At 38.0% G+C, this 72,089-nt stretch overlaps 1 long non-coding RNA gene across 1 annotated transcript; it reads right to left on the minus strand.

The window, feature by feature from the left end:
• Window positions 1-21,192: 21,192 nt before the first annotated feature.
• On the minus strand, window positions 21,193-32,612 carry LOC137855556 (uncharacterized). Its single transcript, XR_011095801.1, has 4 exons — window positions 31,438-32,612; window positions 30,258-30,341; window positions 25,842-25,915; window positions 21,193-22,807 (listed from the first exon to the last, which is right to left on the minus strand). It is a non-coding gene; the product is annotated as an uncharacterized lncRNA (long non-coding RNA).
• Window positions 32,613-72,089: the final 39,477 nt, after the last annotated feature.

Consider the following 72,089-nt stretch of genomic DNA (forward strand, 5'->3'; position numbering starts at 1 on the left):
CTGAAATGACTGTACGGAGGCTGTAGGATGGGATAACAACTGAATAATGATCTTGACAAGTTAGAGAAATGGTCTAACTCTGGGATGAAATTCAGCATCTGAAATTCAGCAGGTGCAAGGTTCTAAAGATAAAGAGGAGTAATCAAGTGGACAGGAATCAGAACATCTGATTTTGTAGCCTTTTTGTAGAAATGTCTTTCAGAATAGGGGTGCAGAAAGAGAGGAAGTCCAGAGAAAAGCAATGAGACTGAAATATCTGGAAAATATTGCCTCTGGTTGCATGAGAGGAACAGTTGAAGGAATCCAAGTTGTTGAAAAACTGACAGGGAAGCATCAACTGTCTGAGTTTATGAAGACATTTTAAAGTCTCACAAGACTTTTTGAAAGTTCTTTTTGAAAAAAAAAAAAAAAAAAAAGAATGTTATAAAGTATTCTTCATATCTATGGTAGACAGGACAATGAATATTCAGACATTAGCAAAATTATTTAATTGCAAGCACTGATTTACATGAGCATTTTGGTTTATTGCTTTGGGAAGTCACAAAGTTCCCAACCCAGAGGTCATTTTGAAGGTTAGGCAAACATCTGTAAAGAATGATAAATGTATTGCTGATCGGGATGGATTAAATGACCTTTGGAGGTCATTTTCAGCCTTGTTAACCACACTTACACTAGCTTGACAATTGTAAGCATCCTAAGTATTTGCCAGAATATGTTTACTGCTAAAGTACTTTCAGTTCTCTGATAGATCAGCTGTAAATTAATAGAACATCATTCGTTTGGATACGAACAGTGTACAGATCTCATTCCCACATTCTGTGTGTCATTGCACAGTTATCAAAACACCAAAAATGGTGTGGATATATGGTATATCATTTGCCTTATAGTAACCTGTCCCAGGAACTCTCTTGTTCCAAGGGAAATGCAAGGTAGTTTACATGCTTTGAAAAATAATTTATCTCAAATATCCTCAGAGTTTTCAAGAGTAAAAGCATACAATTAGACAAGTTCCATGGGGCAGCTGATACTTTTTAAATGTACAACCAACCTTATCTCACAGTAATTTATTCATGTAGCCATACCCTTGTACTCAGTGGAAATATAAGGTAATGAATTCCAGGCTCTCACAGAATAAATAATTAATTTGACTTGTAATACCATACTGACCTCTTCTACACAAACCTGAAGAAGTATCAGAGACTGCACAGAAAAATACAGCAGAGGCAAGGAACCACTCTATTAAGCCTGCATGTGGGTCGCCCTGACTGAAGGTCACCAATCCATTTGCACTACCCCTATGCACTGCTATTGCACAGTTGTCTGAAAAATGTCCACATATACAGTCAGTCAAATTAAGTATTTTTTTTTTCTCCAAAAAAGAGGGACATCAAACACTGTGCATGTGAGCATGAAGAATATTGTGCTGGAAGGCACCGAAGGTTGACATTAGAATAGCCTAAGACCCAAGTCTAAGAATAAGATCCTCTTTACACATGCAGCCTACATCATGTCAGAACAGATACAGAGAGATCACAAAAGGTATGCCAAATCCTAATTTCTGTCTGTCTTCTCAGCCCCTGTCATAAATAGCTTTATGACTCTTTCTAGCTTAACTCAAAATACTGAGGCAACTTCTCTGAAGGTCTGGCAGTCCCTCGAACAGGTCACCAAAATGTTCTTTGCCTTACGTGGTTTCATATCATATGAAAGCAAAGGTAACATACTTTTTTGCAAAACCATAATTCAGAAAAATCAGAAAAGAGATCAGAAAAAGAAAAAAAGTCAAGAGAATCTTAAATTATAAGAACAACGATTAGAATCTATAGGAATGAACTTGGGAATGCTAGAGACCCCAGCATCTCTCCAGTTACCCACTTCTTCAAAATCTGCTAGAACCCTATTTCTTTTGAGAAACAAAACCAGGCTGAAATTGGCCACTGTTTTTCACATGTTTTTGGCAAAAAGCAGACATCTCAGAGTGGCTGCTTCTGTAAGAGACTACAAAATACTTTATATATGGTCACTCAGGTTGTGAGAATAATTCTGGACAATTAAGTTTCTTCACAAAAGCAGCAGAATAACAAAGTTGTTCAGAGTTCCCTGAAAGGATCCAGAGAAATCCTGGAATGATAAATCCAGAGAAATCCCAGCTAACTTCAAGCCCCTTTTCTCCCTCAGTTTTTTTTTTTTTTTTTTTTGGTCAAAAGTTGCTTTTTTTCTTTTTTTTTTTTCTTTTTTTTTTTTTTTTTGAGTGTTCACAACGATGGCACAGCAGCTCTGACAGTATCACTTGCAAGAGGCAGGGAGTAAAAAGAGCCTCATCATCATGGGAGAACTTCTCCAGCTCCATGCTAGAAACTTTTGTGGGAAGAAAAAGCAGTTGCTGCAATGCTCACTCTTCCCCCAGTATACCACAGCCCCACTTGAGGACCACAAGAAAAGAAAGTTGTAGAGAAACCACTCAACCTGACTCTGGAATTTTACTCTTTTAAGCAGTGAGTTGCATAGAATAAACATTACCAAAAAGTTAATGATACTTTGACTTTGCTGTTGAAATGACTTCATTTCAATTATGCAGTGCAAGATATCCTAGAAAAGTGGAACAATGTTTTTTAAGATGCCCCAGACCTTTTCAGGAGTTGCAAATCATTCTGCTTCAGAAGGAAAACAAGTTTCCAAATGTCATAATTTCTTACAAAACAGAAAATCAGAGTTAAATTAAGCTCTTTCTGCTGTCCTTACAGAAACCAACTTAGAAAGCGTATCTATATTTGTTGGTGCATATCTAGGGAGGTGATGAAGAGATTTCCTTATGTAATGGTGTTACCCACAAAGAATATATACTGTCATCCTTTTGAGTTAAAATAAAAATCTTAAAGGCATCATAAAATGGTTCCAGAGCAATAATCAAAAGTGATACATTCTATTCACATGCTGCTTAATATCTAATACACAAAAAGTTCAAAAATAAATCTGACTGTGATGATTACTGAAACTAAAGACAAAGGGAGAGTGAAGTCAATGAACTGCCATCTTTCTGCAGACATAAACTCCCTGGAACAATAGTGAAAAGCCATCACAGATCTTTAAGAGTGCTCATCTGTCCACCTGCATAATGTATTTATGACAGCTTTTCAAATATGGAGGACCAGCTTATATCTGTACTGCCTGAGGTGTACGATCAAGATTTTTTCCTGAATTTCAAAAATGCATGTGAGTGGGAAGGCAGCTAAAGCATTAAAAAGAGTAGTTGTATGCCATTTTTAAATTCAGATGTTTATAGACAAGTTTCTGCTTCAAATGACTAGCTTAATTGCCATGTTATGTGGGTTTTAATTTGTGTCTATGAAACAGGTGCTTTAGCTCCTTCCCTGAACAGGAGACAGTAGAAGTATGAGTAGAAGTATGATGCCCTTTGTAGGGCATCCTGCATTGATGTCGTCTGCTATGATAAGGCACAGATGATCTCAGGTTCCTGACCTAGTCTATGGTTAGGTGTTCTCTCTGCTAAGAGCACACAGATAAGGTGCCACACCTGCCTATTCTTCCTTCCAAAGAAACGTACTTAATGTGGAGGACTGGGAAAACAAATAAATAAATGTATTAATGAATCATTTTTCTTGTTGGGGAGGTGATAGGAAACAAACAAACAAACAGAAACCAACAAACAAACAACTTTGTGCGGAAACCTAGGACAGAGCTAAACTGATTTTCTGGGGGGAACAACCTCCAAATTCTGTAGTTTACAAGCCAAGATACTTATGTGCCAAGGAAAGTTGTGGGTTCTGAGAGCTGTACCCCTTGCACAGGTTTGCTGTCTTTGTTTCCTTGACCTAAAGCAGTAGTAAAGTTTATTGATTATATTGGCTTCCCATCAGCATGATGGTCTGACCCATCACCAATTGGAACAGTGTTGCAAGGGCCCGGAGAGCATCCATCACCTCCTGTGGTCTAGTTGCTGGGACTCGGGACTGGCATCTTGGTCCCAGACTTGGCTCCCAGCCTATGTTGACCCCCATGCAAAAGAACGTGGAAGAAAACTGAGGCAGATTTAGAGCAATAGTCAGAGAAAAAGCCAAGTCTGTAATGAACAAATCAATGCTGGTTGGTAAAATAAGATTATATTCCTACCTCTATCTCAGTGAACAGTCTTGTCCCAGTGGAGGGACAGGCTGAGAAATGACAAAAATAGTTCTGGCAGCTTGCCTTGGTATAGTTCCCAAGAAAACTTGGGTACAAAATTATCTCACCCAGGGGGTGGCCTGTGGTATTGGTTTCAGTATAGTTCTATTTTATTCATGGCTGATATTTTTATACACTGAGAATGAGAAAAAAATCTGACTGAAGTCAATCCTGTTGTTCATCCCCAGGTTCTCTAATATACATGTCCACCCTAATGAGTAGTTTACTTTTAGACCTCAATTATTTCTGCTTCTTTCCCATGAGATGGTGCCTGGTGTTTGAAATGGTGTTTCTGTTCCCAGTGCTTGCCATTCTCATTTAGTCTAGACCAGCTGAAAAATACATAGTCAATTCCCACTTCCTTCCTTTGCAGAATTTGCAGTAATAACCTGGAATTATAGTTCAACATCAAATAATTTTCAGCAGACAGCTTTCAGCAAGTAAATACACTCAGCTCACCAAGCTTTTGTCCTGAAGTACAAAAACTATCCAAATTAAATCAGAATTTTACAAGTTTTCATTTTCACATCATGGTCTACATTTTGTTCATGAACGCATGGTGAGATGTGAACTCTTATTTGTTTGAACTTATGTGATGCTTTTAATATCAGATTCAGATCTGGGGGGCAGAGGAGCAGAAACAAAACAGTGTGAAGGGGCCAACCTTAGCACCAGTTTTACAGCACCTACTCTCTTGTGGTGTATAATCACCCTCTCCACTTCATAGTGAAGAATTGTGTACCTTTGAGAAATATATAAAAGCCTTTTACTTTTTGGAAAGAAAAAAGAAAAAAGAAAAAAAAAAGAAAAAAAAAAAGAAATGAAAAAAAAAAGAAATGAAAAAAAAAAGAAAAAAAGAAACAAAGGGAAAAAAAAAAAGAAAAAAAGAAGAAAAAAGAAAAGGGGAAAAAAAGAAAAAGAAAAAGAAAAAAAAAAAAGGAAAAAGAAAACGAGAAAACAGCTTTTCAGGGGTAGGAAGTATTTGAAGTACCACTGGAATACATGTAAAATGAACTGAGGAAGGAAATACTTGCTGGCATCCACTGCATGAGGGTAATTTTAACAAGAACAAAACACACACGCACACAAAATATATATATATATACACAAGAACCCAAAACCATTCAATGGTACTAGGAGGGTCTATATGATGCCAGCAAAAATCACAGTATAATTCCCTGGCTGGCAGCTGAAATTGTAGTTCAGAAAACTAAAGGCAGAAACAACGATTTGAGATTTTCGAGTGAGGTTAGTTACCTGTTAGAAAAAATCAACACTGGACTGGAAATTCTCCATTCCCCACCTGGTCTTGCTGCACTGCAAAAGCATTCAACTATCATCTTCCTTACAAGTGTGTCTCTGAATACCTAGGCTATAGTGGTTGCCTATCACCACAGTAAAGTGGAATTTATCTTTAAGAAGCCTGAACAGATCCAGATTCCTGTATGTTTACTCAGACCACAAAGAGCATTCTGTTCATCCACTTCCCTGACCACCATCCCCAGGCTCTCTTCCATTTCCTAAGACCATTTCCTAGGACCACCTGCAAAATCACTTACACTCTCCTTAGGCTATTGTCAACACCCACTTATTTGGCAAAACATCAAAACAATTATCTACCTTGACAGTTACTTCTTTTCTGTTTAAGACATGCTTCCTTCCATCATGGAATGCCCTCCTCCCTACTGAACAGATGTACAATCTCACTGGAGTTTTCTCCCCCCTCTGCTCCACTTTTGCTCTTTCTCATCATCTACTCCATGGCTTTTTTCATTTCATAAGCTCTACCTCTGGGGAGTTTATGCCATGTCTTTGAGAACTACAGGAGGAGAGATCCCTTAGCTTCAAGCAAAACGTCTTGCTAGAAGACAGAGAAACTGTGAGTATAGAAAATCCTTTAATTTGATGGTAAGACAAAAAAAAAAAAAAAAAATCTTTAAGGTTTAGTTGTTCTCTAAAAATGTCTAGCATTTTAACTAGATAAAACAGCACTAGTCTAGACATAAACAAGAATGTGGATTCAGTGTTAGTACAGAAGAAAACATATTCCATGAAATTCTACAGTATTCCAGCAAAGTGCTTCCTTTGAAGAAAAAATGTAATGAGTATTGAAATCTGGAATCACAAAAAATATATATAATTCTATAGCCTAATACTATGAGATACTCTCTTTTAGCTGTATCTTGCAACTATTTCACTTTAACTAGATTTACAATTCTATCATGAAATACATCATATGCGTATTCACTTTGCTCTTCCATGCAGAGCCAATGCTGCAACTACAGAGGGGTATATTTGTGAGGCTGGGCACAAGTAGCAGCCTAGCTTTGGGCTTCCCTGGGCTCTCAGCTGCTCATCTCACATGCTGCTAAGATTGCATATGCATAGCTCAGATCTTCAAACTCATAAGTTTCTGTATTTTAGTAAGGTTTTCCATTTGTTTTTAAGAAACTTTCATCTTCATGTCAGAGGGGACATATTTCTTTAGGGGCAAGCAGACATTATTCTGGGTGACACAAACTGGAAAAATGTTTCTCAAAACAATCAAATGCATAAAATTGCTATTATTAGAAATCAAACCAGCTAAAAACAGGCTAGATTTTTATATATAAGAGATATTTTTAAACAGGATATTTTATATACTGAAGAGGGTGAAGTTTAAAATACCAAGTAACCTAAATATGTAAGGATGTGATCAAATTCAGTGTACAGGGCAATATACTGACTTTAAATATCTTCATACCTGGAAGATGTTGTAATCCCAGTACAGATGTATGTTGGGCTGATGCCTGTGATGCTTAACAGACCTGCTCTCATTTTCCACTCAGCTTTAACGTGCTGCTCCCGCTCAGCAGGTTCCTCCCATCTGGAGGAACCAGGGTCAGAATGGTTCAAGGCTACTCCAGTTTTACATCCTGCCCCCTTCCTTGGCCTTTCCTTCTGGCAGTGAGAGAGGAATAAAGCATGCCCTGACCTGCGTAAGCATCAGATGATTTCTCTTTAAAGGTGGCCTTTTCTTATGACTGCTACTGCGCAGGAGCATGTCATTGCTGTTACCTGGATGTATGGTTATCATGTTTAGATCAGATAGTAGTCAAACAAAAGATACCTGGGGTTCCATGTTATTGCTATACACAAGGCCTTCTCCATGTGAACTAATATTTCAGATTCCTTCTGCTGTAGAGGTGGACAATCATGGCTGGTATAGATGTGGTATATTTTCCCCCTGGTAGTAACAGAGCTGAGATAGTGGCATAGTGCTTGAGGTAATACCCTCCCCCTGTTCACATGGTGATACAGCTTCCAGACAGTGTGGAAACAATACTGATGGACTGATACAGTCTCCTCTGGACTTTGCCAGAGCAAATGCATATGTATGTTCCGTGTTCTTCTTTAGAAATTGAAACAAATCTGTATCTCACTTTGAGTGAGGCATTGTCAGACAAGACCACGTTCTCTACCTCGTCAGCCTCTGCAAGAGTGCAGCCTGCAGATGGGACTCCCAAGCACCCTGTGGCAGGCTGGCAGTATCCTGTGGCATGGGAGACCTCAGCACTGAAGAAATCAGATTAGAAGAATGAAGAGTTGAGTTTGAGGGTGTAGGGATGAAAATAAACAAACAAACAAAGAGAAAATGCATAAGAAATGCATTTAGAGACATCAAGGTACCACATCATGTGCCCTCACAGAGTGCTGTGCCGGATGTACTTGGTGACAAAGATCTACACAGGGCTGGCAGAATAGCCTCAGGACCTACAGAAGATGTAGGTGTCCCTAGGATGGAGCTGGAGGCTAGGCAGGATAGCCTAAGGCATCCCAGCTGGCCTTCAAAATCTGTTTTAGGCAACTGACTCAAGCCCTGTGGAGAAAGTATTTCTTCAAGAACTATAAACTAAAAGGAACTCCAGCAATAAAATTATATGTTCTTATTTTGCTTGCCATCTCATCTGTTTATTTACTACTATATGTAAACTATATGTCCAAGCCTTGAAAAAGCTCCTGCCTGCACATGACAACAATCTAGTTCAGGTGAAAACAAAACCAAGTGTCTATCATGCAGGAGTGAAGTTTTCAAGCCTAAGAATGGCTTCTGTGAAAATATATAACACAACTTGAGATAGGGAGACAGAGCTTCCAGGGGAAGGAATGGAATGGTCAAGACATGCTAAGCCAAAAGGCTGATGTGAAAAGCAAAAGATGACCCTGCCTGTGTGAAATTCCCCAAGGGATAGGAGTGCATCTTGAAACAATCAATGATCATAAAGAAAAGTATGAGCACAGGGTGTCAGGAAGACTTCTGGCAGGTGCTTTTCAGTTTAAAACGGATGATGGAAATTGCATTTTAGTTGGATAAATTTAAAACAAAAAAGTCAGCGAGAAGGATCTGATAAATCTAACAGAATGTTTTTCACAGGACTCACTTTTTTTGCTCAAGTAAGAGTGAAATGACCAGTTACTTCCCCCCCACCCCAAAGTCTTGCGCAGGAGAAAGACATGCCTTGAAACCTCAGATTAAGCCATTATGGTGGGAACTCAATCTGTGCCAACTAACATCAATGATGATGGACAGACAGAACATGTCTGGACAGACCTCTCTCTGATACCCATGTTTCAGCACAGCAATGCCATATGATCATTTTCTAAGCCTGTAAAAGTCAGGAAGCCATCCTTGCTTTGCAGACCACTAACTTGAATTTCAGTGCTACAAAGAGCTGCATTTCTAGTATTTCTTGTTGCAGGTCTGCTAACTGACTATACTAGACATTTGCAGGAGTGACTATTGATTAATGAGATGAGGCAGTAATCAATGAAAGCAAAAAGTGGGTGGGCTCAGAAGGAATGACTCTGGAGAACTAATTAATGTGTGGACACGCCATATGGGTTGGCAGCTCATGATGTAGTTCACTACCTGCTGCCACAGTTGGCACTGCACCAAGAAGGATCAGTGCATCTGTCAGTCCCCAGGATCTATAACAGAAAACTGCAGTGCAGAGAGCTTCAAAACAAGTCTTGAACATCAAAACTCTTCAGTAAGTCCCTAGAAGAAAAAGCCTAGAAACATCTATTGTAGAAATAACTATCTTAAAAATAAAACATGGATTTTTTTTTTCCTAGGCAAAACAGACTCAGAAACCTGTCTTTTTTTCCTGTTCTTCCTGTTCAGTTGCAGACTCATCTCTCTCTCTAAATCTCTTTTAATTATATTAGTTGACATCCAAATCATATGTTTTCTCTTTGGATATGTTAAAAAAAAAAAAAAAAAAAAAAAAAGATCCTTCAGATTTTAAGCTTCATTCTCCACCTTTCCCTCCCATCTTTCCCAGTTTATTTTAATGGGATCCAGCGTTTCCAAAGAGGTGTTGTATCGGTTAGGAAAAATATACTATGAACAAATTACATCCCACTCAACTGCTTGTCGTTAGCCTCCAAGTACTTCTCTCCTGAAAAACAAACTTGCTCAAGTATTTATGGTTATTTAGCCAAAGTGCAAGGAGAGAGATTACTATTCTGCTTGCCTTTTCCAGCTGAAAGACACATGGCCTAGTTACAAGATGCTGGCAGGAGTTGACACCATCACTCTTAAAATGGAAGAATTGATTTTTTAATCTGACAGTGAATCACACAGAAGCAGCAGAGTTAACCAGGTCTACCTTGTGCTCTTGTGCCCAGCAGAAACCATTGATTGGGTTCAGTGTATGGCTTTTTTTGTGGAGGGGAGTAAGTATAAAATCAAAAATCAGTGGTTCTTGAAGATTAAGATCCTAATGCAAGCAAAATGCTTTGTCCTAAACACTGTAATCTATATTTCACAATAGATAATTTGAGTTTCGCATAGCTATATCACAAAAAGGCAGACAGTGCCTAACTCTCCAAAAATTTTTTTAAAAATAAATAGAACAAAATTACCATATTTGTTCTTCTTCCTCCTCTGCTTCATCCTAAGTCAGATATTCATTCTGATCTTACTTCTAAGGTATCAGACTCAACATCAATGTATGGATATAAACTTTGCATAGAGATGTAGCTGACATTCACTCTGAGTCAGTGGCGGGGCACAAGTGGAAGCTACATTCCTGTCCGAGCTGAATGCAAGTGCTACTAGGAATTTATTCTACAAGACCTTCTTTAGACTTTCTTGTGGCCTGATACAAATTCCATCTAAATTATTGAAAAATACACTGTCAGCTACAACAGACATTTGATTTATTTATCAATGAAGAAAAAAACAGCTATCTCCTTGGATTAAAGAGAGAAATACTCTGCAATATTTGCTTCAGAGAATGAATCAAAGTAAACACGGCCTTCATCTAAGATGTTTATGTCTGTCTTATGCATCAACAGATTTGATCATAGTGGAACTTTAATGAGGTATTTGTGCAGAGCAGTTGAAGTTGTCTAATTACAGGCTTTTCTAGGAGCATCTTTTGTTCCCAGTGGGACCTGGCCTATTTTCAGAGTAGACTGGCTGGAAAGAAAGGATTAGTTTACCTGTCTCTATTACTGAAAGCTAACATGACTGAAGGCAGTCGACAGTGCCCCTTTGTACCTGCTGAGAAAATTCTCTCCAATTAGACTTTAGGTTCAACTCAATGCTTTAAATGTTGCGCACACAATGCATTTGACTGAAGCTCAGCAATAAGGAGACAAGCAGCTGACAGAAGTTTGCAGGCTCACTGAAACTTATAAAATAAATTGCTTTTATTAATCTTAGGTGAGAGAAAGTGCAAGTTTGATCTGAGTAGATTTTGACACTCTTGTCTCTTCACAAATAACAAGGACATCATAGGGTGAAGACACCATGATGAAGCAGCTTTCTATGCAAAGGGAAATTTTGACCACTAGCCACAAATTCTGCTGGAAGTATAGAAGCCTCATAGTTAGGATGAATAACTAAGTAAGACACCCACAAGAGAAGCTCCTCAAGAAAGTACTGAGAGTGGAATCAGATAGTTGTAATCTGAGTTATGTGTGGAAGAGATCAGATGGATTAAAAGAGTATTCAAAGTGGCCATCAACCTGAAAAGGGAGCCATTAACAGTTCACAAGAGAGAACAGTAGACCAATAGATGTATTCATGTAAAATTTCAATGAATACTGAGTAGCTGGTGCACAATGTCCTTTCTTCCACCAGAATGCTGGCCTTAGTCTGTCAAGTCTAGGAAGCTCTTTTGGGAAGAAGTAAAAATGAGGTCTTATTGCTTTGTTTGCTCTAAGGACTAGACTTTTTTATCCAGGAGTGACCCCATCACTGGCCTTATTTCCAAGGTAAGTAGTTGCAACTAGAGTCCATAAAGTACTCTATCTTTAACATGGTTGATCAGGTTCTTCTGGGAACAAGGGACAAAAATCCTAGACTATGACTACAGGTCATAGCATTCTATTGAGCAGATTCTAGCTTAGAACAAGCTAGTTAAGATAAGGAAAGCATCACACCAGCGTTAACTAAGATAAATAAATAAATAGAGCTATCCAGACAAATCAAGTCTGCTTCTTAGGAAGTGTCATTAACCATACATACGGTTATATAACCGTATAATTCAGGGTAAAGCAGTATTGTTCAGTAGCTGGACCTCTTCAATCATCTAGATGTGCTCATTTGTTTGGTCATTTCTGTGTGCCTCCGCATACTATACAGAGACCTTCCAAAGGACAAGAGCTCTGCTAGGGCTGTTCTGGAAACACACAGAAGTAGAATTATGGGTTTCTGGAGAACATTACAACCAGACAGACTTGAGAGAAGCTGGGTGAGATACTCTGGATATCATAGCTACAATTCTGCTTAAATCATGCATTTACTGTTGTACTGTGTAGGATTTACCATGTGTTCTTGGTATATTACATCCATATCTGATCTAGTTAAGTGTCTTCACCTTGGTAGAGATGGGCAAAAGAAGGTGCAATATCTTTTCTGGAAAGCAGAATAAAAAGAGAATCTGCAGCTACTATGAATTACTAATGAATTAAATTAAAATTTACTGTCCTCTAATACAAGGAATTGGTATTACAGTAACATGTGAAATATTTCCATAGGTTTTTAATGTCCAACACTTTGTAATCAAATCTGGCATTTAAAATTTGCAAGCATGATATTGCAGTTTTTGTGTTTTCCAGTGAGGAGGTAGGAGATGGATGAGTAGGTACAGATTCAAGTCTCCATGGACGTATGTGCACTGAAGAATGAGCACAGCAGCTCAGCAGAAGGAAACATCCAGAGACAAAGCATGGCAATTATCAGACATGTTCACCAGCTATTTCTGAAGCTCTATGGAAATATCTGGTAACAGCCATTTAGCCTGACACATCACTCTCCATCTTTTCCTGCCAGTACAGGCAGTCAAATCACAGTGGAAAGTTTATAAATGCAGGAGTTAAAAATACCTCTAGCTTAAGGGTTTGTTCAATGCAAGACTGAGATGTGTGCCTCATCTGAGTGTTGAGATGTAATACCTGTACCACACCAAAGTTCCAAGTTCCAGCTGTTTTTCACCTGCTAGGGCATCCTTCCCTTTCACCCTTCACATATTCCATGTTTTCCAACTACATAGGCTTTTCCAAACTTATCTAGAAGTTACAGGCTATAGAATGTCTTCTGCACCACAGAGATTAATTAGAAAAAAATTGTGTCCGGAGGAATATATGCATACTTATTTATTACGTATTATATTTATCTCTAAAATAATTCACAGGAGGGTTTTTTGTTTGTTTGTTTGTTTGTTTATTTGTTTGTTTTGGGAGGGGGGTGTTCTAGGATATGGAAATTAGCTTACCATACATATCTACACTCTTGCAAGTCTCCCGTCCTATGGCATTCATCTCCAGACTGATTCCATATATTTTATGTGGAATTAACATTTTATGAAAGTTATAATCACATTTTTATTCAAGTGCTTATTTTTTCTGATATTAATACCTTCAACAAGTAAAACAGATGCCTCTGGAATTGTTCAAGGGCAGGTTGGATGGGTCTTAGAGCAACCTGATCTGCTGGGAGGTGTCCCTGCCATGGCAGGAGCAGTGGAAATAAGTGGTCTTCAAGGTCCCTTCCAACCCAAACCATTCCATGATTCTGTGACTCTGAAATATGCCCATCCCATGTCAAAAGGAACTGTAGAAGATGAGTTATTAATATCGAGTCTAGCTCCAAGAAACCTGAACCGTTGCTTATATGTATATCCTACCTTCCATATACTGTAACACTAAATTGTGTTTACCCTTTGTCTGAGGAGAGATATGGGCTCGAGAGTTTGGAGTAAAATTTTCTTTTTGTCCTAGATCATGTCTCAGCCTTCTTCTTCTCAATCCAACCATTGGCAAGGTGATTAACACATTACTGAAAGCTTTTTGGCAAAAGTATGTTTTCTTGATTTCTGCAGTGTTACCAACCTGCACCTCCAAGCAAAAAAAAAAAGAATGGAAACCTTGAAAGAAATTAATCAAGAAGATATCTTTCAGGTGACATGGCTACAAGATTCTTATCAAATACTACAGCTGTAGCAAAGTACCAAAAGCACTCTATTCAGAATTAAAGGACGGTCTGCTGTGAAGGCCTGTAAAAATACATGTCCTTCAGCTACTTAAAGGATAGTATCTTCAAACCACTACATTCCTGAAACATAAAAATAAAGATGAAGTTTTGGGCCAACCAACGGGTTTCAGAGCCTTTATTGCCTTTTAGTCTTCTAAGGAAAGGTTGAGTTCAGACTGTAGATATCTAAATCTGAGCACCTAGATATAGGTATCACAATATCTACATATCTTCTCTAATCCATGTTAATTCTGGCTAGAGAGCCCAATGAGATGTTCAGTTCCCCATCAGGTGAGCCTACATATGATCAGCTAAATAACTCACCTGCTGTCCCAGCCAGCATTGGTGCATCACACACAGCTGTGTCAGTAACATCATTGTATCCTCAGAACACCCCAGTTCTACCTTCCTCTTTAATAGTTTAGGATAGAAGAAATTTATTAACTCTGTGTGATTATTTCCCATTAAACCACTTTACACTGATTTGTACAATCTACTTATTCTCATGAGTGTAATTTATCCAAAACTATGCAGATTGGTGCCATGGAATTCCTAGTATTGTCAAAGGTTGCACAACAGTGATAATAAACCCTAAGCACTGATTACTACCCTCACCAAAATAAATAAATAAATAAATAAGAATAGAATATTATTTTAATGATAATGAAGAAATCAGTTTGGAATCAAATGCCATGTTTCAATCAGTCTGCGAAATAATATAGCATTAAATAATCAGTACATTATTTTGGGTTGACTGAGTGAAGGTTGATATCTGCTCAATTATTAGATTGACAGACGTTTTCATAAATAGCGGCATGAATGTGCAGAGGGCCCTAGCTTGTGTGGAAAGAATAGTAATATCCTATTTTGTAGCCAGAAGTTGTGTAGGTAAGGAAAGAAATTTCCTGTATACCGGCTTTCAATTTTACTCTGAGGAGACCTAGAAACATCCATCTCTTCTTGACAAGTGATAGTAGACTGTACAGGGAAAAAAAAAATATATATATATAAAAAAAATAAGTAAGCACATTTTCATTGCACTAAAAGTCAGAAAACTCCCTCTGCTAGACTTGAACCATAGCTAAAAGCAATAGTCTTCATTTGAAAATGCTCGCTCTCCACCAAAACTTTTCACTGTAGAAAGCAATAGTTGAACATCCCAGGCACTTACTTTCAACTCATATGGAGATCTCAGATAACCAGGAACAACATACACACTGATTTCATAGGAAATATTCTAATTGTTCCCAGAAGAGTAGGAAGATGATGTAACTGACTTATGAACTATTATCTTTACACTGAACAGGAGCACATTTATACTTAGATAAAATAAGGGCTGCATGGCAGATTACCAAATTGTATCTCCTGCCATGTCCTGTACACATTCTCATCCAGTTCTCCCCATCACCGACACCTCCTCCAACATCTTGTAACATGTTTGTCACTTGTCTGTTCACTCAGTCCCAGCAGGAGAAATATTTGCAGTTGAGTGTCTTCTATAATAATCCAGCTGGCATTTAGAGTCAGCAGACCAGTTTTTGCCTTTGTTGCAGAGAGTTCAGTTGTGTGCGGGTGGAATTCATCTTATCCAAATATAGTCCACAGAAAGAAATAAGCACTGCTGGCTAAAATTTGTCTACACTATTTTAGGCATTGACCTCAGAATGAGAAGATTTCTGCCATCAAGCACCTATTTCTCTTTGCTGACAGTACAGTGAGCCTGTGATGACTCACTCAGTTGTAGGAGTCTACATCTGGTCCAATGAATCCTGACTGGAGTCTCTTGAAGATAAGGGCAAGACCTTGAATTGGAGGCAACCTTTTATCAAAAGCTAGCATAAAAAGCAAGTGTGCATAGCAACCCTCACTGCTGAGGAGGTAAACTACATTGGAAGTGAGGTTCTTGCCTGCTATTTGTGGATTTTAAGACATACACAATACAAAATGCTCCATGATTTGGTAATATATGAGTTTATTCCTCTTACACCTCATCTTGTACTGATGTATATTACTGTCCAAGTTGGTGTTACACATCGATATGTGGAAATCTTGATGTTTCAGTTATTAAAAAGGAATTGCATAAATTTGGTAGCTTCTGACAAATACAAAAATCATTGATTTAAAATGCCACAGCTATTCCTCAATGACAGCTTATGCAGACAAGAGGCAGAGCTTTGAACTTCATCAGTGTGGTAGACTGACACCTTACCTGCCTGGTAAATATATCTGATTGGAACATCTTTCAAAATCTCACTTGTAATGACCTAAATATGAATCATTTATGAATCCTATATGAATCATTTTTTTTTATTATTATTATTTTTTGGCTCTTGAAGAACAAACTACACATTTCAGAATATTTATCAAACTGGTATTTTAAAAGGTATCAATGCACAAATCCCAGTGTTGCATTGTTTTTTAAATTAAAAAAAAAAAAAAAAAAAAAGACACCCATGACAAGAATGTTTTTCATATCTGTCATTTTTTTTTCCAAATGCTTTTGTGTACTCCAGTTGTAGTCCAGTGAATCAGATATCACACTTTCTCTACAACAAAACTAGAGTCCAGTAAATGACATAAGGGGAATGTTACCTGCAATGTTTTCAGCATCCATCAAGATTGTCACTAGTGCCAGCAATCAGAGTTCAATGTAGACAGGACATTCAAAAGTAAGTTTCTTCCACAGATAATTAAAAGTGTATCTCATCAACCCAACAACAGATCTGAAAGCCAAGAAAAATCTTGACAGCAAAAAGTCTTTAAGACTAATCCCCAAATCCAAACAATAATAAAAAATGTAGCACTTTTAAGAGGATAAAAAAATGCATGAGCTCTCTTTACTTTGTTGAACAGGGATGAGTACATTCCCTGAATGAGAGGATACCCATTCTGCATCTTGCTACATGGACATTCAAAAATGGGAAGAAGAAGCCATATAATTATGAAGCCATATGCTTTGAAGCCATATATTTTATTTATATGAAGCCATAATCTTTTATTTAAATCCATATAGTGTTTTGTACATGTTTGTAAGCAGGTGAAGTGCCATCATTGCACCTCTAGGGTTCTTGTAAGCTATCCACTCATTTTCCTGCTTCTGTGGTGTGTTTCTCTAGTGGAAGACTTCCCTTGTTTTTTGACATACATAATCATTTTAAAATGACTTTTTCTGTGATTTTGTTTCCCTTTAGTCCATGCTTTGTTGGCAATCCCCATTTACTTTATGTTTCAGGAAAAGAGAGAGAGAAGAGAGAAAGGAGAAGAGAGGAGAAAGAAAAAGGAAGAAGAAAGAACAAGGAAGAAAGAAGAAAGAAAGGAAAAAGGAAAACAAAAAAGGAAAAAAGAGGAAGAGGAAGAGGAAGAGGAAGAGGAAGAGGAAGAGGAAGAGGAAGAGGAAGAGGAAGAGGAAGAGGAAGAGGAAGAGGAAGAGGGGAAAGGGATGTTTTTTGTTTTTTTTTAAATATTAAGATCTGAATCTAGCTGTATTTTTCTCTGTTACATTAAAAAAAAATAAAAAATAAAAGATTCTATACATGACTAGATGGCATTCTAAGGCATAGAGTTGGATACTGATGTCTCAATATTTTCCCTTAGAAAATTGAATTTGTTGAATTCAGAACAATGTAATGTTGCATTTTCAGTCATTTTCAGTCATCCTTACATTCTCTTAGCTGTAAAGAGAAATGGTTCTGTTCAGCTGAGTCTAGATAAATAGACAAATGTATCTGTTTCATTTGCTTTACAGATGAATAGGTAAATTACTTTGAATGCCTATGTCCTAATTCAGGTTCTTTTTTAATAGTACTTGCCAAGAAGCAACATATTTTAAGGAAGCTTTTAGCTACAAGCTGAGCCTCACTTGACAAAAGCAGAAAACAACTATGAACATTCTTCAGGAGCTAAGTTGCAAGTCTCCAGCTGTCAGAAACTGAACTGTCTGTGAACACCAGTTGAGCCTCAGTAACCTCACACTGTACAATGCTGCAGAGCAGAGCGCTCAGCCAGCCATCTCCAGCACCAGCAGCCACAACCCTGTCAGCAAAGCATTCTTCCAGGGCAACTGTCCTGTCAAAAAACAGTATTAATTAGTATGAAGCAATGTGCAATGTTAGTATGAAGCAGCATGATGCAATTGTAACACAGCTTTACTGCTTCCAGGACTCTATTATCTTTGCATGCTAGTTTACTTCAAATTCATTTGGATATCACATTGATTAACATATACATATTCTTTGGGGTTTAAAAACCTCAACCAGATAAACAGCAGGTACACAAACAAATCCAACTCTGAGACTTTTCCACTTGTTTGTGGTACTTGGTTCTGCTTCCCTACCAGCAGCAGAGTTAGCTAGCTCCTCTCTTCTGGGTGAACATTTCAGCTGCTATCAGGTAAGAGCTGTGACATTCCCACAGGACACCCAGAGCAGTTCGGATTGCATGCCAGCCTTCTTTCCTGGGCAAAATCAATGTAAGCAATAATACGTTTCATTAATAAAGTTAATGCCCAGAGACTTCATTCAAGATCAAATCATTAGAAATTATATTGATTTCTTTCTGGAAGAGGTCAGACATGAGGAAGAGCTTGCAAATCCTGCTCTGTAACATGTTTTTCTGCCATATTCAAGAGGCTAATACAAATTAGATTTTTTACTATACTGTCTGTGTCAAAAGTGACAGGCTTAGAAATAACTCTTGTCTGATGAAAGACATGAGCAAGACTGAAAGCAGAGTGGAATAATTTCAAGTTCAAGTTGGCCCTGTGAGCAGGGATTGCACTAGATGACCTCCAGAGGTTATTTGTAACCTGGATTATTCCAGGTTACTTCTTGGATTAATCCAAGAATTACTTCTTGGACCAAGTGAAACTCACTCTGACATGTATGGGGAGCTGAGTGATCATCTCAGGCAGCCCGTAAGTATTTTCTTTGAGAGTTATAGGAGTTATAGCTGATATGAAAACAGAAATGTTGGAAAGAGTATGCAGCATATCATTTTTTCTTTAAAAAGAGTGGAGTAAAAAGGCAGAAGTGTCATAATTGTAGCCAGGCTTGGTTTCTTAAGCGCTTCCTGTAAAGGTAAAAAGTCCCTAACTCTGCTGGACAGCACTGAGGTAACAAAGAGGTATTTTGCCATCTAACAGTAACTTTTGAAGTAGCTTGAATACCCTATAGGGTTACTTATACCATGTTTACAAATGTCTGCCCTAGCTGAAATCATTGTAAACTATATACAATTGCTCGAAAAATCTCATGTCAAAAATTATCACTATAATTCACTATAATATCACTATAATAAAGTCCTGTGGCTTTCTGAAAATAAATAAATAAATAAAATAAATAAATAATAATAGATAAATAAATAAAATCCAGCTTCCTCTAGCATTTCTCCAATTTCTATTACTGACTCATACAAGAGTCAGTAATGTACAAGAGTATTCTTTATAAAATTTGCATATGATCTGAAGTTCATAGTTCATTTTCATCTGAAAATGTGAGTCACGAGCTCTCTGTAGAATTAAAAAGAAAGAAATACCTGCATTAACTGGAGTAGCAGTCTGAAATAAATAGGAAGCAACTGAACAAGGACAAGTGAAAAGGCAGGAATAATAAGCTACACAAGTGGAAGATGGGGAAACACTGAATTAATATAGGCTTTGGAGAAAAGGACCAAGCCTACAAATTGACTGAATATGCAGTGTCACACAGATGCAAGGTATCTATCTACCTCCTTCTGGCATGGAGGAGCAGGTGGGTTTTATGCAAGATGTGAAGTAATCCTCATCTTCCTTCCAACTATGACAAGGCCTCAGTGGGGATTCTGCCTGTAGTCTGGAATACCACAATTATAGAAAGATGGGAGCAATCAATAAGAGAGCAGCAAGGATAATCAGAATCCAAGGAAATGTCATGTTGGGAGCAGTTGAAAGAAATGCAGTTGAATTTAAAGACTGAGAGGAAACGTAACAATCTCAGGATACATAAAAGGCTGCTGCAATTACTTTGAGAGCATTTCCTTGTGAGGGATGTGTATTCCAGGATTCTATAACACTGTGCTTCTGGTAAGCAAAGCAAGTATTCACCTAATATATGCCTAAATTTAGGCCCCAGGTGGATCTATTCTCCCCAACATAAATGCCTAACCTGTCAGTACAGCACTGTTCCTTATTATGGTCCATATCAGAAGGTGACCTATAGGCTGTTTCAAAATGCCATCCTACATATTCACAGGTGCAAGCAAATAAGAAAACAGGATGGTGGAAAGCAAAAGTTTTCAACAAATGTGGAGTGCTACATATGAATAATATCTTTGCCCTATAGTATAGCCTACAGATCGTAACTAGAAGGGGTCTTATCTTCTTTAAACTTTTGAAGGCTGATTATTTGGCTATGTGGTTGTCTTTTCAGGTCGCCAATCCATTTCAGTTATGTATTTATTAAACTAGTACACTATTAACTATAGTAAACTGAGAAGGAAAAGGAGGGAAAAGAGATACATTATGAGAATTCACCTAACATATGATTTCCCAATCTTTTTCTGGTAGAGAAGCTCCAAAATGAATGCTTTCCCTCAACCTACATCTGGTCATCTGCACAGCCCTCTCAACTCCATTAGCTTTAACAGGCTTTCAAACAGCTAGTTCATGAAGAGACGTCCACTCCATATGCTAGTGATTTAGCTCGATGCTTGAATCCTACTGCAAGTAGGATTTTACTTTCTGCAAGAACCTTCACCTATCCATCTGTTCTTGGCCTTTTCTTGTTCTTACTTCACTGTTGTTTTTTTCTCCTGCACTTTTAGCTTCTCTGCTCCTTTCATGAAGACAAGCTTTCACAAGAGCTAAAAAACCTAAAAAACCTCCTTGCTCCTTGCTTGTGCTGTGTGATTCCCTGCAGTAGAGACCCTCACTAAATTCCAGAAAGGAGCTAAATTTCTTTGAAAAGGTCTTAAATAAATGAACACAATTGAAAATAGACTTCCTTTGCTGAAGGACTTGTGTATGTGTATTTTTAATGGCACATTTTCCAGCACTGGAAATGAAGGACAGCATGCCTGACAGCTGCATCCTTGTCCCTTTCCACTGCCGTGGAGAGGGAACATCTTGTAACAATTACATAGCAGAGTCCTGTCCCCATCCTGAGTTGTCTGCACTCTGCTAAGTCCTGCCTTGACATTCAATTCATTTTTGCAACTGAGCAGCATTTGTTTGCACTTCCTCTCGCCTAAGTATTAGAAAGAATAGCTTTGCCTCCCCCTCCTTTGTAAAGAAACCACTTGTGATTTTGTAGATGCTCTAAGCTTCTGGAGGAGAGAATAACACATTCCATCAAAACAAAGAACAACCTGGTCACTGACTGAGGCATTTAAATTCCATGTGTTGTGAGAAGGAACAAAGCACAAGCAGAAAAGAAAGTGCTCTTGCATTCAGCGTGCATTTTTCTGCAAACACTCCTCATAACCCTGGGCTTGAAAGGCAGCTGAGTAGCTGCACTGTTTGCAGCTGAGAAGCAGCAGTGTTTATTTCCACAGGCAAAAGCTCTTGCTGTAGCTGAGGTCTCTTTTTAACTTTTGCAAAGGCATTGTCAGGAGGTGGGAAGACATTAATGGAAGGATCAAACAATGTGCTGAATGGTAAATATTGGTGTTCCGGCTGATAAACAGACAAACTGAAAAGGCCTAACTACATCTTTGCAGTTCTTGGAAAGTGAACCCAAGAGCTGAACCCACTCAGAGAGATATTCCCCTGAAATGTCTGTATGCAGGCAGTTTGTTTCCTTACCAGCTCAGTATTAATCATAATGAAAGCTGATTATATTGCAGGCTGTAAGGCATACACTGACACAAAACTGCAGACATATACAAAGTTCAGTATTTTTCATCCATATATTAGATCACTTTCACAAAACCCACGTGCAAAAAGGCTCTTGTCTGGAAAACTTTCAGACTAAAGTTGGAGTCTGTCCATGCAGAAGCCTGATACAAGAAAGTACACAAAAAAAAAAAGATCTTGTAGAATGACCTTAAAGAACCTTGCATCTGTACCATGACCCACAGAATCCATGGAAAAATATTGTTACAACTATCTGAAGGGAAAGGATTAGCATATTTGATAATAACATTGTGGAAGGAGGGAAGGTTCTGAAAGGATGGTTAGCAATCATTGACTGGACTCTCTCTTTTCCTATAGGAATGTGCCAATTCAGTAATTTGCATATTTATCAGGGACACATGGGTTTAATTTAACCTTTCAAGCGAAATTTGTCTCCCCTTCCACCTCCCTGCCCACGCTGCCCATAGTAGTGCTTAGAAATGCATTTCATAGGGCTGACAGACTCCTTGATGTGTAGCCAGATGCCTAACAAGCCTAGAAGTCTGAACTTGGCTGGTGTTTGCTGAAATTTCAGTTTCCATAGGTTTGCCTTGTTTTTGAGCTCAGGATCACTGGGGGACCATTCTCATTTTGCTTCCAAAGTTGGAGAATATACTTGAAATGTGAAGAGCTCCAGTCCTCTCCATGTTATAACCTTCAAAAATGAATATTCTGGTACAGACCAAAAACATTTTTTTTTAACAGCAATAGAATAACCAAGTAGGGGATTCTATGTTGAGACTTGTCCATCTTCTCAGGGCTGTTACAAATCAACAGGCAGCTGTGGACAAGTAGTTACCAGAACAGTATGCTTCACGAGGTAGCAGAATCTCTCCACAGGAGATTTTTTTAAGAACAAGGCAGACCAGCATTTGTCAATTATGTCCTGGGTAGATCTGAGCTTGTTGCAAGGCAGGTCACAGACTGCCTGACCCCTGCAAGCTCTTCTGAGCCCCTTTTGCTTTTATTCCAGGTCATTGGATAATGCAGCATCTTGTTCTGTTTCAGACTTCTGGACCATGGTTTACATCCTCTACGTTTGAAGCTCTTGAGATCCAAGCAGTTTTTAAATGCATTGCCAAAGGAAACCTTCGGGAAAGGGTTGACAGGTTGAGTGAAGAGTTTACAGAGGAAAAACTATCTGCAACTCTTCAGCAAATTCTTGCATTAGCAGTGGGCACACCCCTTGTTCTCTACACCAGTGAAATAAGTCTGCTCTGCTTACCACAAACCTACAAATAAGAAAAGTGCAAGCAATTTAAATGGGAAGGTGAGGATGAGAAGGGAGACAGGCTGCAGGGCCAGCTGCCTTGAAAAGTGTATAAACACATGACCTACCAGCTATTAGTAAGAGTATGCCTGAGGAGGCTAAAGTATTTACATCTTTCACCTCAAGATAAAAATGAGAAACACATTTCGGTGCTGTGTACTTTGTTTAAATGGTATGAAATTGAAAAACATATGTATCATTTTGAGGGTGTAGCCTGCAGCTTGCTTATGCTGAAGTCAGTAGTCCCAGAACTGAACAAACTGGGAAGATGTCAGAGATACTTCTTACATGACTAACACAGGCCCTAGAACAGCTGCCCACAGTCAGCATCATTTTAGCACCCTTTTTCTGCAATCCTTCAGATGTGAATAGAGAACAGGACACAAGCCTGGACAAAGTCATCTAGCAGGCCATGATCTGCCACCTTTCGTACCTGCTGCCTCTTTCATGCAGTGGTCAAAAGTAAGAGACCTCATCCCAAGCCAGATGGGCATTTATGTGATATGAGAATGTGTGTGTTCCTATGTTTGTGTCTGCTGGGGAAATAGTTATAGTTTTGTCATGGAAAAGGCGCAGTAAACACAGTGGAGAAGTAGGAACCTCATCAGCAAGGAGCTTAAATATTTAGTTGAAATGGGACCATTCCCTTTTCTTTATTGTAAGAAAGCTCCTCATTCAGTGCTAGAAGTAGTTTATTCTTTGCTGTTATAAATAGCAACCCCTACTTCCTACCTCATCTAATTTTTACCAGTATAACAATTTTTCAGTCTTAGGGCCCAATTCTGACTACCTGCCTGCTGACGTTACGTGGATGCATAACACCATCAGCTCTAATGTAATAGCTCTCTATTCATTGAGGCACAAGCAAGATAAGAATCTGGCCCTCAAAGCATGATTTAAACTTGACCTGGATGATTCATGCCTTTCAGATCTCAAAATGAGATTACTGCAAAGTGCTTTATAGTGGGCTGCCAAAAGGGCTAATCCATTCCCTGAAGCTAATGCACAATACAGGGACTTGATTGTTATCAGAGGTGGGCAGAGTGGGACCTGCCTACTCACTACTTGTCTGTCAGCATTTGCTGCTTTTTGGTGCCTAGAAAAGGTCTACAGCTCTGCTTTTAGCTTTTAAAGCTAATAACGGACTGGAAATTGTTGTTGCCAAGGACATCTGTAAGTGTGCCTTAGGGACTTATAAATACTTCATAATATTGAATCGTTCCCGCTTTTGCTAGCCACAAGAATCCCATCAGACCTATGAGTGTAATTTCCAGTGACTCCTGTCAAATTGAACATGAAAACAAAATGGTGGACACTGCCATGCATTTCACTTTGACCACCTCTACAAATAGCCTGCTATTAGTAGACAGGTAATGAGCTGCCTTTCAGACTAGAAGCCCTCCACCAGTCTTTCATGATCACATTTTAATTAATTTGAACTTGGATCTTCCTGGGTGAATTTTCTTCCTTCACCACAAAATTTAAGCCATTTCCATCATATTAAATGTATTTTCACATTTCAGATTTTCTCTTATAAATGAAAATAAAAACACAAGTTCAGCTTCCTAACGTTACATTGCACTTGCATGACTCCAGGCAGGTTTTTCAATACATTCTGCAAAAGCAACCAATGCAGCAGAAGTGTATTTCTGCCCATGGTATTATTTATTCAGAAATCCTTTCCTGCAAGCCTGGAAGTGGCTTCAGACCCTCCACCCCTCTGTAATGACAGAAGGCTGAATGCAGCTGCAGAAGCACTGGGAAACACTGGAAAAGAAGAAATAAAACAAAACAAAACAAAAAGAAGTATATGCTGCAATACAAAAAAAATGGTGATGTGTTAGACACAGGAGTATGGTTGGTAGGTAGGTAGAGACTTTGCGGTCTTATTCTAGCACGGTAAATGTCCCTCAGTACACAGGATGACTTTCTGGGAAGCTTAAATTAGTATGCACTTTGTCAGCCCATATTCTTTATTTAATAGGGACAGCTGGATCCCAAGACAATCCCATCATCAATCAACACTATCAGCTGTGGGTATGATATTTATGCAGCTGATTCTTCCCTGCAGTAGCAGAGTTTATAACTTTGGAGTTACAAGCCTAATTTAAGGTATCTGAATTTGACAGAAAAAGATTGGTGAGATTTGCTATCATTAGCAGGATCTAGGGACAATAAATGAGTGTCAATTCTAGGACATGTATTCACTTCTATTGCACTCAAGTGAAGCAATCAACTGGCACCAGTGGTCCGATCCTTAAGCAGACCAACATTTTGCTTACAAAGGCAGGTGACTGCAATTGTTCATGGTTACATTATCCCTTGGTGGAAAAATCTTGGCAACACTGCATAAGTACAATATATTTCCATGATCCAAAGGCAGTAAAAAATCTATTTTTATCTCAATTTCAGGTATGTCTGAATTTAAGAAATTAAGACTATGCTGTCATATCAGCAATAAAGCTAAACATGTAAATCTGTCTTTCAACCACATCTATTGTTGGTTTTCCTACTTCAGTGTTTAATTTGCTGCATTTTAATTGTTAAGTACAAATCCTAAATTATTTTGATTATAATCTCCACTTCTAAGTCATTTTTAATCATGGATTACATTGCTCCTTGTGAAATAAAGCTATTGTGGCAAAAACTGTAGAAGCCAGTATGTGAAGCCACGTAATTTACTTCCTTACAAAGAGCCATGGCTTATTTATGTTTACATTCTCTTCAAAAAACATTTAAAATATGCACTTCATTTATTTATTTACTTAATTTATGACATTAGGGTTTGGATCGTATTACAGACTTAAAAAAAAGTCACAAGAGCAATTTGCCATTGCTCTCTATTTGGCATCAATGAGGCCAGCTCTAGAACTCCAAGTCTAGCTTTGGGCTCCTAGGACAAGAGTCCCAGGCATGCACAACATCGCTTTATTTATCAATGTCCTCCTCCCTTCTGCTGCTATCCCTTGTTCTATATTTGCCCGTGGAAACTGTACCTTAGATATTTTGCGGAACTGTGCCAGTGTCAATGTCTGCATAGCAGTGAAAGCACAGGTCCCCAGAGATCTTCCTAGGAATCAAGAGACAAAGAAAAACAAAACATAGAGGAAATGTCAAAATACAGGGTTACAAAAAGATCCACTGCATCTCAGACCAACATGTTTGTTTTCTATAGATGTTCTCATTGACCCTTCTCCAAAAGAGTTTCAGGAATTCACTGCATAATAACTGTCTCAAAGGTCTATGTGGCATTTAGAGGTTTTAAAATATTTTGTCTCTTATACAAGTAGTTTATAGTTTCTCTGTCTTCATGCTTGAAATATTTCCCTGCAGAAGCACAAACTCTCACAGAAGGGGAGGACACGAGGCACTCTTGCATAAGCCCATCAACATGGATGGATTTTTTTCTTCTGTATTACCTTTCATACAAGGATCTGTGAAAGGTATTCAGAAATACCTGAGTGTAGGAAAAACACTGACTTGAAACAAAGTCAGAGCCTAACTTTAGCTAGGCTAATAGAAACAACACTTCTCATTCTTCGCTAAGATTAACTGACAAGAACTTCAGAAGCAAGCTACCAGTCCTTGAAAACTTTCATGGCCTCTTCTGATGAAGCCTGCAGCAATGAGCTTAGCTGAGCTGTGCTCTGCCCTTCAGTGACATCACACAAGATACAAGGTTTTTCAGAAAGTGTTGTGTGTCCCAGGCACCAAGAAAGCAGCATTGCTCCATGTTGTGATCACAGAATCACAGAATTTCTAGGTTGGAAGAGTGATGTCTCAGAACTACTTAGACTGTCTCCTATTCTTTCCAACAGCTCTCAGAAGGATTTCTCCAGGTTTCTAGATATATTTTTGCATCCCTGACATGCTTGGCTTCTCATATACCCTCCCATTCAGAAGCTAATAATTGTACCAGGCTCTGTGCTTCCCCCCCGAAATTACCCCACTTTGTGCAGACAGGATTTTCCCGTAAAAGTCTCTTTCCCACTGCAGACTTAGAAGTTACCAGAACTTAAAGAATTTCCATGTGTCAGCTGAGCCATGGTAGCTTTTCATATGCATGTTTTTAGCTTGTGCTAAACCAGCAAAACTCAGCGAAGCTCAGTGCTGAGTTAAGCCCAGTCATATTAGCCTTCACTCACCATGGGTTAAGCACATGCAAGCAATTACGGATAAACTCTTAATCTTATCATTTTCCAGTCCTCAGAACAAATATTGATGATCAACATATTGTTTTATAACTAAAGATTTGGACCAGCCTTTGTGCTTGCCTTGCACTGGGGAGAAAGCCAGCATGCTGGAATCATTGCAACTCTTCATGGGAACAACTGCTTGCCAGCCTGAGGAAGGGGTTCATCACAGGGACTCCTATCACTCATCATAATCGGGCTCTTCAATAGCAACCTGGTAACAAATAGTGATTTTGCAGATCTGATTTCCTATTGAAGTTCAACGTGGTGCCATCTGCTTGCCAGATTTTTACAGCTATGCAAACATATTTTGTATCTAAAAAGCATTCATTTACTTTTTCACTGTTCTTGCACTTTAGAGTAGTAAAGATCACTTACTGTCATCTGACATTTTTCTTTGTCAAAGATTTAGCAACAACTTTAGCTTGTGTGCTTAAAAAAAATAATAAAATAAAATAAATAAAAAATCCAACCAAGAGGCCAAGGAGACCACACCTTCAACAAAGCTAGAAAGAAATGCTTCAAGCTTTGCGGAAAGTTAATGTATCTGAGCTGTTCAACCCAACAGATCTTCACTGGATGTCCAACCCCATATCTCCATTGACAAGAACTAGAAAATGCAAATGCACAAGATAAGTACAATTATAGAAAGAATGCAAGTTCAGAGCTCAGATTTCTTTTGCCTGTAGTGAAGCTATAATTATGACTTTATGATTAAAAGAAAATCTGCTGTAGCTAAGCACTGATATTATCTTGAACAGCCCAGTGACTTGTCTAATGTGTGTTATTTAATAGCAGTCTCCAACAGACCACTGATGATACCTCTTTTGGAAAGACAGCAATAAAAACTCCTGTTTTAGCAGATTAAGTTCTCCACAAGTCATGATCCAACTGTTTCCCAGCCACCTCTGTAAGTAAAATGAGGCTCTATTGTTGTAGTAATTTAGTTCCTAGTATTTTCAGGCTGACAAAAATACTAGTCCACCTTGACTAATCAGCAAAATTTACTAGATATTTATTTTTCCAAACCAACCTTGCACATCTAATATCATGTACGTATTCTTACAGTGTTGGCTACCACAATGAACAATTAATCAGATAATAATAATCAGACTTAAATATAAGTCTTCTATAGTATTTTCAAGTCAGATAAAAATTATTTTTATTAGGACACCATACTGCTTTTATATAGAGATTCCGTAAATTCTGATAGATCTAAAGTTCATAAATATGCTATGGGTAATTTTAAACTGAAAGCATTTGTTCTATGATAAAAATGTTTATGTTTCATACCTGTGTGAGTAGCTACCAACATATGGATAGCTGTTCTCACGTTTTCAAACACCACTAGCAACTCCTGTTGAATTGGTAGTGCATGAGCAGAAAGCCTTAAAAAATAATCCCACAGTGGCTATAAGCTGATTCATTCAGTCCTCAAATGGCTTGAACATATGCAGAATAGTCCCCTATGTTTGCAGTATTTGCTTCCCAGGCATTTAGTTTATGTTCTGGAAATGTACTTATTTTCCATCACATGAAAAATCTTTGAGTGGGAAAAATTAGAAGCATGTAGTTGAAGTATTCTATTTTTGTCCTTTGTCCTTTGTACCCATACCTTTTAATACAGCAATAAGATAAATTTGGTTTCATGCAGAAGGATAAAACAAAGCCTATATGGCCATAAAAGCAATTAAAGTTAAATAACAATCAACCCTTTGAGCTACAAAGCCGGTATGTCAAAGTCTGCTCCTAAGGACAGAAAACATGGTCTACTTGTACAATTGCGAGTTCCATAAACATTTCTTCTGGGGAATTTATACAAAAGTTTTAGGAATTAACTAAACATTTGAACAGATATGATGATTTCAGAAACCAAGCAAATTCTAAACATGATGCATATCACATGTCAATAGTATGTTTTACCTCTTTATAGCAGTTCCTGAAGTTAGCTAATCAATAGTCATGAAAACCTCTAATTTGCTATGTAAATAGGAGTGCATTCACTCACTTTGCAGAGTGCAAAGAAAAAGAGAGGTTCCCAGAAACACGGTAGGTTGAAATGCTGTGACTCCTGCTTGTATTGTTTGAAATTCTGACAGATGGATTCATAAGATAACCTTGCATTAATTCATTTTGAGAGGTAGTAACTGGCTGATTTCTTTCCCTGCCACAGGTGCTTCCAAACATGACGATTTGTCAGTTTTTGTAGTGCAGAAACTGAAAGAAATCTGAGAACTTACACTTTTGGGGGTAACAGGGGAAGTATTGCAAGAGATATGATTAAAGGCAGAGTTAAAATTTTAAAGACAGATGAAATTATAGCTTCATTTCCTAGGGGGATTTCCTTCAGCAACAGATAATTAAGATGTTTAATTCTGGGCCCGACTCACCACTGCCTAAAAATCTAAACATTTGGATAAAATAAAGCCAAAATGCCACCATTTAAATTTCATTTCATTTTAAAGCCTCACAAATGGAAGCAACTCTGCAAAATATAAAGCAATTTGGAAACAAATGCTGCTGTCTCTCATTCCCAAGTGAGAATCTTCTCAGACTCACCCAAACTATGATGCTCTACTTTACCAGACCATCTGATGGAGAGAGATTCGCTCTCCAAATGTGAAAATCCACCTCCCCGGTGTACTTTTTAGCAGTTTTTAAATGAACTGAAACTATAAATCAAGAATCCTATGTCAGAAAGGGCAAAAGGTTCCCCTATATTTGGTAGTTAATGCAGGAAGAAGAGCCAGAGAAAGAAATTTGCTTCAAGATCCTGCCACAAATACATCAGGTCTTCTCAGCTGCAGTGGGAGAAAACCAGTAGATGCTACCTGTCAGTAAGCGCTTGTGCAGAGCACAGTCTATCATAGTAGCTTGTGAAATACGGCACATCCTGTACATGTGTTTGAGCTTCTGTCAAGTCCCTTGCATGGCACAGCACTAAGGTGTGTGTTGGCACACCTGTACTTTGTCCTTGCTGGGCAATTTTCTAGGTCACTTCCCACCCAGCTTGGAAGCCTTCCCAGAACAGAAGACACAAGTAAGCATCATTTAGTTCACAGTGTTTGGCTTTGTTGTAAACAGTTGATTTTAAAGTCTATCGTACACCTGGCATGGTTTTGTGGGCTTATGTCAGTATTCACTTTCACCTTTCTCTAAGTATCCTACATGGTCAAGGTGGGAAAGGAAAGAGAAGAAGCCTTCTTGTCATCCACTCACATTTGAGCATTTTCTGTTCTTCTCAAGACTGCCATCCTCATCACCATTTGTCTTTTTCTGGTGGTGTTTCCCATGCCAGAAGACCTGCAATGCAGGAGGCAATAATCAACATAACCCACTCACCTTGGGAGGTCCCCACCACCAGCCATTCTGTGATCCTTACTTTCCTTCCAATTTGTACCTTCACCTTTTCCACCTACCCTAAATATTTCTCATTCTTCAATCACAAAGTATCCTTGCTGGAAATGTACAGTACAGCCTAGTAAGCAGAATTCGGTGCACATGTTTCGGTGGATAGGATGCTTACAAAATCAGTCAATTCCTCCTATGGAAAATAACTATCGTAACAAGGTCTGATTTGAGATGGTACAAAACCCCAAGGAAATGAATAAAAAGCACCACATCTACCATTATATATATATATATATATAATAGACTGTATATAATAGACTGATATATATATATCAGTCTTATGGTTCAAAGTTAGTTTCTTCTTCTCCTTTCCTAGCTCCGAAAATTCCCCAGGGAGATGCAGACACAATTACATACAGCTTTTCTCACAACAGACCTGAAAATCTCTGCCAGATGCTGCTCAGTGTAATATGCCACCTGTGGACAAGCTGCCTGTCCTGGCACCCAACTGTGGCCTCCATCTGAGCACTGCAGGCACCTGCCAAGGGCAGGGTGGGTTATCTTGGCTTGGAACCAAGGCATGTGCAGGAAAAAAACATCAAGAATGACCAAAAAAATCCCCCCAAGACTGAGCTGAGGCTCTGAGGTTCATCAGGAGAAGAGAAAAAGGGAAAAGTTCACCTTTGAAGCCATGGAAACTGAGAGCAGTAACTGTTTTTTAAATGATTAGTTTTTTCTCTCTTGTCAACTGCACAAGATCTACATCTGTGTTGGCCAGACTTGCAAGAACACTTTATTTGCCTATCACTTTGTACCTGAGAGAGGCAGAAAAAAACAGTTGTGAAGAAAATGTCTTGCAGCCCTCCAAGCTGTCTCCCTTGCAGGACCAGTCAACTTGGTGTGGAGGAGGTGTTTCCAGGGTGAAAAACAGAAGGACCGAGGCAGAAATCAGAAGTGGTCAGAACTGAGCCTCTGCATGGCCAGCAGAAGGATAGAAGGAAGGACAGACAGCTGATGATGTTCCTAAGCCCCCCTTTCTCATACCCACCTTGAGCATTTTGTCTTGGCCAAGCTCAAATGTTCTTCCCAGGTATTGCACATTTGGGAAAGCTCCTCTAACCGGGAGCAGCCACAACAAAAATGTTTCCCCATGCAGGACATCCAAACTGCGGTTTTGTGCTCCTTCTACTGATCTTCTCAGTCAAGTAGAGGTTCCCGCCCTGCTGGCAGTTCCTCAAGGGAAACCAAAAGCCACATCCATCTCATGTTTTTTGTTGACACCCCAGTCTAGGTAGAGCTGGTTTTCCTCCAGTCCTTATATGTGACACTTTGTCATCAACTTCCCCACATTCAGTGGCTTATACCATCCATCATTTCTGGAACAATGGAAATTGCTTTTTTCAAATGCAGTGATATTTCTGTAAACTATAATTCTGTATACGAGTATAATTGGTTGTAAAAAGCCAGCACTACAAACAAAGCCATATCACAGTCTGAAAAACAAGGGCTTTCCTCTAACCAGCAGCCCAAAGTCAGTGCTTTCTACTTTTAAAATGCTTGTATTTATGGTAGTCATATAACTAACCTACAGCCCCCAAATACTTTTATTTTGTTGGCATGCTAAACCACACCTGATTCCCAGCACACCCCAAATTTCAGTGCAATACAGAAGGATGAGTCAATAGATGCTAATTAACACAAATAAATTAATTAGCACAAGTTAATGCCTTTTTGCATTTGGATTAAATAAGAGAACAAAGAGACATCAATCAAAACTGCTTATGAAAGACACGGTATATTAAATTAGTCTTTACTGAAATCAGGTGTACTACAAGTCATGCAACTTTGAATATTCTTATTTTTGTGGAACAAAAATATCCTCAGGAAACCACTCTAACACTTGCTCTAGAAAGCAATCACTGGTCTCTCCTGTATGAACATTCACTTTAGCCTTTACTAAAAAAACATCTTAGCCATCCTCAGCTCTGAGTTTTTTCCCTATCAAACCATGAACACACTCCAGACAAACACAATTTCAAACTGTCACAGATACAGATGGCAGGAGGGAGTCAAACGTGTCCCGGGCAGCGAAAAGACACTTCCCAAGCTGAAGGTGACTCTCATAATAAAGCCATATGTCATGGAGCAAAGGCACATGGAGCAAAGCCATAGGGAGTTATGGAGAGCATGATTTAGCTTTTTGCCCCCCTACATAAAACACCTGGCACCCCTGCCACTTGCTGTAAGCAGAGATCAGCTGGGAGAGAATAAATATCCTGCCAGCAGCCTGAAGCATCATGATCATCCCCAAACTTCCTACAGCCAGCTTTAGGTGATAGTTTCTCCTTTCCCATTACATATGTTGTACAGACCACTTATTTTTCCCAGTGGTATTGTTCAGGAGCTTCCTACATTTCTGCTCACATCTATCTTCCAAATTCATGTTACACATGACCCCACAGCTGTGCTGAATTCTGTGATGTCACTCTTTAGTGGTTCAGGGATTTAGCAGAAAACTTAATTTGGATAGCCAGAGATATACTGTGCCTTACAGTCAAAAGATGTACAATACCTACAATGCTGACAGGTGGGGTGGGTTGAGGGAGCAGAGGGGAAGAAATGAGAAATTTTTCATATCACTGAATGGCCATTGGGACAAACAAGAAAAAGCCACCATAAACATCTTGAGAATCAGCAAATTCTAAACAGGTATACCCAAAAAGCAAATCCTTTGTTGCTCATCCAACTTCACTGTGATTATCTGATCATGTTTAATTAGTTGGTAGTAGCAAATAAGGAATGAGCAAGATCCTACCATGCTAAGCCCTGTGGTGGCAAGTCTGCTACTGGTCACCCCAAGACTATTGTACAATACTCATCCTCATTAATGTTAAGTCCTCAGCTACAATAAGATAACCTGACCAAAAAGGTTATGTGAACCCTCATGGTCCCCTCTTCTTTTTCATTGTCTTCTCAGTGAAGCTACAGATGTGATTATTGATGATACTAAAAGTGCAAAATACATACTAGCAGGCACAGAATGAGCACCCTAAACTATCTGCTTACTCACAGGAGAGCTGGCCTCTGATAATGTCATGTCTCCAGGAAGATGGAGAAGTGACATTCCTCATGGTAAATCAGCTGCCTCTCTTTCCCTGCCCCATGTACACATTATATTCTGTACACCTATATGCCTGTCCTCAATGTCCCCTACTGCTCACCCAAGCAGATCGAATGTGCCCATTCCTCTATGCCCTTATCCCTCTCCTCCCACCCTCCCACAATCACTAACTCAACTCTAAAAGCCAGAGACCCTCCCGGGGGTGGGCATGGGGGCGGTGGAAACAACTTGTGAAAATACCATGGCCTCCATTAGGAGAAGTCTTATCCAGGAAGCCTTGTTTCAGCTGTCCTTTCTGCATTTGATATCAATGAGATCCATTTTGAGACAGAAGTAAATGCACATTAATATTTATCTGAGAGAAAACCAGTAGACCAGATCTTTACTAATCAAAGTCAATGAAGCTATGCAGTTGAGAATGTGGTCCAGTGTTTACAAACATACATGTTGCAGCCAGATTGGTTTCATGCTGTTTCTCCTCCAGAAATGATGTTTTCATGTTTCTTCGTTTACTCTGCTAACAAGATGAACAAGGTATTTAGCAACACAATTTATAGAAAGAAAAATAAATGGCATTGCATTCTCAACTATAAGTGAAAAGGAACTGTTATTCTTTAGAGAAACAAATATAATTAATCTGTCCACAGACAGTAAAGTCCTGAACTAATTAAATGGGCTGCTTATCTTATATTTGAAATTCAGGCTTCATCTTTCAAAAGAAGAGGTCTAGGGAAAGGGAGAGGGGAAATCTTTGAATGTCTCCTGGAGAAATTGAGAAGGTTCATGTGCACAACATATAGAGAGTAACCAGAAACTGTAAGAATTTGTCCATCTTCAGCATGATCTTGCTCAAGTTCTCTTTGAGAGATGAGACTTTTCTACAGTCACCCAGTTCTTATTTACCTCACCTGTCCTAATACAGGAAACTGCACTGCAAGGAATTTAAATATCAGGGTTTTTTTTAGATGGCAAACATCTGATCATCTTTCTCCTACCATGAGAACTGGGAAAAGCATAGTAAAAGTTAGTAAATTAACAGCAAAGTCACCAACAAGTATGTCACCAACACTGTGCATTTAACCAGTGAGAGAAAGAACGAAGACCATAGTTCAAAAACACACAGAAAACACGAGAAATGAAGAGAGGGTTTAAATAAGAATCTGAAAAGGAGAAATTTCTCTGGGAGCTGGGAAGAAACTGAACTGTAAGCTATCCATAAATGGCCTTTTTTATTCTTTTATTTCTTGGGAGGTGAGTCTGGTGTCTGGTACTGTCTGTTGACAGGAGTAAGTTACTATACTAGATAGACTCTAGTTTCTAATGGGATGTCAAAATTCCTGGTATTTGGGGATGAGAGACTCATTCAAGCTGTCTGAACACATGCTTAATGTCTTTTCCTCTCCTCAGAGCCCTCATCCTTGGTTTAGCAATTGAATTACACTGCTGATCCTGAGATCACCTCAAAACTTGTAACTGTCATGAGCATGCCTTGGTTGTTCAGGTTTTCACATCCCCATGGAAGCCAACAGAGCCAACAGGAAGCCAACAGAGCTGGCAGCAAATGCAGAAGTCAAGTCCAGGGATAACCTTGAAAATATCAATTAGTGCAAGAAGCTGAGCAGCTGCTTTTCAGCTGCGCGGCACAAATTATTATTTTTGTTATCTAATCCTTCCTAACACTTTTTGATGACCTGCAATCAAACACTACTTTTGGTTAAATATATTAATTTATACTCTGTTTTCACTAACTTCACAACACTCTCTAAACATAAGAAATATGGGCATGTATTATTTGAATTCATTGACTCAGTTGCTTTGTGAGTTAAATTGGTCACAAACAGTTTGAAGAAATTTAAAGAAAAAATAATAAAATAATTTATTAATGAAATTCCTTACTGAATTGACAACAAATTTTAGACAAGAAGAAAATAACAGCTTAGACGAGATCTAGTCAAGAGGCTAAGGTAAATAAATATCTTTAAATCTGTTAAATCTTTAGCAATCAGACTGAAACAGTACTTCAGCATTTAATGAAGTTTTGCTTGGCAACCTCAGCAGGGAGCTGCTCTTTTAAATTGTGACCATGAGTTACTACTCATGGAAAACTGACATATCTGAACTCACTTAATAGTTTAGTTTACACTAGCGATATTAAAATTTTAATCTGTGTTTAGGCAGTTAAATAAGTTTAGGACAATAGAGTAACACCATTCCTATGAAATATCCAAGGACAAGGAATTGCATCCACCTCTACATACTATGGAGATAGCAGTGGACATCCAGGTATGAAAAATAAAAGCTATCAAGGAGAAAAGTGCAAACAAACAAATGGCCAGAAGTAGAGGATGAGCAAAAGGCAACACAATACAGCAGAACAAATCCTCCAAAGAGATATCCTGGGGGAAAGTCCGTTAAGTTGCAAAAATCTTCAAGAATGATGCTTAAGTGCTTATTAGTGAGGTTTCCATTTCTGCAGCAGCATGCACCCACTTCTAGGTAGCTTGTGCAAATTATTATGGAGTTCTGCCCACAGGGAGAAGGTACTTCAATTAGAGGTTACATTTATAATGTAATTAAATACCTAATTTATTAAAAGAAATGCAAATCACATCAGTTTCTAAGTGGCAGCAGTGGCACTTAGAGCATGCTACACAACAGCTTTGTTTTAATAATTAAACTGTGTATGCCCTTGGTAACAGCAGTTCCAAAATGGCATGTTGCTCACTGCTCTCTTAAGAACCACACTGAATATAAATAATGAGAAATGGAGTGATAGCATTTGTGTGAGAGAATTGGGATAGCCACATTAAACAATATTAGTTGGGATTTTTTAAAGCTTTATATATTTTTTAATATTTTATCATCACAGTGGCTTTTGCAGGGTCTCACCCCCCATAGTGTCAGTGAAGTTTTGCCACAGTTTTAATATCAAAGTTGGCTCTTTGAGAAGTTATAACTACTGTGCAGATTCTTCAGTAACTGTCTGGTGTGGGAATGAGCATCTGGTTGATACCTATCACCCCCAAAGCAAGACAAATTCAGATGATTTGCTATAATATTAAGCCCCAATAGATTACACAGAGACAAGCAGCCCTAAAAATGGTTGAAATATATAAAAAAATTAACACCAGTATTGGTGTTAAATTTATATTCCATGTGTTCCATCATTAGTGAAGCTGCTGCTTCACCATAGGCAGTTATTAATGAATTAGATAGACATGGTAGAAACAAAGGCCAAGCCACACCAAAATATCTAATTTTAAAATGCAATTAAACTAAAGTAAAGGGGCACCATGTATCCTTTAGGATTATTATTTAATCATTTTCTCATATAGTGAGGACCTTTGAAATGAGCAGATAGGTAAATATGTTGGTGCAAAATTTCTGAAACAAATAGGAATAACAAGCAAGCACTGAAACTATATCTCCCCTGCCAGCCCAGGAGTAAGGTCGTGGTGATATGAAGATTTGCACTCATTCCAGAGCTTGCCCATGGCTGGGCAGCTCTCACTTCAGATTTCCACCTTTTCCTGCATGTCTGGGAAAGAATCCTTCCAGGACTGAAGGTATGTGGCTCAGTGGCTGCCCATATGGAGCCGGTTGAAATCAGCTGGACCTTCTGCTTTTGTAGAGGAGAGTCTCTCCTTGGCTTTGCTGCAATGTTAAAACCACATTCTGCAGCCTGCAAAACACAATATGGGAACCTTTCTTAATGCTTTCTACTTTAATTTCCAACATGCTTACCCTTCTGTCTTTTCTCACCTGATTACTAATAGATGATTTAATAAGAGCATAAATTACCCTCATCAAAACAGAAGTAGATGAAAAGGTGTCCTGGTTAAAACATTTTCTTCTTTGAATTTAAGCAGTCACATCTAAAGCAACCACTGAAATTCTCTTCTGCAGATAAAATGTAAGTGGTCTATTGAAGCTGTGATAAGAAATAATTTACAGCTGCCTTCTTCAAGTGCTATATCAACTATATATTTAATGCTTATTGAAATGTCAAGCTTTCATCCAACTCGTTATATGCACAGGAACCTAGTCTAGCAAGCTGCATTCTCACTGATTGTCATTGTGTTATTTAGGATTCCAAGAACATTATTGCTTTATATGCAATAAAGATCACAGGTTATTTATGTGTATATATTTATCTGCTCATATACAGAAGTAGACTATTTTGCTCACATATTTTGGCATGTTTCCAGTACAATATTCATTAGAGAAAGAATAATTCTTCTGAGGTTTTTGGTTGGTTGGTTGGTTGTTTTGTTTTGTTTTGTTTTGTTTTGTTTTGTTTTGTTTTGTTTTGTACAGACAGTGTTTCATTCTAAGCAGCCTGCCCTTTACATTATGATGTTCACATCTAAAAAAAAGCAACTGAAGAATGTTGTCAGACCTCTGATGGTGCCATGCTACTACCACACATACTAGTGTCCATTAATATTTCTAACCTCATTTTACCTTGGTTAGGATATTGTTCTTGTAAATAAATACCTTTGTTTTTTTGAGAATAAACTAAATTGTACACAAAGATTTCTTCTTCATCCATACAAACTTGAAGAGGATTACATCTGTTGAAGAGAAATCTAGTCATATCACTTGTAGGCTTCCAGATGGAACTTAAATGTTTAGCTTGGGGTATTGCAACTTGGAGGAAAAAAATAAATTAAATAATAATAATAATAATAATAATAATAATAATAATAATAATAATAATAATAATAATAATAATAATAATAATAATAATAATAATAACTTTCCAAGGCTGATGTTAGAATATTAGCCAGAGGAATATTTTCTGTGCTCTGGTGGTAGTATCCCACTGGGACTTTTTTATTTTTAATTAATTAATTTATTTATTAATAATTATAATTTTATTATATTAAATATATTTATTATATTATAATAATTAATAATTTATTTATTATTAAATTTATTATATATTAATATCTATTAAATTTATTATATATTAATAAATAAATTATTAAGCAAAATCTACTAAACATTATTAAGCAAAATCTACTAAACTTTTTAGATGATCATGGTGATGACTTGATCTGTTCTAATGAGTCTGAGGCCATTATCTGCTCTCACAAGTTAAGGGCAATTTGTTTTCATGGCATAACCAGGTCTGAAAATGGACCGATAGAAGTGCAATATACTGCAGATTACTTGACACTGGGAACTTGCCATGTAACTACTTTTTTTTCCATAAGCAAGAGGAAAACTCAATGTTTCCTCTAATAAAGCTTTCTATAATATTTCTGTATCCCTCGGCAGCATTTACCAAGCAGAGAAAAAAGGATGGTAGTTTCTACAGCAAGGCAGTTGTCAGATGGACAATAAAAGTCCTGAAAGGCACTCTTCAAAAGTATCTACAAGACCCAACATAAATTTTGTTGGTTCTTTTCCTTTATGTGCCTCACTTCAATTAAACATAAACCACAGTAAGGGAAACACTAACATTTAGTTATCCAAGGCTCTAGTGCAAGGGGTGGATTCTCTGCCTCACTCCAGCAAACTGCAGCCACGAGGCACTGCCTTGAGTCATTTTTCATTCTGGAGTATGGACTCCCCTTCCACCCATGGGGTCTTACACAATGGCATCACCTTCATGCTGAGTAGCTCTGCTACTGCTTTGGATCCCAGAAGTACATCCCTTTACCATACCATCTTTAATGAAAAGAAGAAGTATATCTCTGAAAAGTAAGATGCAGAGCCAGGAAATTAAGGAAATGAGACAGACAGCAACCTATTTCCAAGCACATAGTCAGCTACTGAAAGCACTTCCAGGAGCACAAATTCTTCTCCCTAAAGGATTGCTACAAGTGAATCCCACTTAGTGGCTGTGGGGCACCTGGGAAGGGTCACTTCCCTTGTGTTAACTCTCTAAATAAATTATTGGCCTCATTTCCTAAATAGGACCTGAACATTTTCTCATTTCTACCTGAAAAGCACTTGTATTATTTGGAACTCATCTTTGGAAATGGGCCTGGCCAAAGTGTTCCTGGAATCCACTGAAAAATCAACATTAAATAATAATACTGAAACTTCTGCTGCCAGCAGCCTGTTACCTCTTCTCTGCTCACATAGCACTGCCAGAAGCAGATACTGTCAGTTGTTATGATGCTGGTAATATACCAAATGCTTTCATTCCACATTTAATGGGTCCAAAAGGGTAGGAATGGTCTTCATTACTACTGTTAAATTTAAAGAATGCTTCCTTTTTCTATTTCAGCAGGATCTTTGGACTTGACATCAGTGAAGAAACCACGTCCCCAAAGACAAAATGATTGAAGTGGATTATTTCTCCACTACCCTCTAATTTTAAATGACAGGTGCAGATATGTCTCAAGAGACTGACAGTTTTCTTACCATGGTTTGCATTTGAAAGGTATTTGGGGTTTGCATTTGAGATTTTTTTGCTTTCTCTTGCTGTGTCAGTTGCCAGGTTTGGAAGTCAAGTCTTGTAAACCACATAATTCCTGGAAATCAGTTTCAGACCTGTGAATGCTGACTCACTGGCAGTTAAGTACATTTTCATAAGTACCTCGGTAACTTCTAGAGCCAGGAATTTCAGAAATAACCTTCTGTACTGCAGATTGTTGACAGGTAAAATTATGTGCCAGATTAAGGTAAAATAGAGGACTTTTCATTACCCATCTAAACTGCATTCATTGTACTGATGAATTTAATGGATAGAAATATGAACAGTGTATACCATACTTACTAAGACTGACTATACACTTAATAGAAAGTATGTCTACATCTATCTTATGTAGCTCATCCAATATTCCCATTTCCAGTACACATTAAGAGCATTACATGCAGCCCACAAATGGCCCATCTGGCCTCTCCTGCTGTTGTACTGAAGCACCCAAACCACATGAAGAGCTGCCAAGACTGTTCAGGCACATAAGCAGTGGATGGAACTTCCCTAAAGCTCTTCCTGATGGACAGTGACCCTGAGCTTGAGAGCAATTTGGGTGGCAAGATGTGTAAATCTCATGCTTCTAGCTGAAATCTGAGTGTTAAACAAAAGAGTACGGGGTTCAAGATTCACTTCTTTGGGCTCACAGGTGTAAATTACACCTTATGGTAAAAAATATTCAATGAAGGGAATGAGCTTGTCTCACTTGAAGCTTGTATCACTCCTAGTGTAAAAAGATGCTCTAGGAGCCAAGGAAATAGATCTCTTCTAGGAATGCATTGAGCCAAAGTCCCTCTTTTTTTCCTGCAGCGGTGTTCAGACCCACAGCTGTGAGAGGGTGGATGTCATTTGACACAGCTACAGTGTCACCACAGTGGATCTTCTGTTGCTGAGAGATTCTGCTGTAGCAGATGTTGCTAGGAGCTGATGTGGACCCCGAGCTGGAATTGGACATCAGCAAGATACAGCATGTACTTTCCATTACTCAAAGGCTTAGTGCAGCTATATATTATAATGGGTTTTCATGCTTGCACTTTCCTCTCTCATCTTTAAACGATTCTGCAGTGGGGAGGAAGTCTATTTGAGACTTCATTAGGTGGTGACCCAGTTCATGACTCGAAGCGGAAACCTCTTCCAGCTGAAATGCCACCTCTTGCCGAGTGTACAGCCACTGCTGGGCTTTCACCCCACAGGCTGGAAAATAACAAAAAGAGGGGTCTGCTACACAATGGTGGATATTCTGACAAAATACAGATAATACACTTACGTGCTTCATTTTTCTGTTTCCTCCCTTCTCTCCTTCACTTCATAAAAAATTATCCTTTTTAATTCTCTTGTCTGTTTAGGAAGAATATTTCCCTCACTTGAGAAACTAGTTTGGCCAAGCTGATGGTTCTTTTCAAGATTTTCCTTTGCTTATTTTGAAGTTTGAAAGAGCAAATGACTCACATAGGTGAAACTCTGCACAGCTGCACATGCAGGCAGGTATGGGTGACCTTTAGCTTCATTCTTTTTGTTTGGATCACACTGCTGTGTCTGAGCTGAGCTGATTCAGATGTTGCTCTCCCTCTCTCTCCTTTCCCCTTCCGTACTCCTTGCAAATCCCAGTAGTGGCAGCAAAAAGACAGATGATGCCAAAGCTACTAGAGGCCTGGAAATAATTATTTTGTTAGCCTGAAGTACACATCTTCATATTCCCTAAGGTGGAAATATCATGATACCTGATTACTTATATTATAGAACATCATATATTATAGGAATTATCCTATTATTACGATATCCAATATTATAGGAACTATCCTGTTATTATAATTATTATATTAAATTATGTATTATATCCTATTACATAAGATTATAAGAAGCACATTATATAGGATATCCTGTCCTATAATACTAGATCTATCTGATTTCAAGAAAGCCATCCCGTTGTGTCCACATTTCCTCCCCTGGCTCCACTGTACTGTGGGACCTCAGCACCCTGCTGTGCCCTGGGCACATATGTGATCCTTCCTGGCAGCTCCCATGTGTGCATTTTCCCACTGAATTCACAGTAGCTTGGAGTTTGGAGAGGCTTTCCCCCAGACAGCATTCTCTGAGAAATGTTGAGTCAAGAGGAATGAAACTATTCAAACATTTGGATTAAATTTAGCAGTTTGTTCCAGATCAAGGGAGAAAAAAAGTAAAATAAAATAAATAATAAAATAAAATAAAATAAAATAAAAAATAAAATAAAATAATAAAATAAAATAAAATTCAACTTTTATCTTCAAAATGCTAATATGTAGCTTTCTTAAGAAGTTTTTCCCATTTTTTTCCTATTTTCCACTTTTTTCCCCATAATAAAAGAAAAAAAAAAAAAAAAGAAAACTAGACTTTTATTTTACCTAAGATATTTTTCCCCATCTTTAAGAAAAATACCAAAATTTTAGTTTGAAATTATTTATTCTCCCCATTCTTTTTTTTTTTTTAGTTTGAAATTATTTATTCTCCCTATCCTTTTTTTTTTTTTTTTTTTTTTTAGTTAGGCCATAGATTCAAAAAACTATATATTTTTTCCTACCAATGTTCTGTGCACAAGATAAAAGTCCTAGACTTCCCCCCTTAGCAAATAAATAATAATAATAATAATAAATAAATAAAACTAGCTCAGTGTGGGTTGAGAGAAACAGAATTTTCCATTTGTTCATTTGAAGTAGGTGCAGTAATAAGGTTACTTGAAAGCCTAAAGACAAATGAATGTGTTTTAAAATTAAACGTTTTATCAGTTTCTATTTAATTACTTTAGAAAAAGCAGGGTAGTACTAAAATATTGGTGTATAACAGAACTGTTTTAATATTTCTTTTTCAAAGTGGTTGAATTCTACTAGTCAGTAGAAGACATTTAAGTAAAGAGTATTGCTAGTTGCCAGGCAAGTAAAAACAGAGGTATGGTTAACACCTCAGCAAATAGCACAGAAAAATACTAGCAAGCCAAATAATGCATCGATTCCTTAGGGTATTTTTCAAAAATAAATAATTAATGCATGGAGTGTCACAGCAAAGCAGTGCCACCTCTGCAAGCTCAGAGCAGGGTCAGGTAGCCCTCACTGTCCTTCCAGGGGCTCTTTCTGGACAAGTCAGAGGGAAATTCTCCAAAAGAACCTCTGCTTCTCATATTCACCCTCAATGTGCACAATATGCAACGACTTCATAGCCTGTAACCTGCCCAGTGCCCTCAGAGAGTTGGAAAGAGCTCTTACATCCACTCTTTACAGAGGAATAAAGAAGATGGATAAGGCACAGAATGCTGGGCAAGGGTAGCTGCACCCTGCACATAACAAAGGAGGAAATATTTCAGGAAAACCCTCTTATGTCCTTCCCCTCATGTAAGACTGAACTCTGGTTGGGATGAGTCTCTTTTGAGAATGTTTCTCCTAGCACAACAGTGTGAACTTTCAAAAACACCAAAAGGAATTAACACCCAAATGACCACAAATTTTTGCTGCATTTTTGTCTCTAAAGGTTCTGGGGGCTTTGGAAAACTGAAGCAGTAAGAGAAGGCAAGGACTCTCTCACATGAATGCACAGCCTGTTCCTAAAACTTCTGAGTGTTTAAGCACTTGTGCATCTAGATTCTTGCTGGTAACATAAGACTTGTTACATACATTTGTAATTCCATCTGAGAACTCTTTCAGAAAGGCAAAGAAATTTTCTGATACCGTTAAAAGAGTTCACAAATCCACATGCTATGATGAGAGAGGGTTTTTGCTAGGGGTACTGCTTTATAACAGTGTGTGTATGGAAGGGGTGAGGGAGGGGAGGAGGGAGTTTTATAATAGAGGAAGGAAAATTACAGAGATCATTTCTCCCAAATGACCACTTGTTCCGAAAACTCAAGCAGGGATGTTTATCTTTGTAGGCTAGATCAAATGAATAAATGACATTCTTCTGGGGACTTCAGCTATAAAACCTAAATGTAACTGTTATACCCAATCATTCTCCATACTGGTATGACAATTTAATTTCTAATAGTAAAAATCAAGCAAAGATGTTTGCCTGCTCTCCTCCAAAACAAGTTTCATAGCTGAAGTTTTCACTGCATGCATTATCCCTACATTTACTTCCTGATGATCCATTATTCTCAACTACTGACTTCCCTAGATTTCTTGCTGAGATAAAGTGGACTCCTCTCCTCCAGTAACATTTCATATGAGATCTCAAAAAAAATGTAAATTAGACTATGCACAGCAGGAGATGAACATCTAAAAGCTACTTCAGCACTCAGTATTGATTCCAGATCCCAAACCTTCCCTCCATAGTCAGCACACTTCTGTATGCAGAGGCATAAACACTAATATCAGGCAGTAACAGCTCTCTGCGTTGTGTTTTGAAATTAAAAGAATAATTTGTGAGCCCGCATCTTATTTTTTTTCTTTATTTTAGTTTGTTGACATTCAAAGCTTCCCAAATAGAGTACATTTGTGAATAAAAAAATAAAAAGAAAGAAAAAAGAAAAAAATTCAATTAAAATTTGAAGTCAAGGAAATTGAAATGTGTTTTGGATGACACTTTCAATATTCAAATACTCTACTGAGGAATGCAAAATTGTGATACCCAAAGCACCTGTAACTCAAGCAAAGCAGCTGTTCATAAGTCCCTTTGCTAAAGTTAATATTTAGAGTTATAGAAAAATTGTAGTTTGTGCCTTCCTTTTATTGACTTTAATAGTAGGTCTAAGCCAGTGCCCTTGAAGATTTCATCCACCGTATTTCTTAAGATAAACATCACACCACAGAGGCATGGATGGTTTCACAATATCTAAACTTTACAGCCCACAGAGTACAGCAGGGAAAGCTCTGCTAGATCTGGACTGTGGTTGTAAACTGTAAGTTTCCAGCCCAAAAGCAGCAGGACTACCCTGCAAGGCTAGCACATCTCAGTTGCTTTGAGAACCAGGTAAAGGACACCATGGTACCTCCCTGGTGTGCCAGCTGCTATCTTTTGGACAGGTCCTTGCAGAGTGCTGCATGAGGGTGCAGTATGAAAGGATGCTTAATCTCATCTAACCTCAAGGTATTAAAGGAAAAAAAAAAAAAAGAAAGATGATAACATTTGCTTTCCCATGTCTTAATGGACAACTTGTTTAAAGAAAGGAAATTAATTTGATTTCTCCATTGTGAACCCCTTGATCCCTCAGACTAACAGAGTTAATGTTTTGTTCCCAGATAAAGCTGAATTTTGATCAAATTCAGTGCCTAACCAAATATGCTTTCCCCCTGTTGTTCCCTGGTGTTTTGGGAAAAGCACATCCCCTCAGGTGGCTGAGGCTCCAGGAGGAGCAGCAAGGAGTGGTTGGGATGTGTCTGACTCAAAGGCAAGATGAATAAACTTTAAGTGTCCATATTTACCAATAGCTGCACAACTCTATCCACTGTATTTTCAGGACAGTCTTGGCTGTTGTAGCAGCAGTGCCTTGTTCTTCCAGTACAGCCATTTCAACCTGACCTGGGCAGCAAACAAAATTCCTTTCCCCATCTGTGTGGTTGGTGGTGCTGAATGTGCTTCTGGCCATGCAGCCAGTAAGGACAGAGTGCACTCTCATGTAGGTCACAGCCTAATTTCTGCCACCCTTCTATGCTACAGTTCACCACTCAAAGGTTCAGAGCAAACCACATTTTGCAGATCTGCTTGGATGGCCCCGAAGCCCAGAAGCTAAAAAAGGCCCTGGGACTAAATGAGGTTCTTACTGTCTTCCCAACTATATTGCTTAAAATCAACAGTCAAAACAAAGAAAAAAAGAAACACACACACACACAATGTTTGTTTCAGAGAACTTCTGCATTTCTCCGTTCTTCTAACTCACTTTCAGCCGTTTCCATTTCACTTCCAATCTTTTACTGTTATTTTATTCCTAATATGTTATGGCTTCAAGTAATCACAAATATCATCTATTTTCTCAGGTTCTGTTTGTGAACACTACACACCAGCTTGAACTACACATCTTTAGTTTGCACACTGGTAATACTGAAGTTGTCCCTCACAAGGTCACCATAGAAATATAATTTTCTCAAAATAAATTTCCTCAAATATCTTTCTAAGAAAAGCTGAGGAGAACATTTTGCATGTTGAAGAAATCATCATAATTTTAGTTTGTTTCATGTTTGCATGAAAATTGGGGATCTTGCCCAGCTGTCATTGAAAATAACATCAACTCCTGTTAAGCCAAAGTCAGTGGAATTGCCCTGGTAGATGATTTTCCACAAGTTTAAGAGCAATGATACCAAATACATTCAGATTTCATAAAGTTACTTTATTTTCTTTAATGACAGAATTCATTAAAATAATTCTTAATTTTGATTTGCATTTACTCTGTAATAATTTGGGAATGTAAGAGCAAAATTTCCAAGATGACACCACTAGAGGGACTCCTGAAATGGATGAGAAACCGCCTGGAAGGTTTCTAAACTAGGAGCACTGCCCAGGGAGCCAAAACATATTCACCTAGATTTTCTTTAAGGAAAAAACAACAACACTTTGTCGTTAACTGTAACTCATCAAGGAAATAAATCAAGTCAGTGTTAAGGGCCTGTGACAGTGAAGAAAGTATCCCTGAGCTGTGTGCTAGGAACAAATAGATTTCTTCTTCATCCTACTACCTCTCATCCCAAGGAAAAATGTTTTGTCCCATTTTTCCAAGTGTAATGTAATAGCTTATCCAGCAGGTAAGGTTGGTGCTAGTGCTAATAAGATCCCAATGTCATTCTGCCCAATATTTAGAACCAACCATCAAAGTACCCTCCCAAGTCATTATGGAAGCAATAACTTTCAATCTGCATATTCTATGCATTTGCATTTGGCATCAAAACTTGGTGCTGTAGAAAAGAGTCAACTCATTATACCAGGCAAACAATTGCTGAGCAGCAACACACGTTTTCTCAGTTAAATTATTATTGTATAGCCTTATTTTACAGCTAGGCTAGACAAAGCACCAGAGAATGTGCAATAGGGAAGAATACCCAGCTGACAGTATAAAAACAAATTTTTTTCAGATGTATTTTATCCGCAGAAATTTTCATAAGCTTGTTGGGAATCTTAATATTTGAGGTGGAAAAGGCCCAGAAGTCTGGGAGCTCTGCATAATGCATTTACTTAAAAAACAGTAAGACTCTAAGGTCCTTTGAGATACTGACTGAATGCTTTATGAATCCTAAAACATGTACATTTTAATTTGGTATGTTCTTTTAGCATTTCTTTTAAACATTTTCATGGAGTAAATTGCATACTAATTATTTTAATTGCAGCTGAAATTATTGAAAGCTGAAATTTTAACAACTCTTAGAATTGACATTTTTAACAGAGCTGTTTTTTTGCTTTTCATGGGATCTCAAACACAGACACAAAATACTGTTGTACATCTTAATTCACTAAGCTCCAATGGAAAAAAAAAAAAAAGAGAGACACAATTTGTAAAACTAAATTAGTAAAAATAGGTGTTTGACAAGTCTCTGGCAATGTTAAAAAAATTAAGAAAAAATGTTGTCTGAGAGCCATAGTCTTCATGTAGTGGTTGGATGAGAGATAGCAGATGTGAGATCAAATGAGGGAGGGACAGATGGGATGGAAGGAGAAAGGTTTTCTCCATGAGGACAGACCAGCAGTGGGACAGGCTAGGGAGAGCCATGACTTGTTTCAGTTCAGTTAGTGAGAAAATATGGGCATAGTTAACAAGAAACCTGCAATACAAAGGCTTTGGGTCTAGAGGCTTTGTTTCAGGTGTTTCAACAGCATTTAGCATGTGTTTGGCACTAATATAGTAGTTATTAGCCTGTAGAGCTATTTCTTAAGTGTAAGAAGAGGTGTCAGAATAATGCATTTTCAAAAATGTCTTAGTTGGTTCAACTTAAAGAAACGCAGCCCTTTTCCGTGGGAGATTTTGATGACATTTCCAATGGACAGAAGTCCAAGGAAATAGATTTGTCCTTAGTATGGTGTGGATGACTTCAGAGGGCTGCATCTCAGCTATTCCTCCTATTGAAGCTTGAGGCAGCCAGCTGCGTGGACTCAGATGTACACTAGATAGTGAAACCAGCGTAGAGTTTGCAGAAGCAGATACTGAGAATTCTCGGGCTCTGCAAAATATTAATAGTTGAGATTTATTTCTGTTTCCAGTGAAATGTGGAAGCAATTAGGACACTAAACGTGACAACTGTAAGCTGTTCAAGTTTTTGCAATCATACAGAAAGGCAGCAATGACAATTGCATGGCACATGCTTGCTTTAGCCTGAGGTCAAATGCTATTTCAGTTCATTTGAGACATGTTGTTTTAATCCAATGAAAGCTGCGTGGGCTTTGCTGTCAGCTAGGCCGCTCTGTGACAGTGGCCAAAATAGGGGCATTTGTCTTTTGATCTGCACAAATCCAGCCTGCAGGTGGTGAACAGGCAGAACAGTAATCCCTACTATGGGACAAGTTTTTTTGACTCCAAATTTAACTGTAAATGTGACCAGCCCTAACTCCATCACCAGAATTGACACCAAATGGAAAGGCAACACCTGCATCTATATTCTGTATACGTAGAAGAATGTAACAGTAGAAATGTAAAGAAGAATGTAACAATATCCAAATGCCAGAGGGGGGTCAGCTCAGACCTAGTTTGTGCCTATTGTTTTATATTAGTTAGTTCAAGGCAGAACTGAACTTATTTGGGTTAGATCAGAGATTCATCCATTAATGACTAATGAGTAACATCTATCAAGAAATGCAAAAACAGTATGTTTGTGTCATGGCTCAGATCACCATGCTGCTATTCTGGATTTCTGTGCTGATTGTAAAAGTGGTCTGCATCATCCTGTTAAAAACACTTCAGCTACAGATGTAGAAACTATAGACACTCATATTTGTCTCTGCAGATCTTGGTTTTGTCCTTGAGATACATAAATCATATGACTGTATATTGTGCTCACAAGGGTAAATACTCATGGCACTCCACCAACAAACAAAATAACTAGGTTGAGAGTACCACCAAGTCAAAATAATATATCTTTGTTCCAAATATGAAGACTGGTGAACAAAAGACATTGTATTGTTGGAGGCAAAAATTCAGCCAGGGCCCTGTGGGTTGGAGGAGCAATTTTAAAGAAATTGGTTCTACTCTGTCATCCTCTCTAAAAATACATAAAATTGTTCCTGCTGTTAAATTACCATTTGCTGGTACCTGGCAGACTCCTAATTGATTAGAGAAAACTAATTCAATGCAATGAATTATTTGCAAGTGAAGAATCTGAAATATCTACTTTATTAATATTTTTGATTTAAAATTATTATTTTATTCAGATGTCTCAGATAAAAGCTCGTTATAGTCCATAAAAGTAACTTGAAGGGTGAATAAAACATATCCCTGGAGCAAAAGCAGCTCAGCAAGTAGTCACGCCAGGCTTGAACTTGGCCCAGGGTAACTCTGCTTGTTTCACTGGCACTGCAACAGCTTAAACTTATCCAGACAATTCAGAGTTATTCCCAGCTGGGGAAAAGAAAGAAAATCAGAAAACCCAGTCATGGTTTGGAAGCAGCTCTTTTTTTCCTGCTAAACTAGCTTGACCTTTCCTAGGAAAGGTTAGAATTGCCAGTTAGCAAAGTTTCAGTCAGACCTCTACCACCTACCTCTGCGTGAATTGATGTTCAGCTTCCTCCCCTCCTGAGCCTGACCTTCCCCAGCACAGTCTGCTTCTGCTGACAGAGACCATATCATGCCTCACATCTCCCATGGTTTTGTCCAGCTGAGGATACCACCTCATCACGAACAGCCCTACCTACCCATCCATTTCACAAAGGAAGGAAATGGGCACCTTTACCCCCAGTGAAAAGCCCCTTAAAATAAAAGCAGAAAATAATATTTTTTGTGGGAAACCTGTTATTCGGCATCTGCAGTTTCTTCTGCTTGTTGTCCATGCTGACAGTCACATGTAAGACTACCTGACTTGTAAGATGACATAAGGAAACTTGCTCATGGCTCTTTGTAAGAAAACTCTTCAAAACACAGCAGTTTCACTAAATTTTGACTCACGAGTTAAGTAGGCTTCTCTAGGAACACTTCCATCTAACCAGGCACTGTCATCTTTGGCCTGGGTTGTATAAAGTTTTTCCAGTGCATTCTTAGGATGCCAGGCACTTCAAGGAATACCTGCACCCTTCCAAATACCTCCTCAGTTCCCAAAGGAATGGGCTTGCAGAGTCTTGGAAGCCACTCTGATATGGGATTTACTACAAGACAAGATCATGCACAAGGTATTCAGTCTAGCAAAATACAAGACTAGGCAAAATACAATATGATTTTATTATGTAAGTAAATTATCTCTGAAGGTAAAGACCTACAGAGATAAAAAAGAAAAAGACAAATTCTCAAAGTCCATTTCTCCTGAAGGAGAACTCCCTGCAAACCCTGGACTTTGTTTATAGGACTGTGCCTTCACATTGTTCATCACTCATTGTTTGCACCCTTGCTTGGTCAAGATGCAAACAAATGCTCCAAGCTGATCCTGAAACCTGCTATAATATTTTTTTTCTTGCTTGAGATATCCTTGAATATATATATATACACAACTATGAATATTAAAATGAGATGCATTTCACTCCCCTTTTCTTTCATGATCAGGAATTATGGTTTCACTTGAATTTTTGAGGGCACTATAGTATGAAGATTCCTCACTCCTCATTAATTTTCTCTCTTATCTTCTTAACTTGACTTCAGTTTTTATCGTATTTTTTTTCACAAGGCATTTCATTCTAGCCTTTCCCCACTTGTTGCAATATAATAAAATAATTTATGTTGAGAAACAAGAACTAAGAGACAACCTATTAATGGAAAAGACTCCAGCTTGTTCCTAGCATTTCAGAGCTCAAGTATCAAATAGTGACAAAAGAAATGATAAAATTGGGGATGGAGTGACTGGACTGAGTCACACTATCCCCGCACCATGTAGATTGCAAGGCTCACATACTTCATATTATTTTGTATTTGTATCCTTTAGTAGTGACTCATGCAGCAATAAAACCCTATGCTGACTGAAGCCCTCACTACCAACAGTCTCAGCATCATCCTGTCTAACCTGAGGCAAGTGTGACATCGAGCCTCACACAGCAAGAGCTGAAAATGTCAACTTCCAGCTCCAAAAATCAGTGGGATTTTATATCCTGAGCTGCTCTGTCTGGCAGGAGTGAGATGGACAATAAAGATACTACAGTCTCTGAAGGACCTCTCTGTTTCTTATCTGGATCTTACGGACACTGCCTGGGAGGGGGGTGGGGGGAAACACAGTTTTTTGTTCTGTGATTTAATCTGTTTTTATTTCCTGATTCAGCAATTTCCTATTTCATCTATAAGCACATGAGAGATTTTGAAATATAGTCTAACGAAAGGTAATTCTCAGTTCAACTGCTAGAAATTCAACAGCACTGATAAGTTTCAGTTGATACGAGATACAGATTCGTTTTGGCCCTCTAACACTCCTTTTGGACAGCAACTTAGACACAAACCAGGTTTAAAACACTGAAATTCAGACCTGGTAGTATTCAGTACTTACATCATATAGGCATGAGTTATAGCACACAAAGTTGAATGGCCAGGCCCAATGATACCATTTCTTTATCCAAGACCATAGTTTCACAAGACAATGGTTTGTATAAGAAAGCCAATGTGAATAGCTTTTGCTGGAGTTTTCCCCGTGGGAGTCTTTGCTCAAGCTGCTGTGTCCCTTCTTGTCTGTGATCAGCAAAATCAGACCCAATCACACTGTCAGCTGGAGCATTTTGACTACTTATCTTGGACAAGACAACACACTGAGAAATCACACTCAACCGCAATCAGATGAAACAGAATAGTCTGTACTAGAAAAAGCAGTCAACATATGCTTATCTACATCAAGACAGAGAAATATATTTTAGTATGAAATATCTAAGCTGGACACAACATTAGCCTTCAGTGATGACTTTCACTAAACTGTGTGGTTATCCTGGCAGCCTAGAAACCATGGCATGGCCAGGATGATGTCTCTCTCGTCATGACTTACGTGAGTTGTGAGGACAGAGCACACTAAGGAAAATATTCCTATATCCTCGAGAAAAATCTAAGACAGATAAACTAGCCTCAATGGAAAATATTCAGTCATCCTTAATACTGCAATTCTTTTATTTAAGAGAAAGCAGATCTTGTGGCTTTAGGGGAGTTTTAAGAAATAATGGTTTGCTTTTTGAAGATTATTTTCTTTAGTTTTGCTTAGGGTATTTCTTTAAACTATATGTTCAGAAAGCCTAAACAGTCAGCTCCAAGAATTTCTACTGATTATAGGGGATCCAGTTCATAGTCTCTCTGTGTTTATTATATGAGTTTTCGTATCAGTGCCTGGGCATTCCCATTACATATCTATCCCATAAACCTTAAATTTATTCATTTTAACCCCCAAAATATTAATATATGAGATTTTTTGCCAATGACTCAAACTTTTCCACTGGCAAGAAGAAAGCAGGAAAATTTTGAGCACTCTTTTGAGCTCACAGTCTGTTTGTCACAAGTACATGACACAAAAAGCACCAGTTGTGCAGACACCAGGTCTCATACTGCCACAGCCTAGTGAGCAGAGGAGCCAGCTGCAGAACACCTGCCACCCAGCTGCAGTGCTGCACTGTAGGGATGGGTATAGACACAATGTCTGTGCAGAAAGATCAGGTTCGATGTAGTTTCAGGGTAAGGTCTCACTTACCCTGAGCTGAGTAGAAACTGATCAATAAATCGGTAAGTACTAGCTGCACACAAATAAGCACTTTATAGCTTTCAAAATTTTGAGCAATTTTGCTGATTGTATGATTATGACATGAGTAATATTCAATTATAGTATCTCTACTTGCCTGTTGGTGTTGAAATGGAACTGAAATTCTGATTTAACTAATATAGTGCAGGCATAGGAAAAAAAATAATCACATGAGTCTGTCAAGCTGAGATAGATGAATATGGCAGTGTTCTGTGTGGCTCAGTGTCACAGCCTGTGGTACATTTACATGGGGCATAGACTAGCAGGCTGTGAGGCCTGAGAAATCTGTGGTTTTATCTCAAAGGAAAAGTGATACTCACATTCATCTCTTACTAATTTCTAGAACTTTTCCTCAATGTTTTTGGTTCATGACCCTGCATTCAGTCATACCACTAAATTTTGTCAAAGCACAGAATTTTGTGGGAACACTGAGCACTACCTTCTGCACTGATGCATCAGCCTTATTCAGGGTGCAGTTCGTACTCCTTGTCTGCCTTTTTGTGAAGGACAGCAGAAGCCAATATCACAAAATAGGAGAACAAGGCTTACAGGTGTTTGAGAAAGACATAGTGGAAGGTCATACAGCATTATACATGTATTACAGGTGCAAAACTACAGTCCTTGAGGTAAGGTCTCCTAATCAAATTAAAAACTTTTCTGCAACATCTGAGATGAATCAATAACAGCGGGCATAGCTAGCTGCACGGGTCTGTTAAATGGAAGACAGTAATGAAGGCTTTATATTCAATATGGAATAGGAACTAAACAAATAAATTGTTTGTCTTCAATCCATTTAGTAATATCACTATATTAGAAGATGTAAAGAGAAAAAGCATACCTTGGGACATGGAGCAGAAACCATAAAATTTAAAAACCTATCAGTAATCAGATACTTCTCACAGATATGAGATTTCAAAAAGAGAAATATTTCCATAGTCCAGGGCTGTGCATGGTCCTTGTCCATTCATAGATCCAGATCCCAGTAGGCCATGCCATTTAGAAGAATAGGAAATTCTTTTCTTTCCCATAAAGCACTGAGATAGGATTATGTCCAAGACAGGAAACCTCTGACAAATCTGCAGTCCTTGTCAGGCATAAGGTAGTAACTTTGTATTACCCATGGGTTAAACACTTTGAGTGAGCAACTTCCTACTTTCATTTTAATTACTTGCATTATCCCATTTTACATCACTTTACTTACATCATCAATTTACTTACATCACAAAAAGTTCCATTCACAACCAGCACACACAGGTAGGTGATGTTCCCCCAAGAGCTGCAGCATACATGGGCAAGAGGACAGAGGGAAAAATTAGCATTGTTCTCAGTTTATAAGTGAAAACCTGAAACGGGAGAAAAGATGAAATACCTGCATCCATGGCAGAAGAGTTCTACTATAAAAATATCTCTTCAGTTTTCCATCACAGTTATGCAGCTAAACTGCATACCTTATGTTGCCTTGTATTTGGACAAGGCTCAAACATTACCCAGGAAGTAGAGTATGTACTCTACTAATCATCCAGCACTCTTCCAATCATCCTACCACACAGACTGCAGTCAAATTCAGCAGGATCCTCAGGATTTTTGAAGTTCCATTACCCATTTCATCTCTGACAACCTAATTTTAGCAGCTATCTATTGCTGATTTTCTACATATCATCTTTCCAGATGATTGCAGGTACCTGCAATAAATACAGCAACCATACACACAAACAAACGAACAAATAAACAAACAAACAAAAAAACACCTTGCAATCAGCAGCTGTTCATCCTGAATGCACATAGGATACATCTAAGCAGACAGCCATATTCTATAATATGGAAGAGTTTCATTTGTCTTTAGTAAGTCAGAGCCATGTTTTAATGTCAGGGAAGAGGGCTGGCCAGGGAAAGCTTCTCTGAAAAATATTCACTGCAGAAAGGCAATTACTTGAGTAGATCAAGTTTTTCATCAGAATTTAAACCTGGCAGTATTCTGGGAGACTTTTTAAGAATATTTCCCTTCAGTCAACCAAAAACCTGTTCTTGCAATCAGCAGAGAAATCTACATTCCTGCAAGTTGGCACCAAATAAGAAGCACAGAGTTGTTGAAGCACAGAGTTATTTTCACTAGTGCTGGCAGGCTGAATTTCCCCAGCTATCCCAAAACTCTCCCTGGCACTTCAGGGATGCCAGGGACTGGATTTATGCTGACTCCATAAAGCTGGATGTGTGGAAGAGGTCACTCCCAATCTTTTAAAATTTGTTATTTCAGATATAACTAAGAAATGAATGTAAAGGACAAGTAAAGAGTGAACCAAGAGAAAACAACTTTCTTTACAGAAAGACAGAAAGATCACTGGTCACTTATCTGGGACAAAATGCTTGAAATATTAGGCAGGTAAACAGTTATTTTTTCCACAGAGGGTTGGACACATATTGATAAAAGTTCTTCACAGAATTATCCCATGAGAATAGAGTGCATTAAATGTGGCATGTAAGCCTGTAAGCCAATCTCTAATTATTAGATACACAGAACTGACACTACATGTTTTTACTTAATGTCTAGAGATTGCTGATTTTCACACCTTCCACTGCAGTAGCAGATACTGACCTATATCTAACTGCTAAATGAGATGGTCCTTGGGTTCATTCTTCTGTGCAATTCCTATGCGAAGCAGAACTTTATTTAGCAAAGGTAAGTTGGAATAAAAGCCAGGGAATAACAACTACAATCCAGGAAATGTTGAGATTTATTTATACCAGGAAAAAAGCTACCTAAAGTTTAACTTCACCTACTATGGCTCATCATTCTTTTCATATAAAGATTTTTTTATTTATTTCTCAGTGAAACTCCACAGTTAGAAGTGTAAGTCAGAGATTTAAACCATGCCTCCAGTGATATTAAACTACTTCTCCCACTTGACACTATAGGATTGCATAGGAAGGAACTGGAGAGTCCCAGGCAGGAGGGAGAGTTGGTGGAGACATTGTACAGGAGGTTAGTAGGACCCTAGCTCATCTGACACTTCCTGCAACTGCTCATTCTGAAGGATTTAAGTAAGGTAATATATTTGGATCAGCTAGTTTTGAAATCCATTTTAATCAGTCACTAATAACTAAGCATGGCAGAATTGTATTGGGCCCATGATAACAATTCTTAAGGCTATGAAGTTACAGGAATTACTGTTGGTTGTCTAGCCAGAAGCAAACAGACAACTGGATGGGCTGAAGAACAGTGCAGAAAGCTTTAACCTCTGTTTATAAAAGGAGCACCAGCTGAAACAAGAAAAAGATGCGGCCTGGGCAGTTTCTGAAAGACTTGCAAACAGTTGAAAATGCCATTGAAGGACTTGCCTACAGAAGACCAACCAGAAAAGGCCTATAGACATTGTCACTTTCATATACCAGCTGATGTTGTGTCAGACCTCTACACCTATCCACTGCTGAAAGTTTCTCAACATCTCTACAGGCATCGGAGCACTGTATACTGTGGCAAGTCAGGAACTACAGGGGCAGGGTCAACTTTCCAGCATTTCATCATTTGTTGTTGCACCCCACACCAACTAGACACTGTTTACAAGTGCAGTGCTGCAAATCTTTATAAAGCACCAACTAACATAGCAGTTTTCTCTGACTGCAGGTAAGCAGGCTCCCGGAAAAGTGTTTGGACAGTGAAAGCAAATGGACAGAAAAAGCAAATGGAAGTTTTGTTACAGAACAAAACCTTTTGCTTTCCAGTGCAAAAAGGAGTGCTATAGCATTTGTGAGAGCTTAACCCAGTTTATTTGTAGGGGGAATGGATAATGGTAATTTGTTCTTTTGTATTCCCACGATCTTCACACAGAAAAACAAACAAATAACAAAAACAAATAATAACAATAATAATAATAATAATAAAAGAATTCAAAACGAAGTTGCAATATCCATGAAAATCACCCTCATGGATTGGCAGCTGTTTTAGCATTAGTTTATGTGACTAAACAAGTGGTCTGTTCAGAAGTCAGGATTTCAAGAAATATTATTGTGTGCTTTTTAAAGTGCTAACCGTGTCTGCATCTTAAAACTAGTTATAATAGCCAACTGTCATCACTAACAAAGGAAACACACTTACACCTGAAGCAAGTGCTGCAGCCTTGAACACCTAGTAAGACAGCAAGTCCTGACCTCAATTAAATTGCAGAAGAGCACCAGGTTACTCTATTCTCCATCCATACTTTTGTTGATTGCAGAAGATGCTGCTGAGTGCACAGCATCGTTATGAAGTCAGGACATTTATTTTTAGCTCATAAATATTAATTCAAGGCACTCAACCTCAAACATTTGAAAGTCTTGGTTCTTTTTTATTATAATTCATTACACAATGATATTTTAATTGGAAATAAATAATTACCAGAATATTAATTTATGTTCTACTCTTTTGGAATTATTATGAGTTTAATCTGCACACAAAGAAGTACTGAAAGTTATGTCTGTATATTAAAACAGGCATATGTCTCACTATATTGTATTAATTATATAAAACACATATTTTGCATATAGATGTCTGCTGAATTACATAGAGATGTTTCTTTAGGACTAGGGCTTTAAGACTACCTGAATTTTCCCCAGCTATAGCTCCTTTTTATGAAATCAAAGTAGGGCAGAGGCTTTAATTAGTTTCAAATGAGAATGAAAGTTCTGTCAAGCTTGACAAGAGCATTTTGATGAAAGTTGATAAAATCTGAAGGGGACTGATAAAACACTAACAACATATTGTTTCAGTGGCATCACCTGATTTTGAAGGATCAAATTATCCCTGTAAGAAAGCCAGGTTTTGATAAAACCAAAGCAGAAAAATATCAAAAACTTGAACATCTTCTGGCAGGAAGTCCCTGCTGAAGCATCCTTCCAAGACCTGCAGTACTAGAGGAATTATCAATGCCTGGGACTGTTTCTCAGGATATCCAATGTTTGCCAAAGCTATGGGCATAAACAGTTGTCTAGCAATCCAAAACATCATCATGGCCACAGTTTCACGCTTTGTTTCTGGGTGCAAAGAAAAGTAATATATATGTATATAAGTCTTTGTATTCTCTAAAAATTTTGGTGTTCTTTATTTTTATTTTAAAAGCACATGATTTGTAACATGTAAGTAGCAACAGCTTCAAGAAAAGGAACAAGCTATTCTCCTCAGTGCTGAATTTTCTGTCCTCTACGAAATACCTTTTTCCTTCTGAAATTTGTTACTGAACTTTTCCATATTCAGTGGGCCAGGGTGTACAGTTGCTCAGTAGGTACAGCTGACATATCCTCCTGATATTCTCAAGTAGGCTCCTTGTGCTACTGTACCAAGTACTGGATCATTCATACAAAAGGAGCAGCCTCTGGAGGGACAACTGGGAGAAAGACACTGAGCTCCCCTGTCCCAGATGATTAAGACCATCTCATGAGAGACAAAGAATCACTCCAAATCTTTGCAGTAAGACTAATGAAGATCAATGCCTTGCAGCTGTAGTACAATTCCCCCAGCTCTGCATCCTCCTGCAGTAACATCAGCTTCTCTCCATGTCCTCAGCAGAGCTGGAGGTGTGTAAGTTTGCTACTTAGCTGCTGCCACCATCAAGGTGAAGGATGAAGGTAAGGATGAAGCCAACAGCCTGAGGGCTGCCCAGTGACCAGGCATCAGGCAGGGCTGGCATGGAATCCAGAAATCTTTGACATTCCCAGCTTTTTACCAGATATGATTGGAACTAATCAATGAATGGAGAACATTATGGACTGAAAGGCAGAGAGGAGGTGGAGAGATTTCTGAGACAGTGCGTGGGTAATTCTCCTTTCCTTAGAAAAGTCAGTGGGGAAAAAAAGAAAAATCTTTATTCTTATTCTTTAATTCTTAACAAAAAGCCAGGCTTTTGGAAACTGGAAGAAACAGTATGTCTGTAAAGATTTCTGAGCAAAACTTCATGCATTGATCTGCTAGCACAACTGCTCTGTTCCTTGACCTCATTTTTCTGCTGAAATTGTCATTTCTGGTAATGGGCTTACAAGTCTTAGTGATGTTGAATTCGACATGTGGACTGCTGCTTAGATTTGAAAAACATCCATTTCAGCAGGTCATTTGCGGTATGGTGAAGAAGCATGAGTTAAAAAAAAAAAAAGGCAAAACAAAACAAAACACTATGCAGGCACTGACTTAGTGACTTAATCATATACTGATATACTTATTGAGGAGAGGCAACCACTGCTTTCATAACAAGTCATAAGACTCAATACAAGTAAAAATGTGGACAAAATTATATCCCCAGCCTGACTTCCAAACTCTCCTCTGTTTTTACAATGAAAAAAAGTAAGAACCTTACCAAGCCTGGAAGCAGGGCTGTACTGTAAGCACACGTGGAAAGAAAAAGCTGTTGGCCACGGTCTGAAGCCCTTTCACAACTGTCATACAGGACTATAACTTTTTCAGTGAAATAATGATGCTAAAAAGTTTACTTTGGGCAAAGCTTTAAGAGTTGTTTTTTAGTACTGAAGTTTTAGATGAAGGATTCTATTCTGGAGCAGCACACAGAGAAAGTACAGCTCAGAGCATCATTTTTTCTCCCACTCTGACATAAATGGGGTGCTTTGAGAAGTGCCAGATCCCTGGTTTGTTGTCACAAATCTGCCAAAATGCTCAGTGCAGTTCATAGTGCCTAGAGGGGGATCCTGCAAAGTAACATGCAGCAGAGGGGCAGAGGCAGGCTGGCAAAATCCCAAGTTTCAAGGTTTTCCTGCCACCCCATTCCTGACCTACTGAGCTATCCACCTCTCCTTCCAGTCATGCACAAAACATATGTCATTAGTGTGTTTTAAACAAACTTCATGCCACCTGGGTAAGTCACACATTTCCATCTACAGAGCCTTAGACCCTCTGTAACACACAGCATTTTTACCCCTGGAAGTCCTTGATCTAGCAAATACTCATCTAGCCAGTGGCTTATCAGTCACAGAACCACAAAGCAAACAAACTGCTAAGCAGACCTCTAGACAAAGCCACATGGTAATGCAGAAATAGCCCAGGAGCTCTAGAGTCAGCCCTGTTGGTCACCATGAAGAGCGGTTTCAAACCCTATTGATCAACCAAGTAGGAGTGAGGTGCAACACACGTGTGGTGGAACAGGGCTACTTTTATAGGTATTAAGGAAACCCAGAGATGGGTATGAAATAATTTGCAGGTCGAGATTTAAGAGGAAATGAAAAAAATCTACCCAAGTAAATTAAAGGAGATTTATCTATTACTATTTGGTGACTCAGAACCCAGTCCCAAATCTTAAAATTGAATCTTCACAGATAAAATTAGTCTGGAAACATGCAGTCAAAATATATATATATTATTGAAGTCGTAGCAAACTCTCAAGAGTGTAACAGTCTGGAAAGCTGTCCTCACTTCTGTGTTAGGAGTTCTTTGTCATTTGTCTAAACTAGTTAATAAGATTTCTTTAAAATACCTAAAACTAATTTTTAAATTAATGGGTACAAATAACTTTATGAAGCATTATACATTCATTAAAATATTAAATACAGCTTCTCTTCAGATTATCAAGTTATTAAAGCTCCCATTTGTGAATATTATTAAAAAATGTATACAAAATCTCATTTTCTATTTGGTTTTAGAAGAACAGATTTAAGCTTTCCAATTAGATAATCCTCATGTGGATTTTTGTGAGGGAAAAAGAGAAGAGTCTCATAATACTTATTTTCAGATGAGGGAAAAGATAAGCTATTTTATATGCAAATATAACTGATCTCATTTAACTGTTCCTGAGGGAAATGTAAGATCAGTATGCAAACCTCTTGCCAACTGATAGTGCCTTCAACCTCCTAATTTTTTCCTCTCAGAACATTAGTTAGTAACTGTGCTTTCCTAATGGAAGGGGCACAGTCCTGCAGGATGCTGTATTGAGTGCCTACGTCTCCCAGAAAAATCAGCATTGGCTGGGAGTGGTGGGACTCAGCCCCCAGAGCTGCTCACTGCCCTGTGTGAGTGAAGTGCTTAAAACTGCAGAAGTCCAACAAAACAAAAGCACATTTCCCCAGAACAGTGCTACAAGTATTAGCCTATCCTCAGGGAATATGGCACACAGTGACCTAAATGATTATACTAACAAATCTACATGAGACATCCTTTGCTTACGTTTCAGTTTCATGCTGTTCCCAAAGCAAGTGGTAGAAATGCATAACTCACAGGCACAGTCAGGCACTCAGGCAAGACAAATAATCCTTCACCAGGCAGCTTAAATTTTATCTCCACCTCTTACCTTGTGGGAAATCTCTACAGGGTGTCTTGTAGGCAAAGGCATTTTAAAATTACATTGTTGTATCAACACAAGAGCCATACCATCAATTTATAGAGGCTGGTCTCAGACTAGAACAGCTGGGTTTAGGCTGCCTCAGAAAGACATTTTTCTGTGCTTTCTCATTCAATTGTACACCTCCATGAATCTTTCTCAGAACAATGGCAAAGCATTCTTGTCTCTGCTTACTTCATTTGTCCACTTTACATTTTATATACATCTCCTCTAATTTAACTAAACACATCATGAAGTCCCAATACTTTACTAATCTCCAAAAAAGCAGATTTACTCTGTACTCCTACGTAAACCTTAACTGTCTGTTTAGAAAAGAGACTTTCAAGTCACATAGCACAGTCAAAGTCAGGAACACCCACTCAGCATTTTGACCCATTCACCACACATTTATGCGGTTCACTTTTCATCACACACCTTTATGTCAGCAGATGAGTAGAGAAACAGCAAATATTTCTTTTCTCTTGAATTTGCTCTATGACTGGTTGATCTCAGCACAGAGAATTTAAGGAGCCTTTTGCATGCACCAGTCCTGTGGCTTTATCTCTTCCTTTTCAGGTGCAAATTGTGCTTGTCTGAAGAGGTGAAGTCATCTGCATTCAGCGGCTCACACACCCAACCCAGACACATCCAGGCTCTCCTCAGTCCCCAAGCACTCTTCAACCACCACTAATGCTACACTGTCTTGCAAGGGAAGGGGAGGTTCAAGTATGTCTCAGCTTAACAAGTAATTCCAGGCTCAAGAAAATCCTGATGAGCACTTGGGGACGTAGTGAATTTAACAGCAGATGAACCAAAGTACACCAGCTCTGAGTCCATCCTTCAGTTGAGGGTGATCATTCAAACACGTTCCTTTTGATGCCTTCTGGACTGAAGATATAGTACTTGTGTCAGGGTGTATAAAATGTTGTTTGGTATCTTGTGATAAACTCAAGATATAGAATGTTTTAAAGCAAAATTTCCTTTGAAGATGCCACAATAGAACAGTTAATTGGGAGATCATATTTTTTCTTTTATATTGTTTCCTACAGTAGCCAATAAACATGAAAGAAGATTTCGTTCTAAATATGTAAAAATAATTAATTAAATAAATAAATAGTTTATAAATATAGTGCAACTAAGTATTTTTCCAACAAGGGATAATATTAATATCTGCCCTTGGAAGTTTTTTTTTGTTTGCTTTGCTTGGTTTGATTTTATTTTTATTTATTTTTAATCTAAGAAATCAATTCAAAGGGGAAAGTGAACACAACTCAAGAAATCAACACCCCCACTTCAAGTTGTTGAAATCAACCAAGAGGATGATGAAAAGTGACAAGAGAAGTAAGAAATTCTCATCCTAGTAATGCTCTAAAAGGCATTATTTCCATGGCTCTTTCTGCTCTCTGCAAAACGATTCATACTGAGAAAAGCTGTTCACTTCCCAGACCCCATTAGCATCACATCCCTGTTTTAAGCTCTTGCATTATTCATGGCTGGTCGTGTATGGGGCAGTCCTTTGGCTGTTTGTGTTTTACTAGTTTTGCTATTTTCCCATTAGTGACCAGGACAGTGCTCTAGATACAGGTTATAGAATCATTATTTGGCATTATTTGGCCTAAAGCCAGATTTATGCAATTATAAAAGTATTGCAAATGAGTTAAGCCAAGGTAATTTGAACCAACTTTCTTATCACGAAATCTTTCTGAAGGAAAAAAGTAAGTGTACTTCTACAGTCCCAATGTAAGATGCTCATGTTATTCTATAGCAAATTCAGTTTCATACCAAATTATGTTGTGCAACATTTTCCTTTAAGGGCCATGGTAGAGAAGACAAAAAATAGCTTATTTCTGCATAAGTCTTCTTGAGCCTGGTCTAGCAAGATTGTCCAAGGAGGAAAGGCACTCAGCAGAGACACTGCAGAGCTCCTCACTTCCCTTGTACTCCAGCATCCCTTCTACTGCTACTCAGAGGTGTGCAGGAGGCTCCAGTACTGACAACAGAAACACAATGTCAAAATAAAACAGTTCCAGAGCATCACTTGAATTTGACCATAGAAAACCTAGATTTTTTTTCCCCAGAAGGCTTATGATTTTCATTCCATTACAGCACATTTTCAACTCAGAAATAGAGCAGTTTCATCAATTGCTTAGATGAATACAGATAGTGTAAAAGTAAAGTTAAACTGTTAAAAACACTGTCTGCTACAGATGCCGTGCTTTAAATATTTATCTCGAAGTATAGCTGGAACATTAGCTGCACCTACAGCCAGATATAGGAATAGATCTATATTAGTTATTGTTCAAAATGATATAAAGATATGATTCATGAACTAGAATTGTATAACCGTTACAAAATCTGCTACATTAGATCCACAACAGTTATCTAAAGCTCCTTCTTTATGCCTTGGAAAACATCACATTGCTGTTCCCATTCAAACCCAAAGAACAGTACTCTATACATGGATCTGTGGATTTAAGCATTTATCAAAAAAAAAAAATCCATTACCATGTAGTAAAATGTGTTATTGAAAGAGAGACAGAAGTTGCTATTCAGCTGTAAGTGAGAGAAACAAAACACCTGCACCTCTGTCTCAGGCTTTGCCACTGTTTTCAAGATTGATTTTTATATAGATCTCCTGCTTTTTCCATCTACATGCAGAAAGTCTAGAAATTGGTGGAAATTTTAAACAGACTTGAAAGTTCCCATGAATCCTGGGAATTGAATGAGCACACAAGAATTACTGATGTAATGAAGTGGTGGAAATTGTATTAGGTAATTTTCAGCTAAACAGATTGAGAAAGAAAATTGTAACAATTAAATAGTTAAAACTGAAAGAAAGTGTTGAACATTTTAGCTAAGAAAATACTTGTGCATAACATCATCTTTCTGCTTGAAGCTTCTTTCTTGACTCCTTAGCTTCCTTCTAAGATAGTAGCTGTCAGGACGTCATTGTTTGAAGAAAGTACTTGCTAATCAGACAGTAATTATAACCTACTTATATTCTAGAGCTGTCCAGTTTAATGTGCCAGGTTAAATTTAATTTGAATTCCTTTCTGCTAACTTATAACAAGTTTGTCAAAGTGGCTTTGTGTATGTTTTCATTTTGCCACAGCATTGCCAGTCCATCAGCCCAACTTAGTAAAAATAAAACTGAAGGGAGAAAAAATAATTAAATCCAAAAACCTACATGCCCCAGTTACTGACCTGGGGCAGAAAAATCTTGAAATTGACATGTCAACATGCTCTGAAAACTGATAATCACACAGACCAAATCATACAGTTTTGTGATGTTTATAGGATTGAATTGTCAATAGGGTTAAATGTGATTATGTGATTCTTTGTAAAAAGCTTGAGATGTCAATAAGACATTTATCAACTCAATAGATACAGATTTTTCTAAATTTCTTGCAGAAATATCTTGTAATAAAATACTACAAGTCTTGCAACTAAGGCTATGCACTTCAGTATTGCTAGATCAATATCAAATGAAGCTCCTGCTAGTCTAAGCCCTCTACATTAAAAAAGATATTTTGTTCTAACAGTACCAGAGTACTCAGTGGATACTGTTATATATTTCACTATGAGCAATTGAAATGTGATTTTGTATTTTGTTTTCATATTGATTCAGTTTTTAGCAACTGCAAGATTGTTTTCACTATTTGGTTGCACTTCCTTTACTGTACTCACTCGGCTACTTGGTATTCCACAGCTTCTGGGTCATCAAATCTGGGGCACGAGTGCAACCGGTTGGACTTTTGCCCAGCAAATCAAAGAGCTGTACAAACAGTATGATAGCCTCCACAGTCCATGTAGGAGCATCAGGAGTTGGGGTTGGAAATAAAGTCACAACATATGTCCAACATTCATCCAGAAGACAGAGCCAAAATAAAAGTGAACTAAAGACAGATACACCTACAGCATAGCTGATGTTAGACTGAGGTTCAAGCTTAAATAAGGATTCTGGGCCCATGGACAAGGGATGAGGACAGGTCCCAAGGCAGGCCAGTCAGGGATGTTAAGGCCTGTTAATGCTCTTAAGGCACAGGCAGTTGGAAAACAAAGGATGAGGAGGTGTGTGTGGAGTTCAGGGATTTACTGAAGAGTAAAAGTGGTAGGATGGTAAATCTAGGAAAAAAAGGTAAGTCATACCTTTGGTACCTTGGGAGGTACCAAATAAGAAGCTAAGAGTGGAACCCAGACAGGGGAAATGCCAAAATCCATGAATGAAAGAAGAGAGATTACACTGTACATCAAAAGAAGAGGGAAAAACAAGCTAAATACAACATAGTTTAAAAAGCAAATGGGGTTTCACAGATCAAATCCCTCCAAGAGATTTGGGGGAAAGTAGGATGAATGGTTCAATGCAGAGGTAAACCTGAAATACCCCACAGAAGCTCAGACAGTCAGGGCTGTGAAACCGTGGTCTCTGCCCAAGTTTAAAGGTTTCTCACCTCTTTTGTGTTGTTGGTGGAAGTCTAGTGGTAAATCATATTCCATCTTTAGTGATGGTCCCCAGGTAAACCAGAAAGTCACTGCTCTACTCTCTCAGGTGACAGTGAGCAGTGTAATAACAGCACAGGCTTTTTGATGATCCAGTTGAAGGTTAACATCACATTTCTATATTTTAATCTCTGTTTTGAATTAGAATAAACAATGCCCCCTATTTAGAAAAAAACAATGCAAAGAATTAAATGGTTATGAAATTCCAAAATTTAAGTAGCTGTGCCGCTTATTCTGGTTCTCTTCAATCCATGGGTTCCTGCTTTATGATGAAACATAAAATCATGACACAAAACATCTTTTTCTCCAAATTGTCTGCAATTAAGCACACAAATGAGCCTTCTCTGCTGACTCCTCTGCATTGTTCTGCTCATTTGTTAGACAATGGAAGTTCTATGAAGAAAAATACAAGAGTAAAGTTACACTTTTAACAAAAAATTCAACTGAAAGAATGCCAGGAAAATGAATTTGTCCACTGCAGTAGCTTTTATATATATTCTGAACAAGTCAGTTACAAGTGTTTGCCTTAAGTTCTCCTTTACCTTTTCTACCTAAACTTTCTCTCTGTAAAATGGGAAATAAGAGGATGATCCCATTCCAGGAGTACAAGTAAATAATGGTTTTCCAAACTGATTCTTTCACTTCACAATGCAGAGTCATTAATAATGAGGAAAAATTGAGGATTACTGAATGAGTACTACCCATCTTCTTCCTGGATTCAAGCAGGAAACTAAGGGACATTAGTCTTTAAATATTGTAGGTGGTTAAAGAGCATAAAAGAAAGCTTATTCACCTAAACTTCAATTGAGATTGCACAGACAATTTTATTTCCAGCGTTTTCTACTCCTGTGTGATTCCACTATCTACATAATGTTCTTTTGACCATTTTTTTTTAATCTATGATGTTACAGTTACTGTGGTCTTGTACATACTTACAGCAGGATTAATATAAGTCTAGCTGGGGATGGTGAGCCCTTCCAGTATGGTTACTGAAGTTAAAAAGGTGACTTAGGTGAATATAAGTTTTATGAACAAGGCAGTAGGTTATTTATACCTCTCATTATGTAACAGTTATCCTCTACAACTTATACTTTGTAGTAATGTATCTAGCTGTGGGACGCTTATAGAGTATATTGCTGTTTCTAAGAACATTAAGAATTTTTAGAATATGTAAATAGAGTATGAATTCAACAAACCTGCTCATTTTAAAAGTCCCAGTAAGAAATATAAGTCTGCAAGACTTAGGGCTAAATTTTACTTTTGTCTTTACAAAGACCTCCCATTGACTTCTGGCAAGTCTGAGTAGTCTGTCAAACATACACTTCCTATGTAGACTTCATTAATCAACACAGAGTATGTAGGGCATCAATATTAAAAGTACCTTAACAAGGACGGAGAGCAGAGACTAAGGGGGAATACTGTGCAGCAGGTCAACATCAATAAATGATTATGGTATGGAGCAGACCATTTGTACAGTGAGACTGTTCCTAAACCCATCAATCTAGGTGCTAAGAATGAAATGTAATTTCTATATTACTTATCTTTATCTCTCCTTGGTTTAATTTTACTTTCCTTCCTCCATCTATTTTCCTCTACTCTCTTAGTTGTCATTTCTTGCTGGAAAATCATATTTGCAGGTGATTCAGCTCTTGTCATTTCCCCCTCTCTTTGTTCCTCATTTTTCTCCTTCCTTTGCAGCACTTTTCAGCTTTCTTTCTTTTTTTTTTTCCCCCTTTCTTTTCTGGCTTCTTCCCACCCATCTGTATTTTCCCTTCTCATAATCAATTTCCACTAAAATAACCACTTTACTCTCATATAATGCAGAAAATATATTTTAATTGATTAAACACCTGATTGATTTCAAACTTCTGGTCTAGCTTTGTAGGTTGTTATAAATCAGCAAAATCTTTTGATCATGTTGGAATTGTCTAAGTTAAGATATTATTTTTTTTGCAGGATCTGGTCCAGAATATTTTTTTTTTTAAATAGCATTATTTAGCCAATAATGTTCTCATCTGAACATCTGCAGAAGGAAAAAAAATTTCTCTTAGCATACTGAGTACACATACAAATGATGGTGTTCTATTTCCATGTATGTTCTGGAATGGAAAAGTAACATGATAAACTTTGTATCAAAACTGATTTGCGTATAGAAAGAGTCATTGTGAATCTGCAAAGATTTAAAAAAGGGAGAGGAAAATGGCAGCTTGTTACAGTACACCTGTACACCTGTACACCTGCATGTTAATTCATCACTCTGAATTAAGAGCAATTCCTTTATTTCTAAGTGATATCATCAGAAGGGAAAGAAAAAAATAAATCCACGGCTATTTGTGCATTTTCTTCTCAGTAATTGTCTTAAAACTTTTACAAGGTCAAACCTGGGACTCCTGAACCAAAATGATAAACCTACAATTACCTAATGTGGCAGGCAAGAGTGTAATTAATGCTTTGCTGGATTGTAAGTAGTTGAGATAACAACAACAACAACAAAAGTGGGAGGGGAAGGAAAGTAAGGCTTCTGAGGGCAGGGTGCTGTTAAATATTCCCTTTGCCTTTATTATTATTATTATTATTATTATTATTATTATTATTATTATTATTATTATTAGGTTGTCTCCCTCCTATCCAAATCAGGAAATCTGAGGGCTGGCTGTCCTATCAAACCAGCAACAAAACTGTCCAAAAAATAACGTTAAATACATATACATGTATATGTATATGTACGTATTTCAACATTTTTCTCAGTGTTTTTACTTCTGGAATAAAGGAAAATTGATTAGCTGGTTTTGAGTTCACAGAGTGTAAATATATATTTATAGCATATCTATATTCCAAAACTATATTCTGAACAATTTCAACTCTCATCAAACTACTGCAGTGAACTATAATACTACTGAGTGAGTATGTGGGAGGAAAGGTATTCTTGCAGATGTAGTTTCTTAGAAGATATTGGATGTGTTCTATGACAATACAAAACTCTTCCACAGTAACATATCATTACTGAAATGTAAACAGTAAACTTCCATTTTCAGTTGACGTAAAAAGTCAAAGTCAGAATAGTCAGAATAAACTTCTATTTCTACAGATGCTGCTTGATGAGATCCCTTTTAAATATAGCTTTATGTATTTCCCATTTCTATGCAAAATGAATTTTACTGAGATGGCTGATGTACAAGCAGCACTTCAAAAAGCAGGCAGACATTTAAGCAGAATGATTAAGAAAATTGCAAGATATAAATGACTTTTTCAAGTAACTTAGTAACCAGTTTTCATGGCATAAGTTGTGGTCAGCAGTAGGTTTTAGATTTATCTTTGAAATTACCCCAGCTGTTCTCTTGAGATTTTTGTCTCTTAGTGGAATGAAAATGTGGGAAATATTTCAGCATTGGAAACCAGAAAATACATCGCAGATGGGCTACAACTTAAAATCAAAAAGAAATACTGTTGGATTTGATCTCTGGCCACTGAAAACATGCACATGTCAACACTAATTGTTAAGGTTTGGGGCTTAATTTGTGTAAGGAAAAAATGTCAATTAGAACAGAAGTCAGTTAATCATAGAGTGATTTATAAAACAGTTTGTCTCTAAGGAGGCAAAAAATGAATGACACAAATGCTATACATTTACCATGAAAGCAAATATGGAACTACAGAACAGTGCAAATGTTAAACCACATTCATAGCTAGGACCGTCTTTTCATGTGTCAGTATTGAGACAGAGACAATCGATTGCTAGAACTGCCTACTGCAAAAAATCCTTCTCTGTCAAACCTCAGTCAGGGTATAAGCAAATTAAAACCAGAAGACTAGATGGAGCACTGGTCTGGTCCAGTATGTTAGTATTTATTCATTGTAAGGAATATGTGATAACTTTTTTGATGATATTTCTTTTGCTCTGTTTTCTCATTATAGACTTTAATCCATGAGGCACTATTTGACTTGGAGAGTGATACCTTTGTGACATACAGAGTTTATCCAAAAGCTGAAGAAAATCTTTTAGAAAGAGACAATTATAAAGGTATAGGATGAAGGAGTGACAAATTCTTAGGTGAGATTCTTCAAAGCTTAACCACTCTCCTGATTAAAAATGCATACATTATTTCTCATTTAAATGTATTTAGCTTCAGCAAGATCTGGATGTCAGATACTGTTACACCTTTTCTTCTGAAATAGAAAGACTTATTGTATCAAAAATCATTTTCTCTCTGGATAATTCTAGGCTGTGATCATATTAACCTTCCCTTTGCTAAACTCGGTTTCTTGTAGCTCTCACTACAAGGCAGACGTTACTTGCTCCTCCAACACTGGTACAGAGCTATCCTGGAAGACTTACACACAGTATTACAAATGACAAGGTATTTGATTTTTTTTTTCTTTTAGAGGTTTTCTTTTCCTCCTGCCACCAGACACATGTCCAATTTCTGTATATTGGTTGCCCAGGCAACCTCAGTTGCCTGCGGCCTGGGTGCGCCGGTAGGTTTTCAGTTCTCCACCACAGGAGAGGCTGATATGAAAGATGGAGGAACTGGTAATGAGCTGAAGCAGATTTAAAAAGCCCAATTAGGTGACTGACTGCAGTAATGGGAGTTTTATTTAAAGGTTAACTGTGCGAATAAATTAATTTATGCAGATCATTTAAAAAAAAAATAAAATCCTATAACTTGCAGGAAATTGGATTGGACTTGATGATCTTAGTGGTCTTTTCCAGCATAAATGTTTCTATGATTCTAAATAGAAGGGGAGATTCTACATCAGTGCATTTCTAAACTGAAGTGCAGTAGGCAAATGTAATAAAAGATATGAGTGACATTTACTAAGTATGTTACTTAAACTGAAACTGATATAGCTCATTCTTCATTATGTATGCATCTTTGCATTTTGAAAGCATGAGCAGAAACAACACACACCCTACCCTCCTGTCCCCCACCCCCTGGCAAAATAAGAGCATTTAAGATGTCCTGAAAGTGCATTATATTGAGACTTGGCTTTTAAATGGAAAATCATTAACTATCTTTACCAAAACCACTTCAGGTAAATAGCACAGATTGATTTGCTATTCAGAACTTCTGAACTTCTGTTTCTCTTAAATGATCAGCAGAGGTCTTGCTCTACAGCTGCAGACATTTTCTTGCTTGTGAAAAAGGAACAAGTCAGGACCAGACACTTGCTCCAAGAAAGGGAAAGCTTTAACATTTCAAACACCCTGAAAAGATGTTCTCAACCTAAAACTCACTTCTATTGAGTACTTCGATGCTTCTTAAGCAGAAAGCTTTCTTTTAGTCCAACAAAATGTTGAATTGCATGCAAACAGCCCATAGATGAGACTCAGCCCTGGATCCAATGGGGATTTTGTCAGTTTGAACCAGGCTGCCTCTGTATTCAGGGCAGTGGTAGTCTCTGTGAGCTTCTATGTGTTGCAGTCTGTTGGTGCATAGGATGAATATAGTCTTTGAATTATAAGTTTCAAAAGCATGTAAGCTTTTGAAAGCTTTTGACATTTTACACCTACTGCTGATTGATGTGGGCATGGTACTTCAAAGAACTCTTGGCTTATTGATCATCTTTGTTTGGTAGCACAACACATTGCCTCTAATATGTCAATCCAGAAAAACAATAAATCTCAAAAAAGTTAAGTTAAAGTCACTTAAAAATCTTTTAAAATACAATGCAAGAGAAAACAATCACATTCTTGAAAGAAATGTCATTATTTATATAATGTTAAAAGAATGTTACCATCACTCAAAATAAAGCTGATAGAAAGGGAATCCAACTGTGTATGTGCTGCACCTCTGCTGACTCTGCTACCACTTGAACCCACACAGTCCTCCTACAGAGAGCTTGGTTTTCTCCATACAAAATAATGAAGGCTATTTCCAGTTGTCTCGAAAGACTCAGATTTTGACAATAAGAGCTCAGAGACCCAGGAAGTTTTGAGGGATAAAACATGAGGAAGACTCCAGGTAAGGTTCTGGAAAATTAGAGCCTTCATACAGCTGGGTATCTATTTAGAGATGAATCTCTAAAATGGCAGACAAGCAATGCTCTGTAATTATTCACTGTTTTCAGGAAACATTACTGTATGGCTACAGCTACCACTGACAAATCATACTGTGCTAAGGACTTGTGTTACAATGAATGGCACAGACCATACTGATAGAGGCACAGACCTCTTCTGATAGAAGAAATGTTCAAGTGGAAAGGAAGGAGATGAAGACTGACACAGGGCAAGTAAAAACTGCAGATGTCAAAAATAAGCCATGAAAGATTGTTATAGATATTGTTGTAGTATTGCCAGCCTTAAAGGTACATAAAGTAGGAGAAATTGAGGAGAAAAATAATATTCCTCCTAAGCAACGTTATACCACCAAAATAAGGAGGAAAAAAATGAAGACATAACAGCAGTGGAAGTGAAATGCAGCAAAAGGGAACTTCCAGCGAATAGTCTCATTCCAGCCAGCCCAGGCTTAGAGCACAGACAGCTTCAGGCTGCCTTCAAGGAGAGGGAGGAGAAGGTGCTGTGGTGACTGAGGCTGGCTGAGGGACTGCTTCTGACAGACCCCTCCTCTGCACTCC

The sequence above is a fragment of the Anas acuta genome, chromosome 4, assembly GCF_963932015.1.
Source record: "Anas acuta chromosome 4, bAnaAcu1.1, whole genome shotgun sequence".
NCBI lineage: Eukaryota > Metazoa > Chordata > Aves > Anseriformes > Anatidae > Anas > Anas acuta.